Source organism: Crocuta crocuta, unplaced genomic scaffold (assembly GCF_008692635.1).
Source record: "Crocuta crocuta isolate KB4526 unplaced genomic scaffold, BGI_CrCroc_1.0 scaffold163, whole genome shotgun sequence".
NCBI classification, from domain to species: Eukaryota; Metazoa; Chordata; class Mammalia; order Carnivora; family Hyaenidae; genus Crocuta; species Crocuta crocuta.
The window spans coordinates 6515781-6587869 of NW_027529533.1; the positions used below are offsets into that span (position 1 = coordinate 6515781).

The 72089-nt window shown below is 38.3% G+C and overlaps 1 protein-coding gene and 1 long non-coding RNA gene across 3 annotated transcripts; one reads left to right on the forward strand and one right to left on the reverse strand.

Moving 5' to 3' along the window:
- Positions 1–9810: 9810 nt before the first annotated feature.
- On the reverse strand, positions 9811–16819 carry DORIP1 (dopamine receptor interacting protein 1). The gene is made up of 4 exons (XM_077761223.1): positions 16296–16819; positions 14108–14197; positions 12789–12923; positions 9811–11753 (listed from the first exon to the last, which is right to left on the reverse strand). The coding sequence occupies exons 1-4, from the start codon at positions 16817–16819 to the stop codon at positions 11570–11572; spliced, it is 933 nt and encodes a 310-aa protein (XP_077617349.1). The 3' UTR covers positions 9811–11569.
- Positions 16820–20197: 3378 nt separating this feature from the next.
- LOC144229233 (uncharacterized) lies at positions 20198–28331 on the forward strand. 2 transcript variants are annotated; one of them, XR_013334417.1, is made up of 3 exons: positions 20198–20262; positions 27106–27245; positions 28187–28331. It is a non-coding gene; the product is annotated as an uncharacterized LOC144229233 (long non-coding RNA). The 2 variants fall into 2 exon arrangements; XR_013334416.1 differs by having other exon boundaries at positions 28190–28331.
- The last annotated feature ends 43758 nt before the right edge of the window (positions 28332–72089 follow it).

A 72089-nucleotide genomic window follows, 5' to 3' on the forward strand; every position in this document is an offset into this window, starting at 1 on the left:
ACGAACTGCGAGATCATGACCTAAGCGAAAGTCGGACGCTTAACCGACTAAGCCACCCAGGCGCCCCTCTGGAATATTTTTAAAGAGAATCCCAGACATGCAATATAATACGACTCGTAAATAATTGAGACTGCATCTCTAAATGATACAGGCGCTTAAAATTTTCATTCTGTAAGCATTTACATTGATGATAATCTTAACTTAAAATTTTAGTACTTCTATAATACTTAGTGCACATCTATGTTCAGATTTCCCTGATNGTTCTGTGATAAGATAGAATAGTTTGTGGGTTTTAATGTTTTCCAGGCTCTCTTTTTTTCATTTTAATAGTAATGGAACTTCCATATACCCATCAACCGGCTTCAAAAATTAACTTTTTACTAATTAATTTTGCTAATTACTTCATCTACTCACCCTACCTTTTTTTTTCTGGAATATTTTTTTTTATTTTTTTAATGTATTTATTTCTAGGAGAGAGAGAGACAGCGTGAGCAGGGGAGGGTCAGAGAGAGAGGGAGTCACAGGCTGAAAGAGGCTCCAGGCTCTGAGCTGGCAGTCAGCACAGAGCCCGACGCAGGGCTCGAACCCACGAACTGCGAGATCATGACCTAAGCGAAAGTCGGACGCTTAACCGACTAAGCCACCCAGGCGCCCCTCTGGAATATTTTTAAAGAGAATCCCAGACATGCAATATAATACGACTCGTAAATAATTGAGACTGCATCTCTAAATGATACAGGCGCTTAAAATTTTCATTCTGTAAGCATTTACATTGATAATAATCTTAACTTAAAATTTTAGTACTTCTATAATACTTAGTGCACATCTATGTTCAGATTTCCCTGATTGTACCAATTTTTTTGTTGTTGGTTGAGGCAGGATCTAAAGAAGATTTGTACTTTGCATTTGACCATTAGGTAGGAGTCCCTTTCAATTTCTACCAGTCACTGTACCACTCTCCTTTTTCATGCCACTTACTTTGTGAACAAATGAGATCATTTATCTAGTAGATTGTACCACATTCTAGATTTGGCTAATTATTTTTTTGTGGTATTGTTAGCTTATTATCTTAGTCTTCAAATTTTCTCATAGTTTGCTATAGAGTCTTAATTAAATTCAGGTCTTTCTTTTCTTCTCCCTCCCTCCCTCCCTCCATTCCTCCCTTCTCCCTCCTCCCTTTTTGTTTGGCAAGCATAGTTGATGCTTAATATTCTTCCTATTGCATCTGAGGTACATTATGTCTGGTAACCCCACTTTTAGTGATGCTAACTTTAATCATGGCTTTCATTTAGGTCTTGTCAACCTGATCCCTCCATCATCAAGTTTCCTATCAAACTCTCACTTGATTGTTTTTTGCAGCTATTAAGGACCACTGCCAGACCCATTATTATATTAAGTAGCAAAACAGTGATTTTCTGTCATTTTTTTCTGCATTTATTAGCTGGAATTCTACAAAGAAAAACATTTCCATATCACTTATTTGGTTACCATCTGATAAGGCCTATAAGGAAAGGCTGGGGGAAATGTTTGATTTATTCTCTTCTCAATCTTCAGAGTAATGAATTGATGACCTAGAAACCTCTAAAGGTGATCAAGTATCATTAATCCATGGTGTTTTATATGTTTGTTTCAATATTGTGTTTCAATTAATAGTCACATCTTAGTCCAGTGGATACCTCCATTAAATTCCACTGAAAATCTTGCTTTTAAAAAATGTTACTAAAATTATTTTGACAGGATTTTAAAAAATAATGTCAAACTTACAGAGAAGTTGTAAGAATAATAGAACTCCTTTTCCAATAATAATACCTTTTCCAAAGTTCACCAATTTTTTTTAACATTTTGCCACATTTATCATCCTTTCTCTTATTGTTTCGAACTATTCAAATATAGATACCATACATTATGTTATTTTATCCCTTTATACTTCAGCATGTATATCCTAGGAATAAGGATATTCCTTCTCTTATATAACCACAGTTCAGGTATCAAATTCAAACATCATTGTAGTGGGTTGCCTGGGTGGCTCAGTCGGTTGAGCGTCTGACTTCAACTCAGGTCATGATCTCACAGTTTGTGGGTTTGAGCCCCACATCGGGCACTGTGCTAACAGCTAGCTCAGAGCCTGGAGCCTGCTTTGGACTCTGTCTCCCTCTCTCTGACCCTCCCCTGCTCACATTGTCTCTATCTCTCTCTCAAAAATAAATAAAGCATTTAAAAACAAACAAACATTGTAGTTGGCTCTTTTACATTTTCTTCCTCAGATCTAGAATCAGCCATTCCTCCAAGGGTCCCTGGCACTTTTTTGCTGGGAAATGATATTTAAAGATCCCAGTGTTTTGCTGGTGGTACTTTCTGCTACTCAGTTGTTATTGCTTACAAGCTATTCAATAGGTAGAGTCAGGAAAGCTTTCTATTTGTGTCAAAAGAGAAAAAAGGGATTTTATTTAAATTCTTGGATTTTAATGTTTTTTCTTAGCCTGAAAATCTTGGTTTCTGTCAACATTAGCATAATTACCTATTTGATTTAAGATAACATAACAATAGTTTAAAAATAACAGTGATGATATAAATAGGGCCAATGAATGTAGTTAAGAGTCCCTGTGATTCTCTTTTGTCCTTAGAATACATTTCACAAGGATAAGAATTAGAAGTGCTGCTTTTAGGAGTGTCTGGCCAGCTCAATTTGTAGAGCATGTGACTCTTGATCTCGGGGTTGGGAGTTTAAGTCCCATGTGGGCCAGGAGCTCACTTAAAAAAATTTTTTTAAACATTTTATTTCTTTAAGTTTATTTATTTATTTTGAGAGAGGAAGAGAGAGAGTGAGCAGATGGGCAGGAAGAGAAGGAAAAAAATCCCAAGCAGGCTCTATACTCTCAGAGCAGGGCCTGAGGTAGGGCTTGAACTCATGAACCAAGAGATCATGACCAGAGCCAAAGCCAAGAGTCAGATGCTTAACCAACTCAACCACCCAGGTGCTCCTAAAAACAATGTTTTTTGAGTTAAATAAAATATTTTTATTTGAGTAAACCATGATTGATTAATATACAATTAGGTTACTCTACTTCAAATTTTAATAGTTAGGTATATATTTTTTTATGTAATTTTATTTTCTAATTACATAAAATATTTACTTGACCCTGAAATTGAAAGTATATGAGATGATACATTCCCAGTTTTGTCTGCATTTCCATCTTTTCCACCTATATTCATTTTTATTCCTCTATAGGTAATCATTTTTATAAGATGTTGGTTCCACTGAAAAATAAATATGCCCCTTTCCCTATTTCCTTACATAAAAGATAGTATATTTTCAACTTTTTTTTAGCTTAATATATTCTGGAGATTCCATATCAATATATGGAGATAATTCCTAATCTGTTTTTTACCTTTGCATGGTACCTTACTGTGTGGATATACCACAGAACTTTCAAGTAGTCTCCTGCTGATGGTCATTTGGGTTGTTTCCAGACTTTTGCATTTATAAATAATGTCACAATGAAAAATGGCCTTGTGCATTTGTCATTTTGTGTTTTGGGCATAGATTTTTAGAAGTGGAATCGCTGGGCCAAAGAATAGATGATATGTAATTTCGCTAGGTCTTGCCTGCTTTAGTTAGTTCAGGCTTTTACAACAATATGCTATAGACTCGGTGGCTTATAAATAAGAGATATTTCTGACAGTTCTGGAGGTTAGAAGTCCAACATCAGGGTGCCAGCATGGTAGGTTCTGGTGAGACCCTCTTCAGGGTTGCACTCTGCCCACTTCTCAGTATATCTTCACATGGCAGAAGGTAGAGAGAGGAAGCAAGTTCTCTCATGATTCTTGTTAAGGACACTAATCCCATTCATGAGGGCTCCATCTTCATGACTTCTTCTAATCCTAATTACCTCCCAAAGGCCCCATCTTATAAAACCATTACAAGGAAGGGGTAGGGGTTCAGTATGTGAATGCTGGGGAGACAGAAATATTCAGTCCATAAACTTCTCAATCTGAGGTTGCATTTTGCATTCCCATCAACAATAGACAGGAGTATCTCATAGGCTGTTTTATTAATTTACCTACCCAGGGTCTTATTGGCCTCAGGTTCTTTTTGACTCAAATTATGTATAACATTAAAATATAAGGAAAGAAAGGAAGCTTCTTATTTTTCAAGTATATGAAAATCTTTAAATCCCTTACTAAGTAAGGCAAGATCAAAACAGGGATAGACCAAACACTTCTGTCATCCTGATCAGGAAGAAAGTCTTTTAAACGATATTCTTGTGTGTGCCCTAAGGAGGGTTAATAGTTTGAGACTAACATGCTGCCTACTGTGCTAAGAAAGCCAGTTAGAATTAGGAGTTTATATAGGCAAGGGTGTTAGAATTTAAGAGGGTAGATGTTCCCAAAGAATAGTGGACTAGGTCTCAAAAAATTTTAGAGCCAATGGCAGATACACTATTTTTGACAGTATTTGGAGGATAAATGGTTTTGAGCAGGAATAAGATGTGATATTTCACAGATATTTAGTATTGAGGGAAATTTAAGCTACTTACTTTCCTCCAAAGTTTGTACTTTTCCTTTGTTTTTACATTTCAAACCAATTCATGAATTTAACACTTTTACTCTTTTAATATATAATTTTTTTCTATGAGCTTAATTGCCACGGAAACACCAGCAATTGTTTTTGGAATCAAACTCAAAATATTCATACAGATTTTAGTTCATTTTCTGCAGTAGCACTACATATCTACTAATTTCTTTTTTTTTAATTTTTTTTAATGTTTTATTTATTTCCAGGAGAGAGAGAGAGAGACAGCGTGAGCAGGGGAGGGTCAGAGAGAGAGGGAGTCACAGACTGAAACAGGCTCCAGGCTCCGAGCTGGCAGTCAGCACAGAGTCCGACGCGGGGCTCGAACCCACGAACCGCGAGATCATGACCTAAGCGAAAGTCGGACGCTCAACCAACTAAGCCACCCAGGCGCCCCTACTAATTTCATTTCTTAATAAAATATAGAAAGAGGAATCAACAAAAATTGTAGATAACACTCTCATGGTGCTTACTATCTGCCAGACACTAAGTTCTATACATAATCATTAAATCCTCCCCACAACCTTATGAGATATATTGTATTACTATCTCCATCTTACAGTTAGGAAACTGGGGAACAGAGGGTTTAAGTAACAGGCCCAATGCCATACAACCAGAGTCCAAGTTTGAACCCAGGCAATTTGGCTTCAGAGTCTAGACATTTAATAGCCATACTCCTACCCCTCTCTCCTCGATGGCATGAAAAATTAGTAATTGGGAACTGATAATAATAGGGATGTCCATGGCACCTGGGTGGTTCAGTTGGTTAAGTGTCCAACATTGGCTCAGGTTATGATCTCATGGTTTGTGTGTTTGAGCTCTGCATTGGACTCTGCACTGAGAATGTGGAGCCTGCTTGGGATTCTCTCTTTTTCCCTCTCTCTACCCCTTCCCCCTCTCATGCATTCTCTCTTTCAAAAATAAATAAACTTAAAAAAAATACAGATGATCCAGTGGTAATGTGATCACATGTAATTTGCCCAAAAGCCTGCAATTCCATGAACTTTCTCTTGGGTGACATATGTCAATTCTGAATCAGGTCTTCTTGCATTTCCATAAGATCTTTCGGGACAGGAATTCCTAAAAAAGAAGAGGTGAAGAAAGTGGAGAGGAGTCTGGCAACTATGGGAGTTCAGGAAGTAGATGAAGAAACCTAGGAGTCCATTTACAAATATTATTTGAGTTGGAGTGTTGTTGGCAGAAAGTATAACCAACTTCATCAAAGATGTCACCACTCTATGTTATCCCCAACTTGTGAATATGTACAGTGCCAGGGCGCCTGGGTGGCTCAGTTGGTTAAGTGACCAACTTCGGCTCAGGTCATGATTTCATGGTTCATGGGTTGGGGCCCCACATTGGGCTCTGTGCGGACAGCTCAGAACCTAGAACCTGCTTCAGATTCTGTGTCTCCCTCTCTCTGCCCCTCCCCCTTCTCTCTCTGTCTCTCTCTGTCTCTTTCTCTCAAAAATAAACATTAAAAAAAAATTTTAGGGGTGCCTGCGTGGCTCAGTCGGTTAAGTGTCCAACTTCAGCTCAGGTCATGATCTCAGGGCTCGTGGCTTCGAGCCCCGCGTCAGAGCCTGGAGCTTGTTTCAGATTCTGTATCTCCCTCTCTCTCTGACCCTCCCCTGCTCACGTTGCTTCTCTCTCTCTTTCTTTCTCAGAAATAAATGAACGTGTACAGAAAAGAAGGAAAACTGGATTTGCTTTGCCCAAATTATAAAGTAGGCTAATACTTTAAGGCCAAACATTTCAGGTATGGTTCTTTCTCTCGGTTTTTTTCACATTCCATACTGAGGAGCTTCTGCCATCTCCTGTTGATGTAGAAAACTGCAAGAGTTGAGAATTCCCATTCCTGTCCCTCCACAAGTCCAGCTGACAACTGGTTCACCAAGTGTGGAAAGAAGACCCATCCCAATGGTCCTCTCAGTTTCCTCAAGTCTCTTCCCTTCTACCAGAAGTAGAAAATATTTGACATTTTAATCCCGTGGAATAATTTAGCTACAATAAATTCCTTTTTAAATTTGATGGTGTTTGAAATTTTTTTTCTCTTTAATTTTAGGATTTATAGCTTTCTAAATTAAAGGTGGTTAGGCTTTGAAGGTACAGGCAGAGGAAATGAGACCTTACAATTACCTTTGGAAGCACAAGTTAGGCAATCTGTGCTCTTTAGGGGCAGGAATTCCTAATCTCTTTCCTGTACAAACCTCCTCCAGGGATGGATGCTAAGCAGGCAACTGTGGAAGGCCCATTTCAAAGACCTCACAGCAGTTATCTTGTAGAGCTGCCCCTCTCTGTACTCTTGAAGCCTGAGGTGCTGCCCCTACCATAGTACTTCCCTCTATACAGTCACCATTGATTCACTCATCCGTCCCTGTTTCTAGACATGTGCTCACCTCTAGGGTATAAATAATACCTCATTCAACAGCAAATAGTGGATAGTACATACGTATTATATAAATGCTGCAGAGAATGTCTGCTATTAACTTGTTCTAGCTCGTAGCCCCTAAATCAAGCTTAGCCTGCTCGGGTAAAAATTTCCCTAGTCAGCCAATTATGTCCTTCAACCCTTAACCTAGTCTCTTCTTGAACTGAGCACAAGTCAGCTTTTCTGTGCTACCTGCTACCTGCTTTCCTCTTTTCCTTTTTTCCTGACCTAAAATTCCCAAATGTTGGGGATGCAGAACTATTTATTTTGCCTGCATTTCACAAACTCCCTCACTACACTTTCTTCCTACTCAACCCTTAAAGCAAGCTAATTATGCTCAGTCTTTTTTAATCTTTCTTTGTTATACCATTAGGTTAACAGAAAAACAGAAAGTATTTAGCTGTATTTGTTTTGGGACAATTTATGTCATCAGGGCCTTGCTTCCTGACTCTGGCACCTGGGATACTAGTTTTGAGATGTTGGTAGAGGAATGTTAAGGAATGACATGCTTCATAAACTAAAATAGTAAGTTCTTGAAAGTTTGGGAAGATGAAAGCTTCTGAAGGTACATGTTCAGGTAGGAAGAAGCATCTGAACAGGTGGCCACAGCAATATTCTTCAGTCTTACTTTCCTCTCACATTGATAACTTGGATTACCACTACCCTGGCCCCCAGGAGTACACACTTCTTCAAAGCCCTAACTCCTTAGCTCTTGATTCTCTTCAGTACTATGAAGCTATGCTGGACTTTTCAAAAAGGCTTTACTAGTGTGAAGGCTTTACTAGTGAACCGCTGATGATCGCTGGGTGGAGAAATCATGGATGATCATTTTCTTCTTTATACTTTTTTGGATTTAATGATTTTTAAATTGACCTATGTGTTATTTTTATAATTATATTAAAAATGAGACTTTTCAAAATTCAAAGGGAAAACAAGCAATTAATGAAACTATAAATAAGCATACAATCATGGCTAACTTGTCTTCACATTTGCTATCTAAGCTGCTCTTCCATTCCACATCATTTTTGAGGGTCCTGCTGGGGAAGCTCACTTTTTCATTTTCAAGCAATATTCCTCTTGATACCTTGCAGAAGACATCACTGAGAAAACAATAGATGGACTATGAAACTGATTTCTCACTGATGGTAAATCATATTCTCGGTAGAAATCAGCGTATAAAGAAATCATCTATAAGGGACTCCAAAATCTATATGGAACTCACCAAATTCCACACCCAAAAAACAAACAACCCAGTAAAGAAATGGGCAGAAGATATGANAATTAAATTTGAGGCTGTCCACATGACTGGATAGTAGGTCAGTTGGGTGGATAGGAACCCCTGCTAGTAAGGCATCAAGTCATTGAGATAAATTTCAAAAGCTGTGCTATTGTAGCTCTTAAGGCAGAAGAATTGAAGTGCTGATTTTAAATGTTAGAGCATTGACAAAGGAAAGTGAGAATATAAATGTTTGCTTTGGCTGTAACTCAGCAGCAATAATTGCATTCATTTTTGCATGAACTGCTTACCCTTTATGCCTATAGCACACTACAATTATTTTCAAATAATTAAATATTATTAAATCATTTCATTATAATACTAACCCATTGATATGCTCAACATGTACAGCTTTTTGTTTGTGTCATAGGAGTTATCTGCTTATATAGCTTAGTTGTTTGTTCATAATCTAAGAAGGAAATAGAACATGAAGTCACCCTAGGAAGCATGCCAATGGTAGTTATCTTTAGTCTTTTTCCCTCATTGATTGGGTCACATCCAGTGACAATGCCTCAGATATTAAATCAACCCTAATAATATTTGAAGGATAAATCTAAGTAAGATTACTTGCTAAATAAAGGGTAAAAGGTATCTTTTGCTACAAAGAACTTGGACATTCTTCCTTAAACTTGCTTTGTTTGTACTTTATCCCTCTCTGACTGAGACTGGGACTTTAAAGTCATTTTTGCTCTTCTCATAGGTATAGTTATGGATTTTGGCATTTTTATTAAAAATGTATTATTTCCTCATATCTTTCACTGCCCCCTGCTCTAGTATTCCTATTTTTATTTTTTCTTAAATGTTTATTTTTGAGAGAGAGCATGAGCAGGGGCATGGCAGAGAGAGGAGGACAGAGGATCCAAAGTGGGCTCTGTGATGACAGCAGAGCCCAATGCAGGGCTTAAACTCGAACTGTGAGGTCATGTTCTGAGCTGAAGGCAGACACTTAACCAAATGAGCCACTCATATGCCCCCTTATTCTGATTTTTTAAAGTTTATTTTTGAGAGAGACAGAGAGACAGAGAGAGAATGTGGGGGAGGGGCAGAGAGGGAGAGAGAGAATCCCAAGCAGGATCTACATTGCCAGTGCAGAGCCCAACCCAGGGCTCAATTCCACTAATCATGGGATCATGATCTGAACTGAGATCAAGAGTCAGACAGATAACTGAATGAGCCACCCAGGTACTCCCCACCACACCATATTACGATTTTTCTAAGGATGTTTCAGGTTATAAAGGATTTTCCATACCTTCACCTTCACATTCTGCAGAGAATGTCATTTAATTATGTTTCACACTTTTTCTACTTACTATTTGGTCAGCAGGGGATAATTGCTTCTTTCTATCAACCAACCACTACTTTAACAATAAACTACCTATTATCCTTAAAATCCAACTATCTGGGGGTCTAGAGGGCATACTTAAATTCTATTACACATTAAATCATAACTGATAGGAGGAACTACCCAAATAATTTAAAAAAGAGATATAAAAAGTTCATTAGTAAAGAGAATCTGAGAGATTTGCCTCTATATGAAAGAGGTAGAAAAAATAAATCTTTATTAGCATGTTCAAGGTAGTCAAGATTTTAACAAACATCTTAATCCTCACAACAACCCTGTGAGGTAGGTTAAGTCATTGTTTTGTGATAAATTAGTATTGTTCCAAATAAAGTGCAATTCTTGAAATAATCTGCATTAGGAATAATTATGTTAATGAACCACTTATGTGTAGGCTAATATTTGTGTTATTTGTATACTTTGATTCATGCAATAAGGTGTCTCCAGAAAAGTTCACTGTAAATAAAATCCTACTTAAATACACGTAGGGGACTATTTAAATAAACTCTGGGGCAGATGTTTTTTGTAAAATAAATCACTTTTTTTTATCTTATGCAAGATGCAATTTTCACAGTATTTGCTCAAAGTGAGGCCTTCTCAGCAACACTGCACTCACATTTCGTCATTCTTCTGTAAGCTATTTTAATATGGCACCAGGCCAACATAAGACTGACTTAATTTGTTGAATTAAATCTTAGCAATTTGGTATATGGCAGTAAACTGTGTTATCATGTAGAAATCTCCAAATATACTACACTCAATCCCAACCCAAAACCTAAGATGGACTGTTTATTGAAATTAAACACTAAAGTGAATGATAATAAATTTTAAAAAGTATCTTTCCGTGAGAATAATATTTAATTTTTCCCTTAAAATTGTAAAATGTAAAAGGAAGAGAGATCTTAGGGTCTTTAAAAACAAAATAATCTCTGATAATTACAAAATCCTCATGATTTATATTGTAAATCAGACCCTCATGCTATCAGTTTATCACTTACAAGGAAGCCAACAGTCTGCTACTCCAAAAATGTATTTTTTTTTCCTCTGTGCCAATATGACTTACTAGGACAAAAAATATTTCAGGCACCATTTTCTCTTAAATATATACTTATAAATATCTATTGTTAATCCAACATTAGTAAACATCGAGTTACCTAATATTTTTTTATAGTCGTCTTGTCTTCAGAATAGATTTTTATTAGAGGATTTCCATTACATTTAAATAGATTAGTTATATAATTTACTTGTAGTAGTGACTTTAATTAAACCTGGGAGCTTAGTTAACAGTTAAAATTTGGTGACAGGTTTATAATACTTTAGCAAGTGGTTAAAGTAATTTGCCATTATAGAGAAATAATTCAAGCCCAGAAAAATATTCTCCCCAAAGTATTTTTAAAAACTGCTACAGGAAAATTAGGCAAATCAACAAGCCATCTAGAAGTTGTACATTCAAATCCATTCTAGATCCAACAATGCACTTTGGATTTTAGTGAGGTAGGGCAAAAAATATAGTCAGATACACTTTGAACTGTTAAATTTATATAAACTGAAATACTAACTTGTAACCAGGTTTTATTTGAATATCCAAAAAGAAAAACTGAGAATTCAAACGGTGAAGTATTTTCTTGGATTCAAGGACAGAACTGCAAAAATCCTTTGAGTACATATAAATGAAAAATACAAAGGCTACAAGATATATTTTATTTCAACATAAAGTATGCTTGTTATGCTCGTATAAAAATAACACAGGACATAGAAAAAACAAATACAAACATTTTTGCATAGATTCTGTATATATAATATTTACCTGGGGCTAAACACTGGAAAATACACCTCTGAAACTAGTATAGTTCAACTACTTCCTTGGATACCAAGTATATACAAAATAAAAGCCCTTCATCTGGGGGAGCATGGGCAGGAGGGAAAACAATTTAATTTAGCATCAGTCTATATTTATTTCTCTGTTGCTCGAATATAAACCAATGATGACAAGAGGAGAAACTCTGGGGGTTTATTTAACAAAATTAAATTCACATTTCTGAGGCCGTCATAGTGCATCCAATGTCCATCAATCTGGAAAGCTGCAGAATAATGATGTTCCTCTTTGTTAAATAATGTGGCACCTTCCAACAAATACCTGCAAATTAAATGACAAAGTGTAGCAAAAAAGATAATACTTTGTTCTTAGATAAATGTTCCTTAAATTATTAATTAAGGAATGAAAATAGTGATATTGTCTGCATTCTACTCTGTAAAAATCATGTGCTGTAGTAATTTGGAGTAAAATATTTAAGAATTTAAAATATAGTATAATTGAAATATTTTGAAAAACATTTTAACAGACTAACTCATAATCTGTATCATTTGGTTATATGAGAACATACACACAAAAAGCCTTTCAAAGGCAAAAAGTTAAGAGACTCTGTATATCCTAATTTGAATGCAGATATTTATATATTTAATTTTGAAAGTAACATTTTTTTGTTTAAACAATGACCTCCTACTATACACTACTTTGATTTGAAATACAAGTAATAGGCAATATTTACTGGCCGTTTACTACGTGTCAGGTACTATCCTAAACACTTTGCATGTGTTATCTCATTAAATCTTCATAATTATGTACCAGATAGATACTGTCATCTGAGTTTTATAGAGTAAGAAACTGATGTGTAAGCCAGTTAGGTTCTGGCCCAAGGTTACATAGCTTATAAAAAGGAGGGGCTGGGATTTGAACTCAATTCTGTCTATTCCATAGTTCAAACACTGTGCACAGTGACTGTGCACTGTGCCAGTGACTGACTCCCTGTAGTAGATTCTAATCTTATTCAGGATACATATAATTAGAGATAGCTACGGGTTGCCTGGGTGGCTCAGTCAGTTAAGTGTCTGGCTCTTGATTTCAGCTCAGGCCATGATCTCACAGTTTGTGAGTTCAAGCCCTGCACTGGGCTCTGACGTCTCGCAGCCTGCTTGGGATTCTCTCTCTGCCCTTCCTCTACCCTCTCTCTCTTTCAAAAATAAATAAACTTAAAAAACTACATTTAAGTAAAAGAGAGACAGCTATGATTTTTTTCAACAATATTACCTTAGGGGCCAGCTGAATAGCAGAAAAACAGAAAATAAGTGTATTTTTTAAATTAGTTTTATAACCAAACAAGAAAACACCTACTTGTGATCAGATAAATCCAAGTAATATGGTACATATGCCAGATCTTCCGATTTCCAATGCTGCATATTTAAGACAACAAAAGGGGGTGCCCCATGGCAGAAAACTCGCTGGGAAAATTCTCTTAAGCCACCACACCTAAAATTGAAAATAGGCATGAACTTTATTATACTTGAAGCACAACTGCCTTTTATCAGTTCTGGGTTGCCTTTATTATTTAATTTCACAATAAGCATAATTATCTATTTTAGGTATGGGTAATGGTGTGGCTATATTAGTATCTTATATACCTATACTCAGAAACTTATCAGCTCTGAGATTCTATATACAAGAAATCACATACTTGCAAAACTCCAGAAAAAGCTATTTTTTCCCCAAGTTTATAAAACCATATAGTCTTTTGAAGCTTATAAAACATATAGTCTTTTATTTTCACGTGTAGATACATTTTTTTTCTTTCAGCTGTTTTCAAGGAATAGTGGCAGAAGTAAATTATATGACTCCTATATTCCCTTTTATATTGCATATAAGTCCTTAATTGCATCCTTTTGCCATAAGGATGAAACAAAGTCTGTTTTCTTAGCAGTATTACATATTAAGCATGTGGATCAGAATATAACATATATAATTATACAGTAAAATCTCGATTAACCGGAATACTCAGAGCACAGCATTTTGGCTCACAAATATTACTGACTAAAGTTAATCAGAAAACCATTTTGTTTCAGTGTTTGCTGTTAGAATACATTAGTTCACTTTCTGGACTTAAGTACAATTAATTAAATGTATTTTATTCTTCCCTTCTCTGTGATTAATTAGCTGTAAGATCATCCATCTAAATATTAATTCTCGTTGTACATTTCTGCAGATATAGAAATTGTTAAGAGACTGAATGAGTATATGTTCTGCCCTTGTTGAACTTTTTTTAAACTATGTTGAATTTTTTGGTTGCCATTTACCTCTTTCTCCTAAATGAGGAATGCAGAAAAAAGTTCCGTTAATTGAGGGTCCGATTAGCTGGGTTCCGGTTAACCAAGGTTTTATTGTACCTACTCAGCAGTGGGGAAAAAAAGAAAAGGCATTTGCTTTGTATTCATCAATTAAATGTCGTATAATATTCTATATAGTGATATTTCATAATGACAACACAGCATAAAATTACAACATAAACTATGGTAGGTGTTAAGATTCCAAAAACATTAGGCTTCCTAAACACTTGTGATTTGCTATTTCATAAAGTTAACATCAAAGAGCATATCTGTTCAGGTTTCCTTATAAAAAAACAGAAATACTTTCATATTAAATGTCTCTCATATACTTACCCACTCTCTTCACACAGTTCAATCCTGGAACAGAATAACTCATCCACAGCCAGTCGTATCAAATTTCCATGAGGAATTTCCTGGGGGGGACTGCAACAATTACAAAATGCATGTTAGGAACTGCTTTGACATTTTACATGTAAATGCATTATTAGGACAGCACATTTTACAGGTCAATTCATTATTACCAAACCAAGTACAAAAGTATAACCTCTTATTTTCATCTTTGTTATAATTCTAGGAAACCAGTTGAATTTAAGAAACATTAATTCATGAAGTTTTCCAAGAAACATTAAATCCTTCTGTAAGCTGATCCTGAAATATGCAGTTGTCACTTTAAAAATTTTTCAAGGTTTCAGTAGAGTGGATTTTGGTCTTAGGGGAAGAAAAGTAGGAGCGAGAATCAGGAGAGTAGCCAGTTACATGACTAAATGCAAGCTATAGCATTGTTGGCTTCAGATAACATGATTTGTTAAAAAATTTCTTCCTACATACTTCAGAGAGGTTTTAAATATAGAATTAAAATAAAGGCAAATGCCTTAAAAATGTACATGGAATATATACAAAATATCACAAAAAATATTTTATTGAGAAACTTAAAATATTAGTATTAATATAGAATTATAAATAATTATGTTTCAAAACATACACAAACTGATAAAAGTTTTTGGAAAAACAAAACAAATTGCTAAAATGCTTCTTAGTCTATTATAATTTAGAGTAACAAAACTTGGGGCACCTGGGTGGCTCGGGCAGTTGAGCATCCGACTTTGGCTTAGGTCATGATCTCACAGCTTGTGACTTCAAGCCCCATATTAGGCACTGTGCTGACAGCTCAGAGCCTGGAGCCTGCTTCGGATTCTGTGTCTCCCCCTCTCTCTGCCCCTACCCCCCGCTCATTCTCTCTCACAAATAAACATTAAAAAAATTAGAACAAAACTTTTTTTTCCTGAGAGAGATTTCAAAATCAATGTCATCGTATCAGCAACACAGGAAAATGGACAAAGCGTATTTCAGAACAAGAGAGAGATTCACTGGCAGTCTCTAAAAAGAGTATCTTCAGGTTATAGCATGATGTTATAATATTAAACTAAATATGCTATAAAGAAATGTGAATTTAGTAAGTTACGGTATGTGATGTATATTCTCAAAAGGGAACATCTATTAGGGTGCTTTTTGGACCACAAGGCCAAATACACTTTCTGACAACAATGTGTTTGGGTTTGTTTCTCTATCCTGTTTTTCTACTGGCAGTTATCCCTTTTCCAGTTAATGTCTCCCAGGGGCTTTAATGTTTCCCAACCTTCCACTAGGGCTTGCCAGTTTGGCATTCTTCCCTATCATTTACCAGCCTGGAGGTCTGCTTTTTCTCTCAAAGCCAAAAATACTCAGCAGGCTATCAGCACCTCTCCTAGTCAGTGAAAAAGCTCCTCACATCCATATCTTCTCCAGATATGAAGATTCTGCATTGGGGTTTCAGTCTATAATTATGCGCTGGTCATGACATTAAGAAATACTTTTTTTTTTTTTTTAAAAGAGAGTGTGAGTAGGGGAGAAGACAAGAAGAAGGGAGGGAGGGGAAGAGGGGGAGGGAGGGAAGGAGAGGGAGAGAGAGGGAGAGATTGAGAGAGAATCAAGCAGGCTCCATGCTCAGTGAGAAGCCAACTCAGGGCTTCATCGCACGACCTTGGGATCATAAGCAAAATCAAGAGTCAGATGCTCAACAGACTGAACCACCCAGGCACCCCTGGAATACTTTCAATCTTCTTGTTCATGTAGAAATAGCCTACCCAGCAGAAATCCATTCAAGAGGTGACACATTCCAACATAGTATTAAATGTTCTTCAGAGGTTATATTTATGATAGAAAAAAATTAATTATCTACACAGTCATATTAGCAAACTCAAAGCAAGAGTAAAACATTTTGCATACAAATTCATTACCTTCCACATGAAACAGTTATCAGTTGATTTATAAAGTCAATTCCAAGATATTTAGATTTAATAAATAGTAACACTTTCGTCATGGGACTTACTATAGTCTTGCATTTGTGTGGTTACTATGTGTAAGTAACTACACAAGGTCTGTACTTTAGAAAGTCCTTCGACTATACTTATTTATTTATAGCAATATTCATTTAAGAACTGTATTATTTTTGCTAAAAGTGACAGACTTTAAAGCAACTTACTTTATATTAATTGTGCGTTGCTGATCTTCCTGTACTCGAGTTGGGCATCGCCAGTTGGAACAGTAACTCTCTTGTATGGTAGACATGAGATTTTCAAGATTTTTTGTAAAATTATCATGCTCGTTCCCAAATAAATCAATTATTAATGAAGCTTTATGAACTTCAGACTTGTATTGCTGTTTTTCCATCTTGTCCCAAATCCAAAGTAGCTTCACAGTTGTAAAACTGTAGGTGTCCATTAAGTAAAGGAAACAGTCTACAAACTCTCTACCTAAATGAAGAGAGAGCTCCCTGGGGAAACTGTCATTTTCGTTAAGAATGACATATAGTAACATCAAGAATCCATCTATGGTGCAGGTATTTTTCAGTCTTATTTCAACATAAAGTGGTGTACAGGATACTGCTTTGCGGCCAGCTTTGATAGTAAAAACACCTCCCCAAGGAAGAACAGGCCTCCAAAATGAGCGATCTTGGTTATAGTTATTTTTAATTGATGCTTTGATCTCTTCAAACAGTGTCTTCATTCTGCATTTTAAAAGTTTAAAAACAGAACATGTAAATTTGTGACTGTATATGTTAAATTTATGAGATATGTTCAAATGAAAACAAAGCTATCTAAAGATTCAAATTAGAGGCACTTGGCTGGCTCAGTCAGTAGGGCATACCACTCCTGATCTTCCAACTGTTAAGTTCAACTCCCATGTTGGTTATAAAGATTATTTAAAAATAAAATCTTTAAAAAAATTCAAATTAGGGGCACCTGGGTGGATCAGTCGGTTAAGCATCTGACTTCAGCTCAGGTCATGATTTCAGGGTTCATGGGTTTGAGCCCTGCGTGGGGCTCTGTGCTGACAGCTCAGAGACTGGAGCCTATTTCAGATTGTTTCCCTCTCTCTCTGCCCCTCCCCCACTCGTGCTCTCTGTCTCAAAAATGAATAAACTATAAAAAAAATCTTTTACTTCAAATTAAATTTGGTTAGAAGGCCTACCAATATAACGAAAAAACTGAAAACAATTTAAGCTGAGCCATTCTTTGGCAATATGCAAGGCCTCTGGAAAGACCATTTAAGAAGTGCAATCTTTTATAAGGTACAGGATGAGCACGTGATAGACTTTTACCCTAATTATACTAGAGAGTTTATCTTTGCTATAGGAAGACTCTGAAATAAAAAAGTCCTAAATGAAAACAGAGCTTTTAAAGATGCAATCTAAATTTGGTTTGGTGTATTCCTAATGTAAACCTCCTCCTCCCTTCAAAATACAAGTTGTGCTTCATTTCCTGTTTAATATGCATGGTTCCACTTATGAAACTGCTATAATGTAAACCTTAGTTGGGCTACAGAATTGCCAATTATCTTTGAAAGACCTCATTTGAAAAGTAATCCACAGAAATTAACTGAATCGGTGCCACAGCTGATATAAAAATCATTTCTATGCACTTTGGGATTTTCACCTGCAATTTAGGACCATGCTGGATATCCTATAATCCTAACTACAGAGCCCATGCTATGAAGATCTAACTTAGAACTTGGTAAGTAATCTGATTCTCCTCTTCATACTTTTGGGAATGAACGGGGGTGTCCTTCCTATTTAAACCATTATTTATCCTTCCCCTAACCTTGAGATTAGCTAAGCATTTTGTTTTTAAAGTCTTTGCCAGTATTCTAATAAACATGTTTGTGTCATAATGTACGTTATATAAAGCAAATTTTTAAAAAGTTAAAGAATGAGGTCCTAATGAAACTGAATTGAAAATACTGCTTTACTTAGGACAATAAATATCTAAACTAAAAACATCAGAGGGTTTCTCAATGTTACTTTTATGGAAAAGTGTATTTTCATGAAAAAGGAAAGCATCTGAAGAACAGAAAGAGACCAGTCGTGACTGAGGTCAACGTTGTACTTTGACTATCTTTTCAAGTGCCACACACATCCTCTCAAACATAACATAAACCCAATATTCAATATTGCAGACCTATGTGTTTTATTTGTATAAGAAATTAAGTTCACATAGCATACAGCCGCTGAATCACTATGTTGTACACCTAAAACCAATGTAACACTGTGCCAATTATACTTCAATTAAAAAAAAATCTGTTCTACACTTAAAAGAAATTAAATTCAAACCGATTTCACAATACTAGTAGACTAAAAATTTAGTTCTACAATATATTAAATGCAGGCGCACATGCACGCATGCGTGCACACAGTATTTTCGGCTTGAGGCAAGATACTGTGGACTCTAAAATATTCAACACTATATTTAGTCTTAAGTGTAGATGTTTACACATAGTTGGTAACATGTTGTTGGCTCTAGTCAACCATTTAGGAATAAGAGGGCGTGGCAAATCTGGAGCCTCAGGCAAACACAAGCGGTTTCTTTTTAACAGGAACAAGTTTCCCAAGCATATTTAAAAAGAAAAATTCATATGGCGTTCAGATGCTTTAAAAATGAAAATAACTTCCTTCATCGTTTCATTTATTTCTGTTTAAGTTTTAAAAACTTTGTAGCAAGGTCAGAAGCCTGAGTTCAGATTCCCAAATGTTAAATTGGGAAGGCATCATAAATCTCTGCAGTGTTTTTCTTCAAATTATCTTTTAGACATAACCAAACAAGGAGTATTTACAGCGTTGTTATACTTAAGAGAAGTAAACTACAATTTCATATATACATATATATCTGTATGTATAACGAAATTAACTTCTCTAGCCTTTTTCTAGGGGGAGAGAAAGTGAAGGGGTAGAGACGCTTGGAAGAACTAGAGGACACTTAATAATCTTTTCAGCATTAACCTAGTGATTTGTTACAAAGTAAATTACAACTAAAATGAGTAGAAAAGGCGGAGAAATGGCTGCAAAGAGCTTTACTTAAAATTGTCTTGAGATTTCTCCACATAGTCAAAAAGACTTGTTTCCTTAGGCACCGTATTAGAAGCCCTGGAGGAGGTATGCTGCTGGCATTATTGTCTTGATTCAACAGGCCCTAGTTTAAATAAACCTGGAAAACTCTCCCGACCTCTTTTTCCTTGGCAAAACGACACCTTTCTTTTGCGGTCATTTTCAAGCGTGACAGTCTGTACTCAACACTGGTCGTGACGACCAGACCATTCACCCTAGGCATGGATGCCGGATTCCCTAAGAGATCCGCGGTCCTAAGCGTCCCCTCTCGAATCAGCACCCCGAAATAATCTGAAAAATGGCCACGCGCTCCCCCTTGAAGCAGCGCGGGGCTTCTGGGCAGAGACCCTGCTGGGCGCGCGGTGGGCGCCCGCCTCCGTCGCCCGCGCCCGGACACGCCTTCCCCGCCCCCGGCCCTCCGCGCAGGCGAAGGCCTGGCCCCGAAGGCTGGCCCCGCAGGGCTGGCAGGTCCCTGAGCCAGGAGCAGGTGGGACGGCTCGGCGCCCCTGCCCACGGCCAGCAGTGTTCCCCCAAGCGCCTGGGGCTGGGGGCACTGGCGGGGGGGGCCGGGCGCGGGNATGGAGAGCCCGTGCTGCTGCTGCTGCCGCCGCCTCATCTACTAGCACCGTCCGCTGTCTGGGCCTCCCCGGCGTGAGTGCTGGGCTCTGGCACGGCCTCCATCGCACCCGCCGCGGCGGGAGCCACAGCAGCTCCAGCGCCCAGGCCCGAGCCGACCGGACCCACGGAGCCAGGACCGCAGGACGCGTAGCTTCTTATTACGGAGGAAGATTCGGCCTGACCTCGGCCCCCCTCCCCCCAGCCCCTAGTTCCCAGCCGCCTGACGGTGCTGCTGCTGCGCAGGCGCGAAGACGCCTTCGCCAAACGTGCGTGTGTCGGGTGTGTACACAGCATGCCAGTTTGCCCAATGGGAACCAAGATCAGGTGTGGGGGGCGGGACCTTGCAGTGAGGGACGGTGTTTCAGTGTTTGAGGGTGGGCGGGGCAGCCGGAAGTGGGCAGGGTTTGCATGGAGGCGGGGCTTTGTTGGCAAACCTGTCTGGCTTTTTGAGGTTTGTATCATTTTTAGGACGTTGATTTTAGTGTGCTTCTGGGTCTTGTCATCTTAAATTCCTAATTCAGAAGGGCAAAGTTTATTTTCTTAAAAAATTATAATTATGCAAGCTTTTGATTTAAGTTAGGAAAAGTTGAATTGGTGTTGTTAACTGGCCTTTTTAGCGTTCAAGGTAAATTACAGCCGGGATGCTGTAATTTACAATGGAAGTCAATAAAATTTATGGAAATTAGATAGTTTTAGTCCCAATGTAGAGATGAAAAAAACTGAGTTTTGAAAATGATAAATTGCCAGACATTAAGTGTTAGCTGGGAATTAAAGCCAGAGGTGCTTAATGCTAGAATCTGTGGGCTCAACCACTATTCCTGTTCAGTAAGCCCTAGTTCTTGTGTCCTCCCTTAAAAAAATAAAAACTCCTTTCACTCAGCGTAACACCCTCAAGTTCTATCCATGTTGCTACACATGGCCAGACTTCATTCTTTCTCATTGCCAGGTAATATTCCATCGTATAGATAAACCACATCTTCTTGATCCATTCATCAGTTGATGGACAATTAGGCTCTTTCCATGTTTTGGCTATTGTTGAGAGTGCTGCTATGAACATTGGGGTACATGTGCCCCTATGCATCAGCTCTCCTATAAGTCAGGCAGAGAAGGACAGATACCATATGTTTGCATGTATAGGAGGATTAGGAGGAACTTAACGGAGGACCATGGGGGAGAAGAAGGGGAAAAATAGTGGGGGAGAGGGAGGGAGGCAAACCATGAGAGACTCTTGAATGCCAAGAACAAACCAAGGGCTGATGGGAGTGGGGGGGAGGGGAAGGGGGGTGATGGGCATGGAGGAGGGCACTTGTGGGGATGAGCATTGGGTGTTATATGGAAACCAACTTGACAATAAACTATTTAAAAAATTTTTAAAAAAAACCCTCCTGTCACTTAGCTCCTGGATAACACAGGTCACTCTGAAAAACTGCCTTCACTAGCCATTATAAATGTTAATACTGTGGAGATATTCCCATCTAACTGTTTAACAAATATTAATTGTCTGGAAAGTGAAGCCCAACCTCCAGAACATACAATACAGAGAGCTCTAGTCCAGCCCAGCACATCATTGTCGTCCTCAGTCACAGCTGAGTCTGTTGAAGGTTGGATCCCTTCTTGACTAGTCAAGGGTATGGCAAGGACATTCCTAGTGAACCTCTCTCAAGAAGTTTAGTGATAGAGGAATGGAAGGTAGGAGAGAAGTTTGACTTACTCAACATACAGTTGCTGCACAGGGTGATGGGAAGAAACGGACATCTCTCAGAACAGAGGGGGAGGAAAGAGGCTCTGCCCCAAAAGGAAGAATTAATAATTCTGACACAGCCTGCTCTTTTTAGTTTCCCTGTTTTTCTTATTTCTTATGGCATTCACACATGAAATGAGAGGTTCTGAGAGATTAATTAGTATGTCTGTATTGGGTTTTATAGCAAACTTTACTCTCAATATTAAAACTATCCTGTAAGTAGAACACTCTTTTAAAATGTTTGTAAATGTAGATTATATGTTCAGTTGGCAATCTCTCATAAGACACAGAATTCATTTTAGACTGATTGGATTATTCTCTTCCTGAAAACAGAACCCAATAGTGGTGGTTGTCACCATTTCTGGAGAATAGCAGAGAGATGGCTCATAAACTCTACTGAGGCTTAGCTTCACAAACCTACCTGAGCCCTTTAACTGAGATTTCCATTCTGCTTCCTTTCTGCTCCTCTTAAAATCTGACAGCTGAGTTGCAGGGTTTTTTTTTAAGGACCGCTTTATTGAGGTATAATTGACATATAGTATGTGGAGCATATTTAAAGTATGTAATTTGTGAAGTTTTGACGTATATCCATCCCCCATCATCTAGTTGAGTGAACATATCCATCATCCTCAAGTTTCCTCATGCCCCTTTGTAATTTCCTCCTTGCATTCCTCCCTGCCTCCCACACCTAAGCAACCACTGATCTACTTTACGTCATTATAGAACTCATTTGCATTTTCTAAAAATTTATGTAAATACAATCAAGAGTTTGTATTTTTTTGGAGTCTGATCTCTTTTACTCAGTATCATTGTCTAGACGTTTGTATTGTTCTGTGTACCAACAGTTCATTCCTTTTTTATTGCTGAGTGTATTTTGTTATATTGATGTAGTGCAAATTTCTGCTCATCTGTTGGTGGACATTTGGGTTGTATCTAGTTTTGGGCTATTACCAATAAAGCTGCTATGAACATGTGTGTACAAGCCTTTATGTGGACATATGTTTCGTTTTTTCCTGGGTAAAAATCTAGAGGCGGAATGGTTGGATCATATGGTAGATGTATGTTTAACTTTTAAAAAACACTTCTAAATGGTTTTCCAGAGTGGTTGAACCATTTTACATTCAATCAAGTCTGTTTTTATTTTATTTTATTTTATTTTATTTATTTTTTTATTTATTTCTAGGAGAGAGAGAGAGAGACAGCGTGAGCAGGGGAGGGTCAGAGAGAGAGGGAGTCACAGACTGAAACAGGATCCAGGCTCTGAGCTGGCAGTCAGCACAGAGCCCGATGCGGGGCTTGAACCCACGAACCGCGAGATCATGACCCAAGTGAAAGTCGGACGCTTAACCGACTAAGCCACCCAGGCGCCCCAAGACTGTTTTTAGAGTTCCATTTCTTCCACATCCTCACCAATTCTTGGTATGATGAGTTGTTTTTAATTTTAGCCATTCTGATAGGTGTGTAGTGGTATTTTGTTGTAGTTTTAATATGTTTTCCTAATGAGTAATGATGTTGAATATCTTATATTTTTAATGTTTATTTTTGAGAGAGAGAGAGAGCAAGCAGGGAAGGGGCAGAGAGAGGGAGACAGAGGATCCAAGGTGGGCTCTGCGCTGACAGCAGATGGTTGAATGCAGGGCTTGAACCCACAAGCCACAAGACCATGACCTGGCTGAAGTTGGAGGCCTAACCAACTGAGCCACCCAGGTGCCCCTTGAACATCTTCTTATGTTACTTACTTGCTATCTGTGTATCTTTTTCATGAAGTGCCTATTTAGATCTTTGTTCCATTAAAAAAAATTGGGTGGTTGTTTCTCTAAGTCTTGAGAGTTCTTTACATACTATGGATACAAGTTCTTTATCAGATATATGCTTTGGAAAGATTTTTTTGTGTGTGGTATGTGTCTTGTCTTTCCATTCTCAACAGATGAATTTTGAAGAGCAGAAGTTTTAAATTTTAATAAAGTTCAATCTGTTCTTTTATGGATTGTGCTTTTAGCGTCATTTCTAAGAAATATTTGCCTACCTTAAGCTCACAAAAACCTTTTACTGTGTTTCCTTCTAGAAGTTTTACAGTTTAGGCTGTATATTTAAGTCTCTGATTCATTTTGAGTCAAATTTTTTAAGATTTAAGGCATGGATTCAAGTTCATATTTGTTACATGTAGACACCCAGTTGTCCTAGCAATGTATCTTAAAAAGGCTCTTCTTTTTCCACCATGCTGCCTTTGTGCTCTAGTCAAAAATCAGTTGTTCAATATCATTTTATAAACATTTTATATCATATGTATTCATTGTCAGCTATATGTCAGACAGTGTGCTAGCACTGGAGATATGTATCAGTAAGTGTTTTTTGGTTGCAGAAACTAGAGACCAAATATTGCCAACCTGAATAAAATAGAAATTTATTGGAAGGATGTGAGGAATAATAGAATTAAAGGAAAAATTGAACAATTAGGCATCAGCTAACTTGATTGATCAGAAAAGGCAGGGAGTTCCCCAAAGGACAGTAAGATCCTATTAACAAAAAAAGAGGGAGTGGTGCTGGGCAGATATCTCCTATAGCAGTGCTTCCCAACTTTTTTTTTTACATCCATTCGTGATAAATGATCAGAAATAGGCAGTGTACAAGGATAAACTGATGGAGATTAAGTGGTGTCTATATTGGACATGGTGAGAAACATACATCACCTTTCTTTATATTAAGTAATCGTCAGGGAAAGACAAAAATATTAGGAAGATATAAAACTTTAAATTTATACAAAACTTCTCAATAAAATCTATTTAAAAATTTGATGAGGAACTTGAACTTGTATCCATGATATGATTTTTATTTCAAACCTTTATTCAAACTTAATTATAATAATAATAAGGAAAGTGTATATTTCATAACTATATAACTTGATGAATTTTTAGAAAGTGAGCACACCTGTTGTGTATTCCAATTACATATATTTGCATAACAAATTACCGCTAAACTTAGTAGTAAGTTTAAGTAACAAGTTAAGTAACTTGGCTTAAATTAGCAACATATATTTTGCTTATGAATTTGTAATTTGGGCAAGGCTTGGTAGGTTAACTTGAAGGCTGGGGACTGGAATCATCTGAAGTCTCCTTTACTTATATGTTTGGCTGTTCTTGCTACCTGTTAGCTGTGACCTTAGGTATGTCTGTGACCAGAACACCTTCAATGGGCCTTTCCATGTGATTCCTTGATTTTTCATAGCATGGTGGCTGGATAGCAAGGGTGAGCATCCCAAGATAGAAGGCCAGGTGGAAGCTCTACTGCCTTTTCTAGCCCTGCATTAGAAATCATGGAATGTCAGTTCCAGTGTATTCTGTTTGCTGGAGATGAGTCACTAAGACTAGCCCATATAAAAGAGGAGGAAACTGTACTTCACCTTCTAATGGAAGGAGTGTCAAAGGATCGGTGGATATGTTTTTAAAATACTACACTTACCTAACCAATTCCCTGATCAAGAAGCAGAACAGTACCATTGCTCCAACCTTGACTTCTTATCATTACCTGCTGCCTGCCTAAAAGACAACCACTATTCTCATTCCTAACACCATAGCTTAGTGTTGCCTGTTTTTGTAATTTATGTAACTGGAACCATACAATATGTCCTCTTTTGCATCTAGCTTTCCTTCAACATTGTGAGATTCATTCATGTTTTTCCATGTAGATTATTATTGTTTAATATTATATTTTGTAAATAGCACATAATTTACTTATCCAATTTATTGTTAGTACACATTTGGATAGTTTCCAGTTTTGACTAATCTGAGAAGTTCTGATTTGAAATTATAGTACATGTCTTTTGGTACTTATATGTGTCATATACACATACACTTCTGTTGAAAATACATGTAGGAGTGAAATTATAGGGTATGTGTATGTTCAACTTTAATAGACACTGCTAAACAGTTTTCTAAACTCTGTCACCTGCAGTGAGTAATCATGATCAAGATTTATTAATACTAGGGTTTATGCTAGAAATAGCTATACACAATCCCTTTTCAAGACCTATTAATAATGATACTCTCAGATTCTTGATAGTTACTATTGATAGAAGAAGGCTGGGCCCCAGCTGGCTCTGTTGAGCAGTATTGTGGCTTCTCCAGCTTGTTGTCTTCTCACCTGATGGTTTAGGGATGTAAGAGCAATGTTTCAGTGAACAAAGCAGACCCTATGTGGCCTTTTATGGCCTAACCTCAGAAGTCTACCCAGTCTTTGTACATAAGTGATGACAAATGGCAGAAGATAGTTTATTTTTTTCAAATAGAATTCAGATAATTTAGTATTTTAAAATTGTGCTCTAATTGTTCTTTCACTAACAAGTATAGGTTGAAATTCATTATGATAATGACAGCTGGTTTACAATCTATTCACATTTTTCATATCAAGTAGCTCATGATAATAATGTTTCCCTCTAACCATACACATCTCATCTTAATAACTTTATCTGGGATTCTAATTGTTAGTAGTAAACTATTTTTAATATTACTTTTCGAAGTTGAATTTTTGCTTTCAGTCTATGAACTTAGTTGTTACATGCTGAAATAGGTCCAGAGGGATAATGAAGTGAGTGCCCTGGGATAGTAAGACTGCCTGAAAAGACGAGAGGATGACTTTGATATCTGAACTTGGAGACAGAGAGCCTATCTGAAGAGGTCTTCTTACATAGTCAGCCCATGGTGATCCCTCAAGAAAAGACCTGGGGGAGTAACACCTACATATTGTTGTTCTTTTCCCTCTGATATTGTGACATGTTGTCAATACTTTTACTAATATTTTCTTTGAGAGTGGCACCTTTCTATCTCCCTTGCTTCATTGGTTAGCAATATTGATAATTTCCATGCCAGTTAGTAAAATGAATTGATTCTGCAATTGCATAGGGTCAGATCCATTTTACTCCTGTCTTTGGTGGTGTGGTTGTCATATTGTTACTGCTACATGGGAACTTAGGAAATAAGAAAAAAAAACATTCCTTTTTATTTACCTACATGTTTGCCATTTCTGATGCTCTTCATTATTTTCTATAGAGCTAATTTTCCATCTGGTATCATTTCACTGCAGCCCGAAGAACTTCCTTGAATTTAAAAAAAATTTTTTTAACGTTTATTTATTTTTGAGAGACAGAGACAGACAGACCATGAGTTGGGGAAGAGCAGAGAGAGAAGGAGACAGAGAATCTGAAGCAGGCTCCAGTTAGCTCTGTTAGCACAGAGCCTGATGTGGGCCTTGAACCCACGAACTGTGAGATCATGACCTCAGCTGAAGTTGGACACTTAACTAACTAAGCCACCCAGGCACCGCTTGAATATTTTTTCTAGTGCATACCTGCTATGTTCGTTTTTTAAAATGGCTGCACATTCTTTGACATTTTTTCCACCAAGATAATGAATCTTTATTTCCTCCTCTTGAATCTGGATAGGATAGTGATTTCTTTGACCTGTACAAAACAGCAGTAATGAAACCCTATGACTTCTGAGGCTAGGTCATAAAAGACTGTGAAGTTTCTGCTTTATTCACGTGAACACTTGCTCTTAGAGCTTTGGAGCCACCATAAGAGACCATCATGCTGAAGAGGCCACATTCTGGACAACAGAGCCAGCCTGGCCCAGTGATCTAGTCATCCCTGCCATTGTGAGTGAAGCTGTCTTGAACCCTCCAAACTTCTCATTAACCAGGTGAATACCCCCGAGTGATTTCCCTTCTTCGGTGCATAGATATTTATAATTGTTTGCTCTTCCTGATGGATAGACCCTGTAATTATTATATAATGCCCTTCTTCATCCCTTGTTCCTGGCTTTACTTTAAAGTCCAGTTTGTCTTATATAAATATAGCTACTCCAGCTTTCTTTTGACTTCAAGTAACATGATATTCATTTCTCCATCCCCTTACTTTCAATCTGAAGGTGTCCTCCAGTCTAAAATGAGTTTCTTGTAGACAGCAAATAGATGGATTTTTGTCTTTTTATACCCAAGTGACTTCCCTTGATGCCACAAGGAATGTAAAGACCACATAGCTGAAATTGCCCAAATCCCTGATTCTCTTAATTGTGAGATATAATAAAAATATTGTTTTAAGCAACTAGTTTTTAGAGATCGTTGTTTTAAGCAACAATTTTTTGGAGTAGTTGTATAGTATTAGATAAGTGGAACAAACATTGGGGTGCTGTTGTAACAAAAAACTAAAACGTGGGATTGGCTTTGGCACAAGAGGTGAGGCAGAAGTTGGCAGGGGTTTGGGAAGGCTGTTAGGGGGATCCTGACAGGCACGGAGGAGGTTGCCAATGACAGCCTAAAGGAAAGTAAGGAAAATTATTGTTGAAAACTTGAGGAAGGGAGGATCTTGTTCTGTCATGGTAGATGGTTTAGCAAATGTCATAACATGGAAAATCATAAAACGTATTTAATGAACTGATGAATTTGGCTTAGGAGATTTCCAGGCAGAATGCTGAAAGTGTAAACTATATTTTATTTATTTGTTTTTAACTTATGTATCGTAAGGTATGGATAGACCAAGCTGTACTAAATAAGGGATTATTCGACTCTCAAACAATTTAGAGAAACTATGTAGAAACGGGGTCTGAAAACAAAACTATTTCTTATCCTTTGTTTCTCTCAGCAGAAGATACTCAAAGGAAGATGGAGCCACAGAACAAAGATTAAGTTCAAGGCCCTGTTAGAAAAACGTGGACTCAAAGTGAAGATGAAGGACTGTAAAGCCTTTTGTTATGAGTTCAGAAAGAGATAAAGCCTTGTAAAAACAATTTTGAGATAATTCTTAAGGGGCTGTAGTACAGACTCTCTCTCCTAAGCAATAAGGCTTCTAAGAATCTTAAAAGTATTATCCCACAGTAGCCTTCATAGGGAGCCCAAGGTGGAAAAGGGGTTGTCTAGAAGATATTTGTAGATGTGGTTTTTTATCTAATAGAATAGATTCTAAATTGATACTCAAAAAAATCCACAAAGTTTTAATGGTAATAATATTGCTTATACTGGGGAAAAAACACAGACTGTACAAAATGGAGACTTTTGTACCTTTAAACTTCTGTGGACAGGAAGCAGGCGGAGTAGGCTACTCAGCTACAGAAATGGGTTAGTTAGGGGGCACCTGGGTGGCTCACTTGGTTGAGCATCCAGCTTCGGCTCAAGTCACGATCTCATAGTCTGTGAGTTCAAGCCCTGCCGGCTTCTGGGCTGACCCACTCAGAGCCTGGAGCCTACTTCGGATTCTGTGTCTCCTTCTGTCTGCCTCTACCCTGCTCATGCTCTGTCTCTTAAAAATAAGTAAACATTAAAATAAAACAAATGGGTTAGTTCTATGGAAAAGAAAGAATGACTTAGAGGGCAAAACTAAGATCTCAGGAGTAAGGACCAAAAATCATGAAGAATCGTTCCCAGGAAGCAGGATAAGGCCCTAATCATGAGCTGGTAATATATGCTCAGCTGGATTTATAATTTCAGTGGACTGGTGNAAGCCACCCAGGCGCCCCTATTTTCTTCCTTTATTAAATGGGTATTTATTTATTGCAGTTGTTCTATGTCTGTCACACCACTGTATTTTGGGTATGTGTAGGGCAGATAATGTGTCTCTTTAGTTTGCAGGTTTCCAGATCAAGAACTGACCTCAGCAAACTGCATGGAGCCTCATTCGTACCTAGACTTGACTTAAATGATAAGATCCTGGACCTCCAACTTGTGCTTGATGCATTATGGAATGAAACTTGAGAAGTTAGAGAAGGGGTGAATATATATTTCATGAGGGAGAAATATAAAACATTGTTGGCCAGAGGGTAGAGTGTGGCAACTTAAAATCATATCCACAAATTCTCTGGCATTCCTCGTTTTTTTAAATTAGCTTATTTTAAATATTTATTTTATTTTGAGAGAGAGAGAGACCAGGGGAGAGGCAGAGAGAGAAGAGAGAGAATTCAAAGCAGGCTTTGTGCTGTCAGTGCAAGTCCAACATGGAGCTCGAACCCACAAACTGTAAGATCGTGACCTAAGCTGCAGTTGGGTTCTCAACTGACTGAGCCACCCAGGCACCCCATCTGTTCCAATTTTCTAGTCAGATCATTTGGTTACTGTTTTTGAGAGTTCTTGGTGTATTCTTGGTGTATTTGTTGGATTTGTGGTTTGAAAGTATTTTCTCAGTCTTTAGCTTGTCTTTTTATCCTCTTAACAAGGTCTTCAAAATTTTTAATTTTAAAGTGCCCTAATTTATCATTTTTTTGTTATGGGTTTGTTTTGATATCAAGTCTAAGAACCCTTCACATTGTCTTACATCCCAAAGATTCTTTTCCTTTTTAAAAAACAAATTTGCATAAATTTATGTTTTACACTAAAGATTCATTTTAAGTTAGTTTTTGTATTAGATGTGAGGTTTAAGTCAAAGTTCATCTTTTTGTGTATATGTATGCAATTGCTCTGGCAATGTTTGTTGAAAAAAAGGCTATCATTTCTCCACTAAATTGCGTCTATATCTTTGTGTCAAAAATCAGTTGCGCATTTTTTTGTGGGTCCATTTCTTGGTTCTTTATTCTGTTTCATTGATTTGTGTGTCTGTCCTTCTGCCAATATCACACAGTCTTAATTAGTGTAGCTATATAGTGATGCAGCTATGTGGCATGCAAAAAGTTTATATGCCAATCCTGTCACTTGTCTCCTTAAGGAGGTCTGCTTCCAAGATTGGCCCTTGGCTAGCATCTGAGAATTATGATTTCAGGATGGCTCTCACCATGCTACTTGATAAGAGTGGCTCACTGTACTTGAACTGCAAACAATGATGGTTTATGCTGAACACTTGCTTTCCATTTGGGAATCTGGAAGTTTAGTGTTTGCTAGGCAGAGTATCCCTATGTGACCAGTAAAAACTGTAAGCACTGAGTCTCTAAGGAGATTCTCTGGTAGACAACATTTCACATGGGTTATTACAATGTGAGGAATTAAGCAAGTCCCATAATTGTAGTAGATGAGAACTCTTGGAAACTTGTGCCTGATTTCCTCCAAATTTTGCCCCATGCACCTTTTTTCCTTTGCTGACTTTGATTTGTGTTTAACTATAATAAATAGCCATGAGTATGACTATATGCTGTCTTATGAGTCCCCCTGGCAAATCACTGAATTTGAAAGTGGTCTTGGGGACTCAACATTGTGTAGAATGATTCCTTCTACTTTCTTTTTCTTTTTCAAAAATATGTTTTAAGATATTTGGGGTCCTGTGATTTTTCTGTGTACATTTTAGAATAAGGCTATCTATACCTACAAAAAACCTTTGGTAGGGTTTTGGTGGGAATTAAATTAAACCTATCAATCAAATTGGGGAGAACATGTTTACAATGCTTAGTCTTCCAACTCATGAACATAGATAGTATGGCTCCTGTTTAGTTAGGTCTTTCTTTGATTTCTTTTATTAGCATTTGTAATTTTCAGCATACTGATTCAGTACACATTTTGTTAGATTTATGCTTAAGTAGTTGTATACTTTGAAACAATTGCAAATGGTAGTATTCTAAATTTCATGGTTAGTATGAAGCTTGTTTTTTGTATTATTAAGGTGGTATGAAATAGTCTTTTAGGACTATTTTAGGACTAAGTCTGGTCTTTCTGAGGTCTCCATTGAGGGCTGCAGTATTTTCAGTAAGGTTTGTCTCTTCTCGAGATTGGGACTAGAATGGCTTCCAGACTTGGGTGAGCTCCAGTAGTTGTTCAGCTCACAGCTGCCTGGTAATTATCCTTTTTCCAATGGTAGTTCTTCATGCAGCTTTGTAAATTCTGTGTGTACACACAACTTATTATTCGGCAAAAGACGTGTGTGCATTTCTGGATCTTCTTCTCTGAGCGCTTCTCTTCTCTCTGGTATTCTGCCTCACAACTTCCAGCAACTTTGTCAAGTGTACCTCATAAAGCCGGAAAAAAGGTAACATTAATAGTCAGATATTATTTCCACTGATTTCTTATCCCCCCTCTTCCTTCCCTGCTGATTAGATCCCTCTACTTCATTTTTTCAAGAGTGTAAGCAGAACTTGAAATAACTCCTCATCAGTCTTCACCTAGAAGAATTAGACTGAAAGAGATATAGTCATGGTCAAGCTCTGGAAATTATCTGATTACTGCTTGCTCCCTCCATGTGATCTGTATTTTGATTTTATACCCAAGATGATCACCAGTGATGACATTTGATTATTAGTATTTCTTTTTATTAGAAGTCCTGATTGGGGTCTTCCTCTAGTAGGTGATTATACAAAACAGCGAACATGTAAACAAACTGTTTGGGATATAAAGACTGTAGAACATCTCTTTTGTTTTCTTCCTTGAGTAAACACACAAATTGTCCTGTAAAAAAAGATTGGCTTAAACTTTGCTTACTATGCTGTCATAGTGCCAGTTTTCAAATGAGTATTTCAGGTTTACCGGAACCATTGTGACCTTGCAAATGGCTGAAAAGTACTGCTACTCTCACTAGGCTGACTCACAGAAGTGTCCAAGATTCACCTGGCCAGAGGTTTCCTAGATCATGAACTTGAAACTGAGTCTTGATGTCACTGTGTTAAAAGGATGTTTTTTCGGGGCGCCTGGGTGGCTTAGTCGGTTAAGTGACTGACTTTCACTTAGGTCATGATCTCACGGTTCGTGGGTTCGAGCCCCGCGTCGGGCTCTGTGCTGACTGCCAGCTCAGAACCTGGAGCCTGTTTCAGAGTCTGTGACTCCCTCTCTCTCTGACCCTCCCCTGCTCACGCTGTCTCTCTCTCTCTCTCCTAGAAATAAATAAAACAATAAAAATTTAAAAAAAAAAAAAAAAGGAGAAAGCCAGTTTAGAATTTGGAGTTTGTCCTTTTGTTGATAGAATAGATTAGTGGTTGCCTATACTGGCCACGCTTCAGAATAATTTGTGGAATTAAAAAATATATAGATATATTACTTAGCTATAAAAAAGAATGAGATCTTGTCATTTGCAACAACATGGATGGACTTAGAGAGTCTTATGCTAAGTGAAATAAGTGAGACAGAGAAGCACAAATACCATATGATTTCTCTTACATGTGCAACCTAAAAACCAAAACTAACAAATAAATAAAAAGCAGAAACATTCATAAGTACAAAGAACAAACTGATGGTTGCCAGATGGGTAGGAAGTGGGGGCGGGGAAATGGGCAAAATGGGTGAAGGGGAGTGGGACATACAGACTTCCAGTTATGGAATGAATAGATCAGAACGATAAACAATACAGCATGGGGAATATAGTCAGTGGTATCATAATAGCATTGTATGGTGACAGATGGTAGCTACACTTGTGGTGAACCACAACTATAGATTTGTTAATCACTATGTTGTACATCAGAAACTGTTGTAACATTTTTGTTTCAACTAAAATTTTATTTTATTTTATTTAAAGTTTATTTATATTGAGAGTCAGAAACAGTGCAAGTGGGGAGGGGCAGAGAGAGAGGGAGAGAGAGAATCCCAGGTAGGCTCCTTGCTGCCAGTGCAGAGCCCAAGGTGGGGCTTGAACCCACAAAACCACAAGATCATGACCTGAGCAGAAACCAAGAGTCAGATGCTTAACTGACTGAGCCACCCAGATGCCCTTCAACTATACTTAAAAAATTTTTTAATTAATTTATTTTGAGAGAGACAGACAGCATGAATGGGGGGAGGGCAGAGAGAGAGGTTGAGAGAGAGAGAGAGAGAGAATTCCAAGCAGGCTCTGCATCGTGAGCACACAGCCTAATGCAGGGCTTGAACCAAGAAAACATGAGACCATGACCTGAGTCAATGCTAAGAGTTGGATGCTTAACTGACTGAGCCATACAGGCACCCCTCAACTAAACTTAAAATTAAAAAAGAGTTACAAGTACTGTACTTGCTCCCATCTACTTAAAATAAATGGGGATATGAATATTCCACTCCTAAAGATTCTGAAACACTAGGTGTCGGAGGCCGTGCCGGCTCCGACAGGCCCAGGGGTCCCTGAAGGATGGACGGTGTCGGCGAAAGAGAGTGAGAGAGCCCCGAGATCCTTTCTGATCACCAGGCAGGCATCTCTGTCCTGTCGGTTTTNACTAGGTTTGGGTGGGGCCTAGAAATATGTATTTTTAAAAGAAGCTTTTCAGGTAATTCTGCTTATTTTCTGGGTTGAGAGCCACACATAGGTAGAATATACATATTAACTAGTAAGAAGAGTTTGCTTGAAACAAGTCTCAGGACTCTTGGTTACAATCAAATGTCAGACACCCAAACAAGCCTGAGCTAAATGGGATTTACTGGCTTACATAACTGGGAAGTTCAGGCTGGAACTGGCAAGAGTGCTCCATGACACTCTGCAGGGGCTCAGATGATATCATTAGTTCTCTCTCCTTTCTTCCTCTCTCAGTTCTACCAACAGGTCCTTCCATGGTGGGAAAAGTTTCTTCTGACAGCAGTGAGCTCTCACTTTTATCGTTCATGACTCAAAAGGAAGAGACCTTCCATCTCCCAGTATTATTATATCAGATCACATGGATGAACTCTGGCCCTGCTTGACTTAGGTAAGGGGGGGGATGGTCATGTGATTAGCCAGAGGTCAGACAGAGCCCTGGAATTGTTTCATTAGAACCATATAGGATGAACAAGGGACAGTTTTCCAGTGGAAAAAGGTATACTGGGGAGATAAAAACACAGATATCGTCTACTGAGGTCCACCTATCTGAATATATGTAAAGACCTCTGGCAGTATGGCAATTTATTATGGGGCCTTTTTTAGCATTAAGCATTTAATCAGATGATGCAAAGCTATTGGGGTCACTGAATTTCAAACAGGGAAACATCTGTTTGAGTAATTATACAAGGTGAGTATAGAATATACCTGTTATAATTTGAAAAATATATCTTCTTTTAACCCTGGTTTTCATGGGTTTGGTAGGACAGCTTCCTAAAATGACTCCCAATGATTTCCACCTCTTGGTGTTCACATCCTTGTATAATCCTATCCCCTTTTGTGGGCTATAACTAATGACTTGCTTCTAGTGAATAGAATATACAAAATTGGTGGGATGTCACTTCTAAGATTAGATCATAAAAGACTGTAAGTTCCATATTATAGGCACCTTCTTCCCTTTGTGATTTGCCTATCTTGATGAAGCAAGTTTCATGTTGGAAAGGTCCAAGTAGCAAGGAATTAAGGACAGCCTCTGGTCAATCACCACGTGAGTTGGTTTAGATGCACATTCTTCCCCAGTGAAGACTTTGATGACTCTGACCCCACTCAACACCTTGCCTGTGAGAGATGTTGAGCCTGAAGACCTAGTTAAGCTGTGCCCAGAATCCTGACCCAATGAAACTGTGAGATAATAAATGTTGTTTTAAGCCACTAATTCGGATAATTTGTTATGCAGCAATAGATAATGAATACAATGGAAGACTTAAAAACTTTAGTATTTAATAGCCATTATTCATGGATTACTGAGACATGGTAGAGCACACTTGCTCTCTTAGACTTAGGTTGTAGCTGCTGAGTTGTTACATTTTTCCTTGAGTCTCCTGTAGTTAGATCTGAATTTCTGTGTTTCCTTTGCACTTACTCACTCCTAAATCATATTGCTTCCGACCACACATATTAATTCAGTCCATGGCTAGGACTAGAAGCAAGTGAGAGGCTTGGGCACAGAAATGAGGAGGCTCCAGGTACCACACTTGGCTTACTCTAGTGCCAGCCCTGATTGAGCCAATAGTACTGTTGTTACGTCTTGGCTCCAACTCTTATGAAGTTATTTGTTTACCTGTGATGGTATAATGCTTCTTTAGAAATTAGGCTTTGTCCTATGCCCAAACCTAGGTAGATACCCAGTGTGTGTGTATGTCTTAGTGTGTGGCAGGCATATGGATTATGTTTGTGTAAATCTGTTTTTTTTACACTTTCTGCCTTCTCTTTATCCCTTTCTTAGTGTCCCATCCCCCATGGAGGAAAAGTTGATAATCTGGTTAGCTAGGGCCTAGGATATTCATTGGTGGCTGCATTACTTTTTTTTTAATGTTTTATTTATTTCTAGGAGAGAGAGAGAGACAGCGTGAGCAGGGGAGGGTCAGAGAGAGAGGGAGTCACAGACTGAAACAGGCTCCAGGCTCTGAGCTGGCAGGCAGCCAGAGCCCGACGCGGGGCTCGAACCCACGAACTGCGAGATCATGACCTAAGCGAAAGTCGGACGCTTAACCGACTAAGCCACCCAGGCGCCCCTAGTGGCTGCATTACTAAAGGCAGGTTACTATGCTTTAAATGTCAGTACCTCAAGTGGTGTCCTAATTTGTTTTTCCTATCTTCGTGTGGTAAGCACATCTAGGCAGCCCCCCCCCCCCTTTTTAAAAACATTTATTTACTGTTGAGAGACAGAGAGAGACAGAGCATGAACAAGGGAGGGGCCGAAAGGGAGAGAGACACAGAATCTGAAGCAGACTCCAGGCTCTGAGCTGTCAGGACAGAGCCCAACACAGGGCTAGAACCCATGAGCCGTGAGATCATGACATGAGCTGAAGTTGGACGCTTAACCGACTGAGCCACTCAGTCTATCCCCATCTTTCTTTCTTTCTTTTTTTTTTTTTTAATATTTATTTATTTTGAGAGAGAGAGAGAAAGCATACACATGTGAGTGGGGGAGAGGCAGAGAGTGGAGGGAGAGAGAGACAGAGACAGAGACAAAGACAGAGAATCCCAAGCAGTCTCTGCACTGTCAGTGCAAAGCCCAATGCGGGGTCAATCCCACAACCCTGGGATCATGACCTGAGCCAAAAATCAAGAGTCAGACACTTAACCAACTGAGCCGCCCAGGTGCCCCAGGTTTTATCTTCTTAGAATAGGTCAGGCAGTTTCCTCTTCTTTTGCTTCTTGAGTTGACTTGTTGAGCTGTCTAGACAGGATTGTCTGTCACTTGGTCTTTTCCTCCATTTTTCCATGTCTGCAAGTGGGTAGTTATTGCTGGGCAGGTTCTGTTTTCCTTTTGGACCTTGCCATTTTTTATTTGAGGGAGGTGATAGAAAGCCCCATTTAGGCCTTCAGGGCTTAACCATATCTTCAATCCAGCTTCCGTCAGAATTCAGCTTTGGAAGTTATTAGGTGCTGGTTTGGATGTTAATAGAGTGACAAATTCCCACTGGTTACTGTTCTTACCTATAGTTCTCTTGCTTGGAAAATATGCAGGCAGGAGGGGTGAGTGGTAGGGCAGGATCTGAGCTTAATAAGAGCTTAATGTCATCCAAACCTCACCTTGCATTCCTAAATATTGTAGTATAATGTTATAATATAATAATGGTCACTGTGAGGCTGAGTGAGTATAAACAGAGAGCCTGGAATTTAGAGTCGAAGTACTATGTGGGAAGACTTCAGCGTTTGTGTGATTTGCAGCAGCTGATTTAAATTGTGGCAGCTCAGCTGCAGATGGTATTACTGGCAGGGGGCTGTTGCCAGGATTTGGCAAGAAAAAGAGTTCATATTGCGGTCAGGACAGGTTTGAGTGAGACCAAAGCCTAGCGTGCGGGGGTCTGGTCTTGTTGCAGGAGAATACGTCCTTGGGGAGAGAAGAACCTCTTTAGATACTTGTCGACTTGCAGGGACAGCTTCAGATGTTATGTGCAGAGTACATAGGGAAAGGGCAAACTCTTTCTGGTGCCAGAGAAAACTAACCTTAAAAAGGCAGAGCTTTTGTGCTCAGGTTTTTAGGGCTGTATTTTGCAATTAGGCAGCACTCATTTCATGTTGCTGGTCTTTCAGCAAGGGCAACTTTTGTTTTCCAGGAAAGAACAGGTCCTTTTGCAGTGGGAAACTGGATGATAACAAGGGACTATTACTTCTCTGGATTTTTATTTTTTATTTGTAGTTTTTGAACATTTATTTATTTTGAGAGGGACAGAGACAGCACGAGTGAGGGAGTGGCAGAGAAGGAGAGAGAGAGAATTGCAAGCAGGCTCCACACTGTCAGCACAGAGCCTGATGTAGGACTCGAACCCACAAAACCCTTGAGATCATGACCTGAGCTGAAACCAAGAGTTGGACACTCAACCCACTGAGCTACCCAGGTGCCCCTGGATTTTTATATTTTTAATTTTTAAATTTATTTTTATTAAAATTTTCTTAATATCTATTTATTTTTGGGAAAGAGACAGAAAGTAAGTGGTGGAGGGGCAGAAAGAGAGGGAGACATAGAATCCAAAGCAGGCTCCAGGATCTGAGCTGGCAGCACAGAACCCCATGCGGGGCTCAAACTTACAAACTGAGATCATGACCTGAGCCGAAGTTAGATGCTTAACCAACTGAGCCACCCAGGTGGCCTGGATTTTATTATTATTATGTTTTTTGATGGTGCCCTCGGATTAGTGAAGATTGACCAAGACCTCAGGAATTTAAGAAACTGAGGAAAACAAGTTTTAGTTTTAGTGACAATCACTTGGCAGAGATTGCTGCTCTAAGAATAAATGAAGACAGCAGCAACCTCACAGATTACCTGCACCTGGAGTTTTGGTAAGCCATGGATTTAAGTATATTTAATTTCACAAACTGTAGTCTCCAGATGTTGAGCATGGATTGACCAGCATCCTGGTCATGGAAAGTTTCCATTTTTCTTCCTTGCTTTTTCTGTCTATCCTCTTTTTCTCAGACACCATTCAATCTCTATTATGATTCATGGCAGGAGACAGAAATGTGGGAAACTTTGCTTTGTCTGTGAAATGCCACTGGGGAAGTTATCACATTCGGTCATAAATTTTCAAATGAATGGGGGAGGAACATTGATACTCATGTGTTTTACTGACATGTTGAACAATGAGACACCTGAGCATTGAGGTTTAGGATTAATTAAAAAAATTTTTTTAATGTTTTATTTATTTCTGAGAGAGAGAGAGAAAGAGAGCAGGGGAGGGTCAGAGAGAGAGGGAGACACAGAACCCAAAGCAGGCTCCAGGCTCTGAGCTAGCTGTCAGCACAGAGCCCGATGCGGGGCTCGAACCCATGGACGGTGAGATCATGACCTGAGCCGAAGTCAGATGCTTAACCGACTGAGCCATCCAGGTGCCCCAAGTTTAGGATTAATTTAACTTTGGTGATGCCAAGGAATAACACTCATTCTGGGTAAAGACCACTAGGCTGCAGCTGAGGAAGGCAGCCAGGCCTCTGAGATTATCTTCTGGCTACATTAAGAAGAATAAGAGATTGAGGGGGTAGAAACAGGAGCTCTGATTTCCTTGGGACTTTTATTTCTTCATATTTGGACTTAAATTTTCCCTTGGAATTTAATGAGGGGTGGGGATTAAGGGTGTATAAATTTACGTTTTAATTTCCTGGTTGATTGAAACGTTTAAGATGATAAAGTGACCTTCTTTATCTCTAGCAATATTTTTGGCTTTAAAGGCAATTTTTTAATAGTAACATAGTAATATACCAGCTTTCTGTAGGTGCTCACATGGTATATCTTTTCTGTGTTCTATTGTGCTTTTAACCTCTCTGAATCTTGTTTATTGTGTATCTTAATAAAACCCAATATGTGCTGTTTCTTCTTTAATCCAATCTAACTAATTTTGTCTATTAATAGGAATGTCTACATTTAATATAGTTATTGGTGTCTTATTTTTTTTCAAAAAAATTTTTTAAATGTTTTATTTATTTTTGAGAGAGAGATAGAGACAGCGTGATCAAGAGAAGGTCAGAGAGAGAGAGAGGGAGTCACAGAATCCGAAGACAGGCTCCAGGCTCTGAGCTAGCTGTCAGCACAGAGCCCGACGCGGGGCTCGAACCCACAAACGGTGAGATCATGACCTGAGGCGAAGTTGGATGCTTAACCGACTGAGCCACGCAGGTGCTCCTTGGTAAATGTCTTTAAATTGAGTGTTCTACTATGTTTTCTATTTGTCTTACCTATGTAAGTCCCTTTTCTCTACTTTTGGGCTTTAGACTTCGGTTGTTATGCCAGTTTTTTCTTTGGTTGGAAGGTAGAATAGAAAAGGTCCCCTTTCTATTCTTGGAGCAATTACCCCAGAAATTACGACATGTGTTTTAGATTCATCAAAGTCTAATGTTAATTTATACTTTTACTTTCCTCCCACATGCTCTTAGGACCTTGGAGCACTTAGCTTCCTCTTATTATTGATATTTTAATTGTCTCTATTTTTGAAACCTCATAAAATATTTTATTATCATTGCTTTTTATGGTCAATATTCATTTAGATTCACCCACATATTTACCGTTTTTATTGCTTTTAATTACTTCACACTCTGTCCTTTGATTTGAGATCTTTTTTTTTATGCCCCCCAAATACTGTAAAGTATGTGGCTGTTCACTCCATTGATTCCAAGGAGTTCTCTGAGTAGTCAGGGGGTCTGGGAGAGGCCTGGCCTTCTCTAGCATTATAGCATCCAGGTTTGGCTCCCATTCTGTAGCAGGTAGGCCTCCGTAGCTCTGCCAAGCTTGTGAAGTGCTGCTTCCATGACCCAAGGCATAATGGGCAACTGGATCCAGGAGAGTCATGGACTCAGGGCCTGTTAGAGCTTCTATTCCTAGGAGAACCCACTATATGGCCAGCAATTGCTACTCTAGTGGTGTATAACACAAGGCTGAGAAGAGTAGTTTCTTGTATGAGAAACTTGTGGACAATGTGTTGCATCATGAGTGGGTCTAGAGACTGTAAGAGGCTTGAGAGGAGGTTGCTGAAGCTTCAATGGTGAAGGAGTCTCTGGGGCACTAAGGAGAATGCCTAAAATATTACAATTTGGATGGATTCTCGAGCCTTTTGTTGGGGGGGGCATTAACTGTGGGCTAATTTGCAAATATTAGTATAAATGGGCTTAGGTAAAATGTGTAAGTAAGGACTATGTTGTCCCCAGGACCCAAATGTTAAAATACATTGTGCATACTGAAGTGGGCAATAGCTGTTTCTTGACCATGTCAGGGATGGAGCAGTCCTTGGTTTACTGAAAACTGATTAGGAATTTAACTGAAGCAGTGGGGCTTTACATTATGTGTGGGCCAATGGCTCGATCCCATTTTCTGAGCTCCTTTGTGAACAATTGTATGTCTCAAATGAATGCTTCCAATGAATCTCCTCAGAGGAGGTCATTATAATAAACATAATGTCAATAGTTGTGAATCAATGTAATATCATACCTGTGATCCTTGAGAAAATTGAATATGGTTAAGATCTTGCTTGCAAAGATTGTGTGTACTATTAAGACTGTTGAAGTATCCCACAGGCAGCTGAGTAAAGGTGTATGGTTTCCTTTTGAGGTAAAGGCAAACTGTAGCTCAGAGACTGTTAAAGTCACTGACCAGAACATATTAGTAAAATCTATAATAGCAAAATATTTATTAGTTGTTGGTGAGTCAATAATTTCAATAATGTTGGAAATAGGAGCCTTGATGGGTGAGGTTACAGAATTTAAGACTGTGGTAATCCACTGTGAGGCATCATTCATTCTTTCTAAGCTTCTGCAGGCAAAATTGGGATGTTAAATGAAAAAGCAATGAGGAGAGTCATCCCTTTTCTAAATGGGTCATCTTGTATAAAGGATTTCAGTCATTGAATATTTTAATTTACATTGGGCCATACTAACTTTTTTAATGAGGGGAGAAGGTCTGTGGTATCCCATTTGTCGAGTGAACAACTTAATTTGTTACTCATTGGGTCAGAGCATCCGTACCCACTATGGTACATTTTAGGGCAATGATGTGACTGTGTGGAATTTAGGCCATTGTTCCAATGGTTAATATGAGGCATGCCTATTTGTCCCTTATTTTATATTTAACTCCTTAGGAGTGTAGGAGTTACCATATTTAAATACAGTGGGATCCCTAATGTTGGGTCCATGGAAGTTTGCCAATTGGTACACTTTATCAGATATTAAAGTTGATTGAGAATCTATTAGAAGTGCAAAAGCTAATCAGAGCCCTTTTGTCTTTCACTGTATAAATTCTTGTAGTAAATTTTGGATTTCCATTTGGATCAAATTGTGGACCTCTGTTTCAGTTTTTTGTTTGTTTCTTCCCCCTGTATTCAGGCTTCTTGATTTCTTTTTTCTTCTTTCTCTATGTGTGGGGAAAGTGAGGGAGAGAGAGATTACTGAATATAGTTCAAGGGTACACAGGGTCCTCTAACCTGCTCTTATTTATAAATTTATTTTTCAAGAGAGCGTCATATCAGTTTTATCAGGGTCGGGGGATTTCTCCATGGCAATGATTGTTTTATAGGCCTTAAGGGCCCCAGGTGTAAATCAGGCTTGAATTAGCCCTTTTGCTGTGCCACAAGAGTGCCATGGGTGTTTTTCATATAACCTTGAGGATTCAGATCTTAGTTATGATGGAGGCATATGCAGCATAGCAACAGAAGTATTTAGAGGCCTTGGTAAGCTGTTTGCTTTTAGGAGTGAGGATCTGAGCATACTAATTAATAGCTGCTTTTTTCCCCTCCCCTCTCTTCCTCCATCCCTCCCACTTTCTCCCTTCCTCCCACTCTGCCTCCCTCTTTCCCTCGCTGCCTTTCTTACTACTAATAACTGTTCTTTCATGAGTGACTACTGATGGACTTGTATCTTGTACAGGCTGTAGTCTATCCTTTGAACACTTTATACATTGGGGACAGTGCCTGGTGAGATATAACCAATTGATTATGGGGTAAGGGTCTTTATCCAGAGCCTAGCATCAATCACAACTCCATTTTAAGACCATAGATGAGTCTGGGCTGAGATACAGTATTTAAATCAGTATTTGATATTTGGCACTTATGGAAAGAACTGCAGTATGTTTTTTCTTTCTTTCTTCACCTTTTCTCTGGGAGTGGACAGAATTATCCAGGGAGCAGAGGGTATGGCGATGCGGAGGGGAAAAGCTGGGACTATAAACTCTCTTCCTGTTCACCTTGTTGCTGCCTCCTGGGCCACTGACATAAGGATACCAAAGTGATCAGGTTGCTAATTGTAGTTTCAGGTTCATTGTAGTCCTTGCCTAACCCCATGGTGGGAATGCCCCCTCCCCCATCCTGCCAACCCAATAACCAAGACCTCTAATCAGAAAGCCCAAGAAACACACATTTTGCACATGGAGTCACTGGGAGTGATGGAGAGTGGGCCAATACCACATCTACTTCTTGGTACTGTACCCATGTGTTGAGCTATTGGGTCACAGATCTCTTTATCAGCCATTGGTCAAACTGCATGTACTGCATGCTGAAGTATAGTACCCCTACCTTGCAGAGGATCATCCCTGAATTAGTGCCTCAGCTGAGCATTAATAAGATGTTCTAGTATTCCCATCAGTCCAGTTATTTCAGGGGAGTCTAAGCTCACATAGAACGGTCCCCTAAAGTTGCTGCTTAAATTAGGGGTAGGTTGAGAGAATATGACGCAGGCTTCAGAAGCATTTGCTATAGGGGAGAAATTTGAGTGTTCTTTAAAGTGACCATGAAAGTGTGTAGCAACATGGATGGACCTTGAGGGTGTTATGCTGAGCGAAATAAGTCAGGCNTTAAAAAAATAAAATGACCATGAAAGTTGTGAAGGCCACCTTAATTTTTTGCCTAGGGAAGGGAATTGATCTAACCTCACAGATAATTTATTTCAGGCTTCATTGATGTATGATTGACAAATAAACATATATATTTAAGGGATACAACATGATGTTTTGATATATGTATACATTGTGAAATGATTACCACGGTCAACCTAATTAACATATCTATCACCTCATATATTTACCTTGTGTGGGTGTGGTAAGAACACTTAACAGTCACTCTGGTAGTGAAAAAATAAGATAAAGTAAGATAAAAACAGAGAGGGAGGTAAGCCATAAGAGACAAATATAGAGAACAAACTGAGGGTTACTGGGGGGGGGTGAGGGATGGGGTAAATAGGTGATGGGCATTAAGGAGGGCACTTGTTGGGATGAGCACTGGGTGTCCTATGTAAGTGATAAATCCCTGAATTCTACTTCTGTAACATATACTACACTGTATGTTAGCTAACTTGAATTTAAATAAAACAAATGAAAAGATTCACTCTCTTAGCAAATTTCAAGCATATAATAAAGTATACAATACATTATTATTTTTAAAATTGTATTTATTTTTGAGAGAGAGACAGAGTGTAAATGGGGGAGGGGCAGAGAGAGAGGGAGACACAGGATCTGAAGCAGGCTTGAGGCTCTGAGCTGTCAGCACAGAGTCCAATGCAGGGCTCGACCTCACGAACATGAGATCATGACCTGAGCTGAAGTAGGACGCTCCACCAACTGAGCCACCCAGGGCCCCTACAATATATTATTATTAACTATAGTCACCACGCTGTACATTACGTCTCAGAACTTAGTCACCTTATAACTGAAAGTTTCTAACCTTTAGCTAACATGTTCCCCCATACCTCAATTACTGGTAAGAACCATTCTACTCTGTTTCTGTGAGCTTGACTTTTTAGATTCCAATGTAGGTGAGATCATGCAGTATTTGTTTTTCTGTGCTTGGTATATTTCACTTAACATAATGTCCTCCAGATTTATCCATGTTATCACAAATGGCAGGATTTCCTTTTTTTTTTTTTTTTTAGGACACAATGATAATCTATTATTTGTGTGTATGATGATTAGATAAAGAAAATACATACACAAACCCCATTCAATATCACACTTTATCCATAGTTTGTTTCCATATCTTGGCTATTATGAATAATGCTGCAATTAACATGGGGGTGCAAATATCTCTTAAGATACTGAATTCATTTCTTTTGGATATATGCTCAGAAGTAGGATTGCTGGATTCTATGGTAGTTCTATTTTTAATTTTTTGAGGAATCTCCATACTGTTTTCAAAAAAAGCTTTCCCAATTTACATTCACACCAACATTGTATAAGGAGTCCCCCTTCACATCCTTGCCAACACTTGTTATCCTTTGACTTTTGGTAATAGCCATTCTAACAGATATCAAGTGATATATCATATTTTGGTTTTGATTTGCATTTCCTTGATAGTGATGTTGAGTACTTTGTCCATTTTATTTATTTTTATACATTTATTTTTTAAATTTTTAAATATTTCTTTTAGTATAGTTTACTGTCAAGTTGGTTTCCATATAACACCCAATGCTCATCCCGGCAAGTGCCCTCCTCCATGCCCATCACCCACTTTTCCCTCTCCCCAACCCGCATCAGCCCTCAGTTTGTTCTAAGTATTTAAGAGTCTCTTATGCCCCATGGTCCTCCATTAAGTTCCTCCTAATCCACCTATACGTGCAAACATATGATATCTGTCCTTCTCTGCCTGACTTATTTCACTTAGCATAACACTCTTGAGTTCCATCCCTATTGCTACAAATGGCCAGATTTCATTCTTTCTCAATACCATGTAGTATTCCACTATATAGATAAACCTTGATCTGATTGTCAGTTGATGGACATTTAGGCTCTTTCTCATGATTTGACACTTGTGGAAAGTGCTATGAACATTGGGGTACATGTGCCCCTATGCATCAGCACTACTGTATCCCTTGGGTAGATTCCTAGCAGTGCTATTGCTGGGTCATAGGGGAGTTCTATTGTTAATTTTTTGAGGAACCTCCACACTGTTTTCCAGAGGGGTTGCATCAGTTTGCATTCCCACCAGCAGTGTAAGAGGGTGTCCATTTCTCCACATGTTCGCCAGCACCTGTTGTTGTCTGAGTTGTTGATGTTAGCCATTCTGACGGTTTAAAGTGGTATCTCAGTGTGGTTTTGATTTGTATTTCCCTGATAAGTGATGTTGAGCATCATTTCATGGGTCTGTTGGCTATCTGGATGTCCTCTTTGGAGAAGTGTCTGTTCATGTCTTCTGCCCATTTCTTCACTGGATTATTTGTTTTTTGGCTGTTGAGTTGGAGAAGTTCTTCATAGATTTTGGATACTAACCCTTTATCTGATGTGTCATTTGCACATATCTTCTCTGGTCTGTCAGTTGGCTTTTAGGTTTGTTGATTATTGTTGTGCAGAAAGAAGCTTTTTATTTTGATGAAGTCCCAATAGTTCATTCTTGCCTCCACAGACCTGTTGAGTTAGAAGTTGCTGTGGCCAATGTCAAAGAGGTTCTTGCCTGATTTCTCCTTAAGGATTTTGATGGCTTCCTGCCTTACATTTAGGTCTTTCATCCACTTTGAGTCTGTCTCTGTGTATGGTGTAAGAAAATAGTCCAGGTTCATTTTTCTGCATGTTGCTGTCCAGTTTTTCCAGCACCACTTGTTGAAGAGACTGTCTTCATTGAATATTGTTTCCTGCTTTGTCAAAGATTAGTTGACCATATGTTTGTGGGTCCATTTTTGGGTTCTCTATTCTCTCCCATTGACTTGAGTGTCTGTTCTTGTGCTGGTACCATACTTTCTTGATGGTTACAGCTTTGTAATACAGCTTGAAGTCTGGGATTGTGATGCCTCCTGCTTTGGTTTTCAAGATTGCTTGGCTATTCGGGGTCTTTTCTGATTTCATACAAATTTTAGGATTGTTTGTTCTAACTCTGTGAAGAAATTTGGTGTTATTTTGATAGGAATTGCATTGAGTATGTAGATTGCTTTGGGTAGTATTGACATTGTCACAACATTTGTTCTTATCCAGGAGCATGGAATATTTTTCCATTTTTTATGTCTTCTTCAGTTTCTTTCATAAGCTTTCTATAGTTTTCAGTGTATAGATTGTCTACGTTTTTGGTTAGATTTATTCCTGGTATTTTATGGTTTTTGGTGTCTTTTAAAATTCTGATTTTTTTGCTACTGAGTTTTATGAATTCCTTACATATTTTGGCTATTAACTCCTTATTGGATGTATGGTTTGCAAATATTTTCTCTCATTCCACGTACTGCATTTTCATTTTATTGACATGTGGAAGACGGAAGACAGGAGCTTTCTGGGGTCTCTATTGTATTTTATTTTACTTTTTAAAGTTTATTTATTTTGAGAGAGAGAGAGAGCACAATCAGAGGGAGTGGCAGAGGGAGAGGGAGAGGGAGAGAAAGAGGATCCCAAGCAGCCTCTACCCTGTCAGCATGGAGCCCCATGTGGGGCTCACACTCACAAACCATGAGATCGTGACCTGAGCCAAAATCAAGAATTGGAAGCTCAGCCTACTGAGCCACCCAGGAGCCCCTGGGGTCTCTTTTATAAGGGTACTAATCCCATTCATGAAGGTACTACCCTCATGATCTAATAATTTCCCAAAACAACCACCTCCTAATATAATCACATTGGTGGTTAGGATTTCAACATCTGAATTTTGGGAGACAGAATAGTCTACTGCAAAATCTTAGGCTGAAACTAGAATATACATGTCAAGTAAGTTGTATTTACCCGCCCCGCCCCCCAAAAAAGGAGGAAGAACAAGAAGAGAGTGACTCATTTTGAAGTTGAAGCTGTAAGAAACAAATTCTCAACCCCTTCCCCCACCCCACCTTAAAAAAAAAAGGAAAACAAAATATGCTTGGAATTTATCACAGATACACAGACTCTGAATGGAAAATCTGAACATATGTGTAATATCTGAAGGAGCTTACAGAATAATTTTTTATTCACTATATATCAATTACATTAAAACATGTCTACTTTCTTAATCTCAGAATAACTAATTCATCCTTAATCTTAAGGTATTCATTACTGTGGATAATTTTGTCTTACACTCCTTATGCTCCCTGCTTAGCGTGTGGCATTGGCTGAGAGGATAAATAAGCAGACAGAAACATCAAGTTCAGATAGAATGTATAAAGGCATAAGATACTCAGAAGAAGTTGAATCCATGATATTCTTGATGTTGCATGATCAGCAACTATTCCACCTTCCCATACATCTTAACAGTTTTTGAGTAACTGTTTTTTGATCACTTTGTTGGATAACAATAGTACTTAAAAAACGTGTCATTACACAAGTGTAAGTTAATATTTCCCAGTCTACTATATGAGATAATTGGAAGATAGGGGAGAATGTGGTTGTTCATACGCTCTTGGGCCAAAAGGAAGTTGAGTTAATGGACTCTTACTAATCAGAAGAAAAAAATTTGTTAAAGACTACAACTAAGCAGCAGTACCTGCTTTTGTCCCAAGGTGGTGGCATAATTTTCTCCCATATTAGACTTTTAAAGAACAGTGTTGTCTACCATCAATGTTAGTTTTTTAGCTCTGAGGTACGTTGTCCTCCATACCTTCAATTAAGGGTGACTCTTGCTGGTGGTAATGGTGTTTTGAAGAAATTAAAGAAAGGGATAGTTCCAAATCATGGAATGATTGAGGAGATGAAATTGGAGTGAGACAGTTCAGAAAATCAATGACAAGGCACTTGGGAGATTATGAGCCCTCAGGAATCTTGGGGAGGTAATAGCCTTCCCTTTAGATGTGGGGTAACAGTTTGAAACCATTCTTATAAATTCTCACAAACTGTGAGATCATGACCTGGGCCAAAATCAAGAGTCAGACATTTAACCAACTGAGCCACCCAGGTACCCCTACAAGTGTTTAAATACATTCTTTGTTTGGGCTGATCAGAAGTCTTGGTTATAGTTGATATCATTATTTTATGTTATATGAAATGCTACTAAATCATTTTCATAAATAGTTTTAAAAAACGCAAATCTTAATTTGACTGATCTAGCTACCTGTTATTGAAAATTGAGTAAACTTCATTGTCTCTGCAGTATTTTGGATCTTCTATTCAAGTGATTAATGGAGCTTGCCTTCCTAGTATACTTTTCCTTTTATTCCCTGCCCCCCTCAATTTATTTTTCAGCCATTTGTGTCTTGATCTTTATACACTGCAAGCTCCATAGTTAATTTCATCACCCTTATATTTCAGATTTCTGAGGAAATACATATCTTTTACTTCAAAACACCCTTACCTTTATTTTTATCCAGACTCTGTTTCTACTTCCTGTTGAGGTACGGGAGTTCTTTGAAAAGATTATTCTAGAATTTCACATGTTTTCTGTTTTAGCCTAATTGTACTTGCATTTGTTTTAGATTTTCAGTTTTAACAGTTTTAACCATGCTGCATGTTATGGGCGTGTTGCTAGGTCTATAGATGGCAGTGCAGTACTGTCAAAGAAGCTCACAGATTTTTCTGCTAGACAAGTGCAATTGGTATTCCTGCTTCTATAAAGATGACCTTCATTTACCAATGATAGTTTCCTTAAGTTTTATTATCTCCACTTTTGACCCAAACTTGAAACATTTGATCACTAATTACATTTGGCATTAAATTGAAAGTTGTAAAACATCAAGGTAACTACAGGTTGCTGGATCATGTTTAGGGTGCTACAGAGTCTTAGTATCCATTAAGCTTGGCATTCTAATGATAATAAAGACAGCCTAGAATTTTAAAAATTCCTGTTCATGGATTGACACATTACTAGAGCACGTAGTATAAAAATTGAATGTTATATAGCACTTCAAATTAGCACCACATGTCTAAATATTCACAATCCAGGAGCTCCTAGGTGGAGCTCAGTCAGTTGAACATCTGACTTTTGATTTTTGACTCAGGTCCTGATCTCACAGTTCATGAGATTGAGCCCTGGGTGAGGCTCTGAACTGACAGTGGAGTAAATAAATTTTAAAAATTGTTCACAATCCATAGGTAGCATTTAATGTTATTTCTAAGCTAGCACAGATCATTATTTACCCTGGGCATTTCATTGTTTGGCTGTTATGGGAAATTTTATTATGGAGGCAGGTTTAAGAAGATACTAGGCAGTTTGTCACCCCTTTCCTCAGCCCTGTCTTTAAACCTCCTGACATGTGCCTATGGCCATTTGTTGGTGAGTTAGATTCCCTTATGAGTTAGTTAACTTTGCTTCTTTCCATGACTTCAGCCTGGATCCTTAACACTAGACAGCCTCTCTGAAAATGCATTACCCTGGCCTTGAGGGGGATAAGGAGTGGGAATTCGTATTTTCAGTGCAAAACCTTCATTAATAGCAGACAGTCGACCCAAAGCCTCTGCAGCAAGGCTTTACTACTGTTAACAGGGTGATTGATGGCTGAATGCTTGAAAGGTTGTGGATTGCCACCTGAATCTGTGTGAGTTCTTTTAGCATTCCCCCTGCCACCGTTCTAGTTCAGGCAGGGATTTACTGCATGTGCTTCCTCCCTGTTTTCCTTCTTGCCTTAAGCCCTTGCACAGCTTGGTGTCTCTTTGTAATTCACAAGTCTTCAGTGCCTCCACACTGCCAAATTCCCTAGCCACCCTGTTATGATATAGCCCCAAGATGTTTCATAGTTCCTCTTCATCATGTATTCCCTAGAAAATTGGACTACTCAGCATTCCTTGAAGAAATGCTCTGCTTTTCAATCTCTGGGCTCATATTCACGGAGTTTCCTATTTCTGGCATGCATTTCCCTACCTCCATTTTACACTACTGAGAGCTTACCAATTCTTCAGAATCTGGCTGATATTTAACCTCTCCTAAGAAATGTTCCTTTATACTCTATACCAAAAGCAATCTTCTGCTTCTGTATCACCTATAATGCTTTGTTTTTGTCATTTTTACAGCATTTGTAATGCATTTTATTGGCTATTTGGTCATATGTCTTATCTTCCCTGCTAGATTGCAGGCTGTTTAATGGACTGGGATTTTATCATCTTCATCTTTTTGTTTATCTTAACATCAAGGACATAATAGGCCAATGAAATGTTTTGAGATAGAATATTAATGTATACATATCATCCCACTTTTGTAAAAGTATATTTACATAATTGATATTAAATGAGACTTTTTTTTGTTCTAGAATTCTGGCTAATTCTTGAAGTCAAGGACAATGAACAAAAAGTAGCCCCACATTTTCAACAGAGATGATGTGGTAGACCACTTGCTGTGAGATACTGGACCAGTCCAACCCAGTATCCATCATTATTATCAGTCTAAGTAAAGCCTGGACATACATTAGGAGGATTCTTTGAAGGGAGTTTGTAGTAGCTGAGTCTTTGAGTCTTCTCCAAAAGCCAGATGAAAAAAGCCATAAGAAGTCCCCTCAGTGAGACTGGAAGGGCACTTGTAAGAAGGGGAGCCTGGCATTTATTTGCTCTTCTTCTGGGTATTTGATGAACAGCACAAATGAACAGATGTGAAGCATAAGAGATTTTATGAAAGAACTAGATACTTATGTCCATGACTTTGGGGCCAAATTTAAGGAAGATCAAAACTGGTCACTATCTTTCACTTGGACAATCCTGACTTTGAGAGGCTGCTGGAAAGAAGACAGCAGTGGGGATGGGTAGGGACAAAGATCTTTGAGTTCTTTGAGCCAAGTAGACACGAGGAAGGTGTTAATGGTTTTGAAAGTATCTTCCCAAAGAGAGTGCTTGCTTTGGGGAGGGGGTCCAGTAGAAAGAAGCTGGGTGAACCACCAGATGATAGATATGGGGAAGAGTTAGTAGCCTAGAAAGCATTGTTGGTGTCAGGAAATGGTACAGGTGTAGATATGCATGGAGGTGGGCAGATGTCTCTCAAGAAGAAAAGAATGAAAATAATGCTCTTAACTCCATGAGTGAGAACTGGAATTCTTGACTTCATGACAGTGGATAATTGATACAGGGCAACAGTAAGTGTAAAAAGCCTTTCTTTTCATCCCTCCTACTAGTCGACCCAACCTCTTAGAGCCAGAAGGAGGAGAGAGGAGGCAAAACATAGAAGGTGAAAGAACCAAACAGTCTCCTTCCTCTGCCTCTGTGTTCCTGTAAAGGTCTCTAATCCTTGGATCAGTTTTGAAATGCGAAAGAGGATAAACTGTTGGAATAGGTGAAGGTGACTGGCAGTGTAGTGGGATCCACTCAAGATGTCAGGGGGAGGGGAAGGAAGAGCTGACAGAATCAATTTTAAGGAGGTAGCATTAAAAAAAAAGATGTTTTCTGATTATTTCCTACCAGGTTTAGCCTGTTAAATAAAACATTATATACATCTATCTATGTATCTATCATGGGATTATATGTGATTTAAATTTATTTTTTTTTAAAGTTTTATTTTTTTATTTTTTAAAATGTTTTATTTATTTCTAGGAGAGNTTATCTAAATGTCCTAGTTTTTCTAAAATTGTATTGTATAAAAATATTTATAATACTATTGATTTTTAGTGTTTTTACTTATATTTTCTATTCATATGGTTATCTTTCAAACACAATTGCAATAATATTATTTATACAATTTTGTGTCCTGCTTACATAATGTAGCACCCTTCCATGACTTTAAATATCTTGGAAAACCTGAAAGAGAAATCATAGAGGAAATAGAATGACTTTAGCTTATCCTTATTGCTAGATACTTACATTAATTCCAGCTGGTGCTATGGATATCTCCATATGATAAATTTTGTGTTTTGTATACTTCTCTGATGATTACCTTTCCTATTTTAGGATTTTCTTTTTTTCTTGAACTCCTACTATGTACCAGTTACTATGTTATTATGTACCAGTTATATGGATTATAAGTTTTTTTTCCCTAAATAGTTTATTGTCAAGTTGGTTTCCATGTAACACTCAGTGTTCACCCCAACAAGTGCCCTCCTCCATGCCCAACACCCCCCTTCCCCTCTCCCCCACCCCTATCAGCCCTCAGTTTGTTCTCGACATTCAAGAGTCTCTCATGGTTTGCCTCCCTTCCTCTCCCCCACTATTTTTCCCCTTCTTCTCCCCCATGGTTCTCCATTAAGTTCCTCCTAATCCACCTATACATGCAAACATATGGTATCTGTCCTTCTCTGCCTGACTTATTTCACTCAGCATAACACCCTCAAGGTCCATCCATGTTGCTACACGTGGCCAGATTTCATTCTTTCTCATTGCCATGTAGTATTCCATTGTATAGGTAAACCACATCTTCTTGATCCATTTGTCAGTTGATGGACACTTAGGCTCTTTCCATGCTTTGGCTATTGTTGAGAGTGCTGCTATGAACATTGGGGTACATGTGCCCCTATGCATCAGCACTCCTATATCCCTTGGGTAAATTCCTAGCAGTGCTATTGCTGGGTCATAGGGGTGGATTATAACTGTTAAGAGGTGGCCTTGACTATCAAGAGCTCACAGTGTGATGCGGAGAGAGATACATTAACAATGTTAGCATTTCTTACGTTGATGATAACATGAGTAGAATTTTATGGGAAAACATTCTTAACCTAGCATGGGAGGGTGTGCAGAGAGGTAAGTGAGTGGTAAGGCACAGGATAGTGTGAGATAGGATATGTAAGAGTAGTAGGGGTAGAGAAGGGAGAGAATATGAATGTGTCAGGGAGGTAAGAAACAGCACTGTCTGGGCTATGTGGATAGGAAAGAAAAAGATTGTAAAAAGCTCACAGTAAATGATAATGATGAGGAATCTACTTTATAGGGTTGTTGTGAGGATTAAATGAAAGCATTTAAATTGTTCAGCAAGAACAATTGTAAGAAAATAAAACACTTAGTAAACACTCAGATTTAGCTAGTATTTTCATTATTGTCCACATTGTACTTGTCCCTACTCTATGTTTATAGTGTATATCAATAGAATGAGGTCTAGCTCTTCCTTGGACCATTGCATAGCTATGTGAAAATGCCCATGATCACAGGAAAGCCGAGGCTTTTGCAGCTTGTCCTGTGTACTGGGCACCATTCTAAATGCTTTCTATGCAATGAGAGTTTTTAAGTGGCCAGGCAGCCTGGTTCTAGAGGCCATGTCCCAACCAAGACATCATAGTTCCTTGTCACACATTCTAGCTATATCTTTTCAATTTTAGAGATAAAACTGTCCAACCATCTCCTTTGAGAGGAGGCTTATTGGAACTGAAAGAGGTCTATAATCTGACTTTGGTAATCACCAATGTGAATAAATCAAGACGTTATTAATTCAAAATATCCTGGGGATGCTAAAGTCTGAACTCTCATCCACTTTCTATCTTTGACTTTGCAAGTTTTCCTGGACCTTTTAGCACTCTTCATTTAATTTTATTGTTCCTGTTAATTCCTTCATGTGATTAGCAATAAAAGCCCTTAAACTGAACGTATTTTTTTTTATTGGGAACAATATAATGGGAGTCTAGACAGATGGGCTCACACTTTGCAGATGAACTTGAGAAGATAGCGTCAAAAAATGAAGCAGAGCAAGTGTGTTGGACAGAATAATGGCCCCCAAAGAAAGAGGTTTGAAGATGGTTTTCTGCTGGCTTTGAAGATGGAGGAAGGGGCCATGAGCCAAGCAATGCAGTTGGCCACCAGAAGCTGGAAAAGGTAAGGAAACAAGATTCTCCCTTAGAGCTTCCAGAAGTAACAGCCCTGCTAATGCCTTCGCCATTCACCACACTCAATCCATGTAGGACTTCTAACCTCCAGAATTGTAAGAAAATAAATTTGTGTTTTAAACCACTCAGTTTGTGGTAATTTGTTACAGCAGCAACAGGAAGCCAGTAGAGCAAGTGAGAAGAGGGTGTCATAGCCGCACTTGGGCCCGAAGCAGGTCACAGACATGGGATGGAGCATTTCAAGGGCTTGTTCAGTGGGAGAGGCCTGTGCATTCCACTCCTTCCCACTCCTGCTCTGACAGTTTGCATTAGTTTCGAGTGTGTCAAAGGCCAGAGGGACCCAAAGGTCTCTGAACTTGGCTGAGACACTGGTGAGAAAGCCCTGATTGGTGCCATAGAATATAAGGAGAAAGTCAGTAGGTAAACATTTTTTTGTCAAGAAAAAAGTTTTGTTATAAGGTATTATTGAATAGGCAGAGTTACAAAGAATACATCATATTTACCTAGCAGTTGGTAATTCATGTAGCATTTTCAAAAATAACGTATCACTCATTTTCAAAACCTTTCAGGACAACTTTTCATGGGAGAAATGGGTAAGAACTATTATCTTTCTTTTATGGTTGAGGCAACTGAGATGCAGAAATATTACATCATTTGCCCAGGGTCACACAGCTGATAAATGACAGCTAGAATCTGAACCCAGGGCTTCTATCTTCCACATCTCAGTCCTTTTTTCATTAGCCCTTGCTGTCTCAGGTGAACACTAGAAGAATCATGAGTTAATTGATAAAACATTAGTTTGTCTCCCCAAACTAGAATGGAATTCTATATAATTGTGTGCACAAGCTGAAGATCACATAGCATTCTCTACCTCTAACTTCTAGCTATAGTTCTCAGTATTTTAGACATTCTTTGACAGAAGGACTGCCATCTATGAAATTACAACTTTTTGTAATTTTATTATCATTAAACAGTTTATAAGAGGAGGTATACATGTTGGCAGATCTTACTAATTCAACCTGTGAACCCCTCTTCTCATTCTCACTGTTTATTTTAGGAAATAAATGATTTGTACACCTAAAAAATAAATTCCAAAGATATTCTTAGATTTAGGAGAGATTTGGTAGAATGATGACAGAGACCTGGGCCACCAATATTTAGCTCAGAATATTTAAAAATAAACTCCAGTAGTAATTACATATCTAGAATGACATTTAAAACACGAATAGTTTTATCAGCTGTATGTATTTATATAACAAAATATTTAATATATAAATATATGTATAATATATGTAATATTATATCTGTAAAAGATTCTTCCCATTTAAGTGTTTATTTGTGCAGCTAAATTTGGAATGTGATTTAAAGAACTGTTTGCATGTGAGAGATGAAATAAAAGTGCAAGACTCATCAAGCTATTTGGTATCTTCTGAGAATTGCTTCTCTAATACTAGTTTCGTGCACCTAGCTTTAATGTTCAACCTAATATAAAACCAAACTCGGGGGTGCCTGGGTGGCTTAGTCGTTTAAGCATTGACTTCGGCTCAGGTCATGATCTCACAGTTTGTGGGTTCAAGCCTGGTGTTGGACTCGGTGCTGATAGCTAGCTCAGAGCCTGGAGCCTGCCTCAGATTCTGTCTCTCTCTCTGTCTCTCTCTCTCTGACCCTCCCCTGCTCACGCTGTCTCTGTCTCTTTCTCGGAAATAAGTAAAACATTAAATTTTTTTTAAAAACCCGAACTCAGATAGCTTGACATTAAAGTCTTAAATTGCTACTTTAGACCAGGGTTTCCCAAATTGCCCAATTATTAGAATTACCCAAAATACTTGTTAAAAATAAAGTCCACCTAGTCCCTACTCAGAATCATCAGATGGCAGGGTCTAGGAAATTTTTTTTCAGTGTCCTGATGCTTTTTATCATTAGGGAATTTTGAGAAATTGCTTAATACCAGTGATACCTATATTGAGTATACTTGGGAAACTTATTAAATGTGTTTTTCTGGATTCATCCCCAAGTACCCAGATTTTAAAATATGTTAGTGGTCCATTAACCACCCCTGGAAATACTGGGTAGGAGAGTTAGTGCGAAGGCTCTGGGTCAGCAGAATGGGGTTGGTCTATGGTCATCAGAGATCGACAGCTTGTCAAACTTGGAAATCCTGGAAAGCAGGCAAGTACTAACAGGGCAGAATAGGAAAGAGCCAGGAATCATGGCAAATGGGTCCGCTATATCACTAGAATTACTCTGAGAGCAGAAGGCAAGAGCTTGACTTTAACATGAAGTCCATCTAAACAAAGGTATGATTTGTATGCCTATTAGGAAAGTGGACTCTATGACTTTGGATTTGCAGGGTGAGCAGCAGGATACTTGGAACTGGTGAGGAACCAAAATAACTCAAACTGCAAAGAGATGGCGATAGTGGTTGAAGAAAGGGAGAACGCTATAGTTGCCAGTGGTTTCTGATAACCTGACTTCCTTAGTCCCCAAGTATATTCCTTCACAGCTCTTCCTCAAAGCATGTTCTTGAGATTGCTTCCATGAGCATCACAGAGGGTAGGGAGAGGTTGATTCTTATAAATGCAGATTTCTGAGTCCTACCTTAGATTTATGGATTGAAAGTCTATAGAAGTGAGGCCAGGGAATAATATTTTAAAAAGGCTCTTAATGATTTTTATATGTACTTAAAAATTTTCATCTCCTCAGAGGTCCTGAAGCCTGAAATCTGTCTAGGCAGGCATTTTACTTGGTAAAAATGCAAAGCCACCAAGGATAGGAAGGATGATACATTAAATGAAGTAGCTCTCTGGAAGAAAAAGGAGCTGAACTGAGAATTTTAATTGGGAGAGCAGAAAGAGAAAGTAAAGGCAAAGAAAGACTTCCTGGTTGGGTCTACCTATTTTACATTTATGTGGGGGAGAAGTATGTAGGAATATAGGAAAATTGGAGGTTTCATTTGAAGATGGGTTCCAGCTGTACCTTCAACACAGAAGCATGCTGGTGTGGTTGGTCAGAGCAGTTGATTATTTCTATTGTAAAATAAGGAGATGTTTTATGGGAGAGTATAAATGCTTTCTCTGAAAACTTAAGGATATACTCCAGTGTTTCTTAGAGTGCCTTTATAACTGTTATAGTTTTATGATTGATTACTTCAAAGGTCTCTAGAATCTATTCTGCTTGCAGACTTAAAGGGCACTCTATTTCTATAATTAGTTCTTTTGAAATAAGTATTGTAGAAAAGTGAAAGAATTCTAAAATTCAACTCCTGTAGTCTGTGGACATATTTTAGATGATAATCCAATGATCCTTTTTCTATTCCTACCTCATAAAACCTAGCAATCTCAGCTATCACTTGTCCACTTTTCACTGTGAATTATTCAATTAGCATTTTGTGTTATGAGTACTACTGCTATGAGTTTGATATCTAGTGGGCATGAGTCTAGGGACTCCTCAATTTTGGGTAACCTGTTAAAATTGAGTTTATTAACTTAGAAAGCAAAGAATCAGTTTTTTCCTATCTCACCAATGGAGATATCCTGTCAGGTTAAGGCCAGGGTATTATCTATTGCTGCATAACAAATTACTGCAGACTTTTGATTCTTTAAACAATAAACACTTATTACCTTACAGTTTGTGTGGATCAGACATTCAAAAGCAGCTTAGCTGAGTGATTCTAGCTTGAGGTTGCAATCAAGATGTCACCCAGGGCTGTTGTTGTGTAAAGACTTGACGTGGGCTGGAGGATTTGCATCCAAAGTGGTTAGCTCATGTGGTTTGCAAGTTGGTCTTGGCTAGTGGTGGTAGGCCTTGGTTTCTCCTCACTTGGGCCTCTGGATAGGCTGCTTGAGTGTCTTCATGGCATCTGGCATCCTGCATGGCTAGTAATCCAAGAGGGAGTAAGGCAGAAGTGGAAATGTTTTTATTTGTGCAGTCTTTGTTACACAGGCTGGCCATGAGTCAAGGTGGGAGAAGACTCCCTAAGGCTATAAGTATGAGGAATATCAGGAGGCTCTGAATATTTGAGCAATCTTAGAAGGCTGGCTATCATAATTCTGATATCACAATATCACAAATAACATTTATTTATACTTATGTAGTATATGCTTTTTAGCGTGAAAATTCTCTAATTTCTCAGGCTCCATAGTCTAAAGAATACCATTGCTTTCAGTTTCTTCTTATATAGTATGTTCATTGCTTCCTTTTTTTCCCCCTTGGGAATTTCTTTCTGGATTTTGAGCTGTGGAGACCAGATGGGGAGTTTTGGGTATAAGGAAATTCATAATTTCTCTCTTATTTAAAACAATTTTATGATGATATACTACGTTTAGATTTGGTCTAAAAGTCCCTGGTTGTGTGTCTTTGAATCCTCCACTTTTCATTTTGTTTTTGGTGAGCAGTGAGACTCCATGGATTTAAAAAATCAAAAGAAATATTTTTCAGTCTTGATGTAGTGCAATTTTTAAACCTATAAATACAGTTTATGTTTATGCATGTCTTAAGTTGTTCAAATAAGAATATTTATGTAGTGTTATTTCTACACTCTCAGGAATGTATTATAGAAATTATCATTGAAGAATTCATTGTTTTCCTGACAGTAACATCTTTGCTGCCTCATTCTTAGAGGAAATTTTCTTGACAGCAGTATTTGTGTTCTGTGTCTGGAAATATCTATAAAATATATTCAATTCTCTGAATATCTCAAAGGAAGGGTTGTGATAAAAATTTTTGACACAAACATTTTATATTTCTGGCTGTGGCAGCATCTCCACCATCCTATGGGTAAGAAGTGAATATGTATATATATATATATGAACAAAAAAAACCTCCAATTTAGGATGGCGACTTCTAAAAGGAAAGATCTTTATTCTAATTTGTATTTTTTAACTTTAGAAACACATTTCCCCCTGCAGGTGTGGTAAAAAGAGAACTCTCTCAGGTAGCAAAGAATTATGATCCCTTAACTATTTATTAGTCTATATGCTTGCTGACTCAGACTTTGTAGATGCTGCTGGGAAAGATAAGACAGAGGCCTTGGAAACTGTTGCTATGAATCTAGAAAAATGCCCACTGAAGCCAAAAGGTAAATTGTTAGAGGTACAAGGTCTTCTAAACAGGATGCTTATAGGGGCGCCTGGGTGGCTTAGTCGGTTGAGCGTCCGACTTTTCGCTCAGGTCATGATCTCGCGATTCGTGGGTTCGGGCCCCGCATCGGGCTCTGTGCTGACTGCCAGCTCAGAGCCTGGAGCCTGTTTCAGTCTGTGACTCCCTCTCTCTCTGACCCTTCCCTGCTCACGCTGTCTCTCTCTCTCCTAGAAATAAATAAAAATATTAAAAAAAAAAAAAAAGCTCTAAACAGGATGCTTATTAAATACTGGGCAAAGCTTAATTGGGGAAAAGTCATTAAAATTTTTGGATTGTAGTTACATTAACATTCTTTGGACAATTTTGGTGGTAGTTATTATATAGCATAAAAAATTAAATGAAGGGGTGCCTGATGTCTCAGTGGGTTAAGCATCCGACTTTGGCTCAGGTCATGATCTCATGGTTTGTGAGTTTGAGCCCTCCATTGGATCTGTGCTGACAGTGCGGAACCTGCTTGGGATTCTCTCTCTCCCCATGCGCTCTCGCTCTTGCTCTCTCTCTGTCTCTGTCTGAAGATAAATAAACTTAAAAAAATTAAATGCAATATTTTCATATGACTCAATATGTTGGATTTAGAAAAAGAGTTTGAGACAAAATTTAATGTTCTTATTTGAGAGCTGGGCATGATGTACTTATATGTGAATTGGTGATCTCAAGTCTGTGCACCTACTAAGTTGAGAAACTGGGCACAGATTAGTGATTGTCACTTACAAGTCCTGTGATCGTGGGAAAGTTACTTAATCTCACTGAGTCTCTGTTTCCTCATCTATAAATGGAGGATAATAGTACCTACTTAAGGCAAGCTCTACATAATTTGCGGGGCACAGAGATAAAAGGGAATGCCAGGCTCTTTGTTCAAAAATCAGGAAAAAAAGTGCTATTAAAAGTATGGATATGTAATGCTTTTTTCCTGTATAAATATTTTATAATTTATAAAACATTATGGTGTAATCATTGTAAGCATAGAAAAATTAAAATTTTAAATTAGCATGAATTTTACTGTTCATCTTTATACCATATAATGCCAACATATATTTACAATGTATAGTTGTGAATGCATATATAAGGGCATTTAATTTGTGCGTGGAATCATTGGCATTTCATAGCTCATACATACATATGTATTTCATTCTTAGCAGGAGTGGGGGAAAACATACACAAAAATGACTTCTAAAAAATTTCTTTATACGTGCATATTCTTGTGCATATTCTTCTCCTTGTGTACCACTGTTCCTCCATCTCCACATGTTCACCAACCTGGAAGCTCCAATTCTGTTCTTTTTGTGTTCTAAGCAAGTTTGCATTCAGAAGGGTAAAGCATGGACTCTCTGATCTGTTAGTGACCCTGCTTACTCAGCCATAGATGTGTTATATGGAACATGAATATAGAGTTCTTATGGACCCACTATGCATTGGATTTTAGTAGATTCAAAGTGAAATAAGCATGTTATGGAAGCCATGAAGGCTATATGTGAATGGACTGGCAGGTTAATGCTGACACATGCATGTATTTTCTCTGCTCATATGTATCCTCCATAGTCCCACTAAACTTTGCTTATAAAACACCTGCTCAAAAATAAAATTAAGAATTTCAAGATGGCAACAGCAGAGTTTTTAACCAAGTGTAGGGCCCATCTGAGAATAAGACTCTGTGATTACACTTGTCACATACCCATGAAGCTGACCCTATATCTACTTAATAACATTGTAAATTCCCTAGCAGAGTACCTGGCAGGTGCCCAATAAATGTCCTTCCATTTTCTTATAGAAAACATTAGATTCCTTCAGAGTAGACATACATACAGGCAGAACTTAGAACCTTGATGTCTGAAGGGTGACAAAAACTACCCAGTTTGACCTATTACTTTTCCTTTTTTAGAAACATTTTCTTAATGTTTTATTTATTTTTGAGAGAGCGAGACTGAGTGCAAGTGGCGGGGGGCATAGAGGGAGGAGGACCCAGGACCTGAAGCAGGCTCCAGGCTCTGAGCTGTCAGCACAGAGCCCGATGTGGAACTTGAACCCATTAGTCTTGAGATCATGACCTGAGCTGAAGTTGAATGCTTAATTGACTGAGCCACCCAGGTGCTCCTTGACCTATTACTTTTCCTAAGAGAAAGATTTACAGGGGCGCCTGGGTGGCTCAGTCAGTTAAGCAACTGACTCTTGATACCAGTTCAGGTCATGGTCTCATGGTTATTGAGTTCAAGCACTGCGCGAGGCTCTGTGCTGACTGTGGAGCCTCCTTGGGATTCTTTCTCTTTTCCTCTCTCTCTGCCTCACTCTCTCTCTCATTCTCTCTCAAAATAAATAAATAAACATTAAATAAAAAAAGAAAGCATACCTTTGCAGGTTCTTGAGAAACTAACTGAAACACTTCTGCACTTTTGTCTTGATTCAGTCACTGATTGGCTTGGTCAGTACATGAAATAAAGGGATGGCTATTCGCTATGATTTTTCAGGGCCTTATAAATCCTCTTTTCCTCTTCCAATCTCTCTCCACTGTTCACTCGCCACAGTGCTTTCAAGTTCATCATTATAAATTCATTCCTCTGGGTTTAAAATGCTGTCCTAATTTAAAACTCTGTAGGTAAAACTACTGTGTAACTGAGCATAAAGTAATTTTGTTCAAATCACTTATTTAGAAAGAGAAAAGGGCAACTTCCTATGGGAGGCATTTTAGCTTTGACACTCACTTAGTGAGCAGAAACCTAGGAGGCCTCAGCTAGAAGCTGTAGTTATAAATTCAACCATCCTTTTATTTGGCAAACATCTGAAAATAAAAATAAACCTGAGAAAGTAACAGATTAATCAAAGAACCTCAAAATTACTATATTGTGTTTTTCTGTGGGCCAGCCCCTACCTAGAGGCTTTACAATTATACTATGATTTATTTCTTGCTATAACCATTTGAGTTAGGTTCTTTTTCTTATTTCCACTTCACAGATAAAAACCTGGCATACAGAAGGTAATATTGATCATAACTGGCTTGATTAAAGTTGGTTTATTAGACAGGGTATTATTTAGTTCTTGCCACAATAATTCTGAGTAACGATTGTCCCCCAAAGTCAATGTTTTACATTGACAAACATTTATATATTTATATAGTTTTGCTCATGGGATGAGACTTGGCTATGATTCTGCTCGATTTGGCTCGATCAGTTGCATTTACAACTGCTATTTAAATTTTCTAATTGTCCTTGGACCAGCAGCTAACTGGAGGCATTATTCTTCTCACAGCAAATCAGAGCACAAAAGCACAAGCCAAATGCTATAAGCACCTTTAAGGTCTCTGCTCATGTCACATCCACTAACATTCATTGGCCAAAGCAAAGCTACCAGCAAAGGGGCAGGAAAGTCCATTTTACCCACGGTGGGAGGGTAGTACCAATAGACATGGCAAAGGGTGTGGATGTATAATTCTGTTACAGGGAACAATTGGGGCTAATAATCCAACCAGCTTCTAGTTGGGAGTAGGGCATTGAGAGAATATGAATCACAGGGTGGTGAGGGAGGGAGGGAGATAAAGAGAGAAGGTAAACTATGACTTACAGTGCACAGTATGGCAGGTCTGGCACAGAGCAGCAAGAGCAGTTCAGACCAGGTGGTGGGCATGTTAGAAAAGAAAGTAGCATCCTCTCATCTTTTTCTGAGCACAAGCCAGATTGTCTATTTTGCAAATTTATTTATGGTTGTCTCAGTAAATAACAGGACCATTCATAGAGAACAATGGCAACACAAGACCTCAGGGTCCATATTGAACCACTGCATTATCACAACGCAGAGAAGTAATAGATTAGGGTTTGTGGTCACTGCTTATTCCAGCAGATTTTGTGATATTCATTCAAATTCTGAATCTCCTTCTTTGTGGCACAAATAATATTTTAAATGGCTTCCGTACAAAAGCTCACTGCTCATAGCAATGAGGATGTTTCTTAATTTAAGGGCTACATATTTTTTTTTTAATTTTTTTGATTCAAGTTTTTATTTAAAGTCTAGTTAGTTACCATATAGTATAATACTGGTTTTAGGAGTAGAATTTAGCGATTCATCACTCACCTATAACACCTCGTGCTCATCCCAACAAGTGCTCTCCTCAATACTTATCACCCACTTAGCCCATCTTCCTGCCCACCTCTTCTCCATCAACCTTCAATTTGTTCTCTATTGTGAAGAGTCTTTTATGGTTTGCCTTTTTTTTTTTCTACCTTCCCCTATGTTCATCTTTCTTAAAGATTTTTTGTTTCTTAAATTCTTTCTTAAATAAAACAAGATGTTATGTTTCTTAAATTCCACATATGAGTGAAATCTTGGTATTTGTGATTCTCTGACTTGTTTGTCCTAGCATAATACACTCTAGCTCCATCCATGTCATTGCAAATGGCAAGATTTCATTCTTTTTGATGGCAGAGTAATATTCCATTGTATACACATTGCACATCTTTCTCCATTCATCAGTCAGTGGACATTTGGGCTCTTTCCATAATTTGGCTCTTGTTGATAGTACTGCTATACACATTGGGGTGCATGTATCTCTTTAGAATCAGCATTTTTATATTCTTTGGATAAATACTTAGTAGTGCAATTGCTGGGTTGTAGGATAGTTCTATTTTATATTTTTTAATATGGCTAATTTTTTATACTGTTTTCCACAGTGGCTGCACCAGTTTGCATTCCCATCAACAGTGCAAAAGTGTTTCATTTCCTCTGCATCCTTGCCAACATCAGTTGTTTCCTGAGTTGTTCATTTTAGCCATTCTGGCAGGTGTGAGGTGGTATCTCATTGTGGTTTTGATTTGTATTTTCCTGACAAAAAGTGATATTGAGCATCTTTTAATGTCTCTGTTACCCATCTGGATGTCTTCTTTGGGTAAGTGTTTATATATGTCTTCTTCCCATTTCTTAAATGGGGTATTTGTTTTTTGGGTGTTGAGTTTGATAAGTTCTTTGATTTTGGAAACTAACCCTTTATCAGATACATCATTTGCAAATATCTTCTCCCCATTGCATAGGCTATCTTTTAGTTTCGTTGATTGCTTCCTTCTCTGTGCAGAAGCCTATTGTCTTGAAGTCCCAGTAATTCATGTTTGCTTTTGTTTCTCTTGCCTTCATCAATGTGTCTAGTAAGAAGTTGCTCTAGCTGAGGTCATAGAGATTGTTGCCTATGTTCTCCTATGAATTTTTTATGGTTTCCTTTATCACATTTAGGTCTTTTATCCATTTTGAATTTATTTTTGTGTATGGTATAAGAAAGTGGTCCAGTTTCATTCTTCTGCATGTTGCTGTGCAGTTTTCCCTGGACGATTTATTGAAGAGACTCTCTTCCATTGGATATTCTTTCCTGCTTTGTCAAAGATTAGTTAACTATATACTTGTAGGTCCATTTCTGGGTTTTCTGTTCCATTGATCACTGTGTCTGTTTTTGTGCTGCTACTATACTGTTTTGATGACAGTGTATTACAGCCTTGTAATATAGCTTCAAGTCCCAAGCTGTGATGCCTCCAGCTCTGCTTTTTTTTTCCAAGATTGCTCTAGGGTCTCTTGTGGTCCCATACAAATTTTAGAATTGTTTGTTCTAGCTCTGAAAAAGTGCTGGCAGTATTTTGATAGGAATTGCATTAAATGCATAGATTGCTTTGGGTAGTATAGACATTTTAGCAATATTTATTCTTAACATCCATGAATATGGAATGTTTTTCCATTTCTTTGTGTTATCTTCAAATTATTTCATAAGTGTTCTATAGAGGGATATATTTTGGATCAGAGTGCAACTATTGGTACTTAGGGATTTTGACAATGTTTTTGGAAAAAAATAGCTACCATGTTGTTGTGCTAGTTGCCATACACAATATGAAGTTATAACAAAATTAATAGCATTTTCAAACATCTTCTAGTTGTAGCTTGGGAGGATGGTCTCACCTTTCAGAGGAGGGGATGAGATTTGTAAGAGGGGTCAGAGTTAGATGATAAAAGGCTTTGGAAGCCATGGTAAGAAATTTGGACTTTATTTAGGATTACTGAGGGAAGAAAAAAAGAAAGAAGTGAGATACTAGACTGATTTCTTTTTTCTATAAGGATGGCTCTGATAGTGGGGAAAAATGAATTTGAGAGAATACAATAGATGGGAGGAAGGGACACTGACTTGGAATTTACTGTGATGTTGTAGGCAAGAGACGGTAAGAGCAATCACATTCTCATTCTTGGGAGCATCCGTTTTGAATATCCTTTTGAGGCCATCTGCTCTGAATATTCTCTAGTACTTTCAATTCTAAAACAATAAAATTCTGCAGGGCTTTAGTTGGAAGCACCATCTGATTTCAGATTGATGCTATTTTTAAAAATGCTTCCTAAAATGCTTGACAAAAAGTAGGTGTTCACTGTTTGCTGAATTAAAGAACAATAATTGAGTTCTACAAGCAAACTGCTTGCTTTCTCTCCCTCATTGGAGGTTGTTTATAGAAAAAAAAAAAACCTAATAGTATACCCAAGAATAAAGGAGCCTTGTTAAGACTCAAGTCTATATTGGGATATTAACTTTTTGGCTATAAATGTCATATACCACCTCTTTGCCAGGGAAGGAAGGAGTAGTGTACTGTGCCAAAGGCAGACTTACTGTTAACTGGTCCAGCACACAGAGAACCCAACATGAAGCCCTTCAGTTCAGGCCAAAGCAATATATTCCACATCATACATAGAGCAGAGTGTGGCAGATGCTGTGGCTTCTCTATTTAATACAACTTGTTCAAGGGTCTGGGGCCAACCCTGGAATGTAGGAGAAAGGTCTCTTCCTGGATCCTTTCCCTCATTTTTACAAGGTGATCTCCTTATACCTTGCAGGGCTATCTCAGACTCACTAATCCAGCTTTGCCCTGAGACTCTTAGCCGGGTCCGGGTCCAGTGTACAAATGCTGTGGCTACATTAGATTACAGTCTTTTGAAGAGTGCTCACGGTCTCTTAACATATGAAGGTTCGGGAATTCCCTTCATAGACATTGTCTCCCATTTCAAAGGGTTGCCTATTCTATTAATACCTTTCCTTATTTTTTTTTGTCCTTTATTGTGAGTGTGTACATCTCTTACAACTATTCCTGGATTTGACTGATGAATCTCATATTGGATATTATGGTGAAGTGGACTCTGTGTTCCAATTTGAGACTATGGTGGGCTTTGAGGAAGTCATGGTTGTGTTCCTGCTTCATCACCTTGCATCAGCTTAGTTTTTTAGTATCCTTTTCTGAGAAAATTAAGAATCCAATCTTATGGAATAGAGCCCTTTACATCAGCTCCACAAAGGTTAGAAGAGTATTGCAATGCATCGCCTTGACAACTCTGCCCACATCTTTGGCTGTGCCGTAGAAACTGAAGAAGAGATTCTGACTGATGAATCTCTAAATATCAGGTCATCATTCAATAACTTTACTGTTTTATCTAATCCCACAGCAAGACCCAATTTCCATCTGTAGCTTTTGGCCCTGCTCCTAGGTGCCATATTTCCCCCTCACAATTATGTTGAATTATCCCAAGAGGTGTCTCATAAGCTGCCTGAGTGAGACTGTACTCTTCTGGCCCTTTGTCACTTTCCCTAAATGAGAAGTCATTAAGTATGGCACATCAGGAAATGGAAAGGGAAGCCAGTGGCTTCACTCTTTATGGTAGCTTTGTGCAGATGGGAAAGTATTTCAGAATATTAACCTATGCACCCCAGGGATCATCTCATCAAATTCTTTCACTTATGACCTAAAGATCTTTTCCCTCCCCTGGTACAGTCAGATAGACATGGTTCACCGAGAAACCCAGGCTGTAAACACCCCACTATTAGGCTAAAAAAAGTTGATGGCTTAAGGAGAAATGATTTGAAAGCATACTTGTGGAGGTTTTTCTTCCTAGTTAAATGTTGTTATAGAAAGGGACGAGTAGAAGAGGGACAGGAACCAGGCAGATGAGTGTATAATAGGTGATTTCTGAGGCAAGACCAAATGCTTCCATAGTCCATTCCTTAGGATGTATTCAAAAGACTTACTGACAGCTCTAGTCATTTATGATAAATTTTGCTATTTCTGGAGCCAAACCCAAACACCTTTGAAGAAAGCTATAGTTTTATAACGGTAGGGCCAAATATTTTCAATCTGCCTTCCTCCACTCATCTCTGAAGTAAGGGTGACCATTTGGGTTTATATATTTCTTGACTGCTGACGATACAACTCAGGGGTGGGATAATAGTCTCAGACTGTCAGTCACATTACTTTATGCTTGATCAACTTGGTCATTCTAAAAATTTCCCCCTTTCTTGCTGGATAGGGCATAAATTGCCAGAGATTTGGGTTGGTACAAAAGAGCACTTGTATCTAGGTTGCTACATACATCTGGTAACAAATTCTGTCAAATATATATATATGACATATATGACATATATATATNAAAACGACCTAATTTATCATTGTTCTTTTACTACAGTGATAACATGCCTGAGTCCAGTGATGACTATTACCATAACTCTATAACTCAGCTCTCCCAAGCTCTTGCTAGTGTAGCCAATATAAAGAATGTTACAGTAAGCTTACCCATGATGATCCTCTTTTTTAAACAATATATAAATAAAAGAAACTGTCCTTGTACCGAAGGAGGAGGCTGTAGATATTCTTGAGATATAATAGTGACTGAAATGACAAACTCAGAGGAAATAAGCCTATAGTTAAAAAAGACTGAATGACTTTCTTATCAGCTATTGGATTCTTTCACCTGAGTGGCTATCAGTTGGTACTCAACTGAGTACTTGGCTAATTGTTCTATGCCTTTATTAGTTAGATCATTCCTACTGAATGAATCCTCTATTGCTTCAGTAGACTATATCTTCTTAATAGATGTCTAAAGAGTTAAAGCTTATATTAGAGGTTATAACTCCCTGAAGAGTCTTTTTTGGGATGGTAATCCCATTCATAGGAATTGAATCCAGGTAGTCTCAAAATTTGTCCTTAACCTTATAAATAATATAACAGAATAAACATTTAAATTGTTTAACCCAAACTATTACAGATGAAATAATAGCTTTGCATTTCTTTTTAGCCAAAGAGTAGAGCATCTGTACCATTACTAATACTTTATTTTGTACCTGGATTAACTAGCGGTGGAAGTGATGAAACAATCTATAAGCAAAGTTAAAAAGCAACCTGACTATCTAAGATAGACCTTGAGGAGACTTGTCCTTGGCCCATTCTGGGAAATCTTAAGCCATGTTTCTAGAATTCTTTTTTTGTAGTACTTTAATTATTCTTGTTTTCTTCATAGTTATATCATGTTATTCAGATTCCTGAATGCTTCTACATACCAATCTCCTAATAGATGATCCAAAAACCAATAGAGGTAAAATAATGCTGAGAAACACTCACACCGAAAATCAGGCCTCTGCAAATTAAACATCTTCAAAAAGAATCAACCACAATGAAGAAGATAGGGACAATCTTGGTCATCTTTCTTGAAGCTTTGGCTGAGAGAGGATTTAAAAAAGTGTCTATATCCCTAAAAAAAAAAGACTGATAGTTCTATGCCATGGTTAGGGTTAGAACTGATTTTATTTTTATTTAAAAAAACTTTTACATTTATTTATATTTATTAAAAATTGTTTAATGTTTTATTTATTTCTGAGAGAGAGAGAGAGCGAGAGAGCGGCAGCGTGAGGAGAAGAGGGTCAGAGAGAGAGGGAGACACAGAATCGAATCGGAAGCAAGCTCCAGACTCTGAGCTGTCAGCACAGCACTCAGGCGCCCCTAGAACTGGTTTTAGACCTGTGTAATTAATTAGTGACAATGGTCACTAATGGGTAGTGACTTCACTCTAGTCAAGAACTTCTAAGGCTGACCTAATTGACACAAAACACACTTTTGAGGCTAATGTCAACTTACTCTCACCTCTGTAATCAATAAACATTTCCAAGAATGCTCTATAAGACTAGAAGTTTGTTCTCCCTGACCAGCATAGTTCTTCATTCTTAAATGAGTATCAGGTTTATAGTGCACTTACGGTTTTAGATTTTCAATAGTGGCATCACTTGTTGATGTGATATGAGACAAATACTGTTCATAAGATCAATGAAAAATGATGGGATAAGGAAATCATAAATTTACTCATGGCAGTAACTTCAGACATTAAAATGCAGAGCTGCTTTTTTCCTTTCTTTAGGATTATTTCCCACTCAGTATCTCTGAGGACAGGGAACTGTCTAGACAGGATGTAGACCTTGCCAGGTATGAGAAAAAATTGTTGATATAAATAAAAAGAATATATCTAAGACAAGTGGATGGAAGATAGAGACTTCTGTGGCAAGGAAGAGTTTATGGAACATTCATGTTAGGTGCTTTAACCTTCCCACTACCTTATGCAGGGAGAAGAGAATTTTCTTATCTCATTCTGACCAGAAGTTAGCCTCCCTGCTGCCCCCCCGCCCTTCCAATTCTGTTTTGAATTAGAGGTATTTAATATAGGCACTATTGCTATCTTCTTGTCTTTGCTCTGAGAGGCTCAAAAATATAGGTTTACCCAACCCCTGGAATTGGGAGGAGGACAGTAGAAAATTGGCAGAGTACATAGCCTGTCAGAAGAAGATAAAGATAGCCCCTAGATTCCTGTGGAGCTGAGCCTGTCGTAGATATTAACTGGTTTTCTTGACGTCTAGATCAGGCTAAAGAAAGTACGTGAGACCGTAGATGGCTTGCTTTCTCCAAGGCTGTCCAACAGGTGGAAGAGATCCCATTCACAGGCTGTAGACGACCAACTGGGAGCTGAGGTGGCAAATTGTAGCCTTTCTCCTGACACTAAAAGGTTGTGGAGAGACTGCTCAGCTGGATAGTCCATGGCCATCAAACCTGCTGTAATATAGAGCTAACAGCTGATGTCACTAGTACCAGAGGCCAGATCAGTGGGGATGCCAGCATCTGGGGACAGGAGAAGATTGATGTGAACGAGGTGTGCAACTTGTCTCTAACAAGCAGACTCTCTGTCTTTACTGACTTGCTTCCAGGATAAAGCATGGGGTGACTCATCTGGGAGTTTAAAGTAAAAAGGATATAGGTGAAGAAAGCTCAAAGAGAATCCTTTGAGGTGTGAATGGTGACTGAGACAGTACTTGAATTTTGCTGAAAGAGAAGGAACATGTTTTAAATAAAAGGGACTAAAAAGTATTATATTTGACTTTGGGTTCCAGAATAGATTAAATGATAAATTTTCAGCAGCCTGGGAGTTCATAAAGAATAAAAGTATATACAATTGTAAAATAAGGAAAATCTCATTATTGGTGTTACCATCTTGTTGATCACTCTTCATACCTGCTACAACAAGTCACCTGGGGCTCACTGTCCCACATCACCTGGAAGAGTTCTTTCTCAGTCTGTACCTGCTCCTCAGCTGCAGCAAGTCCCACCAGTCTTGATTGAATGGACACAGAGTGGCAGAGGACAGACTCAAAATGTCAATAGGATTGAGCTTGAATATGTTGAGGACTGGCTGAGATATAAAGTATGAAAAGAAGCTAGCTCTGTGGAGAGTCATGTCAAGTATGGAAGGAAGACCAAATAGGAGTTGTCCTTGAATCTCCTCTTTTTCTTATGTCCCTAACCCATCTCAAAAAATATATTTGGAATCTATACATGGCTCTAGCATATGCAAAGGTCCTAATGTGGAAAAAGCTTTAATGAGCTACAGGAGGAGTCACTGGAGGTTTCAGAGCAAGGTGGATAGTGGTGAAGACATAGGTGGAGGCTAGATCTTATGAGACATTGTAGAAAGTTTTAGGAGTTTAGTTTAAAGTGAATCAGGAAGCCACGGAAAGGTTTTAAGGAAGGAAATGCCTGGCTCAAAATATATGTTTGGGTTACTTTTGCTTCTGTGTGTATGGTGGATTAGAGTAGGGCAATGGTGGGAGGGAGAGCAGGGAGGAGTAGTTGCAGTAATCTAGCTAAGAGATAATGGTTACCTGGTAACCACTGGTTACAGAGGAACAAAAGAGGTGTGGGTAGATCCAAGATATATTTTTGGACGTGGGTTGAAGGGCTTGAGAGAAAGGGGGAAATTCAAGGATGGCTTTTAGTTTTCTGACTTTAGTAATTCAATAGGGTACCATCCTATCCAACTAACAGATGAGACTGATGAATAGTCCCATTTTGGACATACTAAGTTTGAGATGTTTGTAAGACATTCAGGTGAAGATTTCAAATGGGATATTTTTGTTGGAGTCTGGGACTCACAATAAAAAAGGCTGAGGTAGAGATATAAATTTGGGAATCACTAGCATATAAATAGTCTATAAATCTGTGAAGATGGATGAGGTCACTTAGAGAATGAAGATGGAGAAGAGTGCCCAGGGATAACCACCGGGATACTTCAAAATTTAGAGGTAGAAGAGGAAGAGTCTGGAAGTACATGGAGGAGAAATGGCCACTGAGAAGACCTGGAGAATGGAGTCATAGAAACCAAGAGAAGAGAGGGATTATTGTTGGGAAATAATACTGGAAGATCAAATAAGATGAGAACAGAGAAAAGTCCATTGAATTTTGCAGCTCTTGTTTTGGTACATCAATATAAGTGGTTGGTTAATTTTTTGATCTTTTATTATCTATCTATTTATCTATCTCTCTATCTCTCTATCTATCTATCATCTATCTATCTATAGTGTGCCCCTATGGAGGGGGCATAAGGAGAAAGAGAGAGAGAGTGCATGCACATGCAAGCAAGGGAAGGGCACAGAGAAAAGGAGAGAGAGAATCTCAAGCAGACTCTGCCATGTCAGTGCAGAGCCCAACATGGAGCTTGATCTCAGGAACCATGAGACCATGACCTGAGCTGATATTAATAGCAGGATGCTCAACCAACTGAGCCACCTAGCTGCCCCAGTTTTTAAACTATTTGTTGATAAGGTGACCAAATGAGATATACTGTATTATGGTATCATTTAATCAAATAGAAAATTTTAGATATTTTTCTTGTAAATGAGACATTTTTATAAATGACTGGCTATATATTATTTAATGACTAGCTTCTGGGAGTTAGTTACTAAGTAATTCTAATGTCCAAAAGTATTCCAAAGAAGCTCCTGAATTTAACAATATTTAGGTGGTGGAAATTTCTAGCCTTCATGGCAAGAGGAGTAATTTTAAAATATTGGGTTATTTAGCATACACCTCACATTATA

Bases quoted from the DNA above. Each gene is read 5' to 3' on its own strand.
- DORIP1 (XM_077761223.1), bottom strand. From the start codon at position 16,819: ATGAAGACACTGTTTGAAGAGATCAAAGCATCAATTAAAAATAACTAT. The intron at 12,924-14,107 runs GTAAGTATATGA...TTTCAATTTTAG, and splicing joins GAACTGTGTGAAGAGAGTGG to GTGTGGTGGCTTAAGAGAAT. The intron at 11,754-12,788 runs GTAGGTGTTTTC...TTTAATTTGCAG, and splicing joins TTGGATTTATCTGATCACAA to GTATTTGTTGGAAGGTGCCA.